This window comes from Crocodylus siamensis, chromosome 1, assembly GCF_052110815.1.
Source record: "Crocodylus siamensis isolate JL-2025a chromosome 1, ASM5211081v1, whole genome shotgun sequence".
Lineage (NCBI taxonomy): Eukaryota > Metazoa > Chordata > Crocodylia > Crocodylidae > Crocodylus > Crocodylus siamensis.
In genome coordinates this window covers 207,250,853-207,322,941 of record NC_143395.1, presented here as the reverse complement: position 1 = coordinate 207,322,941, position 72,089 = coordinate 207,250,853, and positions in this window count along the sequence as shown.

Sequence of the window (72,089 nt, the reverse complement as noted above, 5' to 3'; positions counted from 1 at the left end):
CTCTTGTCTCTCAAATATTGTGGAGCATGCAAGCTGCCACTATGACAGCAGTGATATTTTCTGGCTCAACTTTGAGTCAATGACCTCTACCACGCTTTCAGGCAACCAAAGGCACATTCAACATGCATTTGCTGAGGTAATAGTTGAAAGTCAGCTTTTTCTGGTGAGTCATTTGTCTGCCACATGACTTCATGAGCCAGGGCAGGAGTGGGCAATCTATGTCTGCTATGGTAAGTGGGGGCACAGAAACACCCTGGATCACTACATTGTGTGCCTGGACTCAACAGTGTCCTTTCTCCATCATGCCAGGCAGTGGTGAGTTTTGAAAGAAACTTGGATCATGAGTACTGCCAGCCCACCTGGTATAAGTGTTAGTAAATCATCCACGGTGATAAGTGAGTGAAATTCCTTTCTGTTGATTAGTGACCAGCTCTCCTGGGATGGGGAAAGGACTGGAATGTGTTTGCTGTCGAATGCACCCATACAGTTAGGGAACCCCATGGCCTTGAATCCTTCAACAACTTTCCTGGGGTTATTTAGAAAGTTGAATTTGTTTGCCATGATGTCCTGCAGAAGCTTGCATACCTCATGTATCACCACCCCTGATGTGTAGGGAGCCACGCTGAACTGGTTCCCAATGAAGCAGAAGCTGGTTGAGGTGGCCAGTTTCATGATGGCTGTGGACACCCTCTTTTCTGGTATGATGGGCTCTGCATGACAGTTTTGTGTTGCTCAATGTGCAGGGACAGCATATCAATGATGTTGAAGAATGTTTTCCTGCTCATTCTGAACATCTCCAGCCACTGCTGATCCACCCAAGACAACATAACAATGCTTTCCCACCAGTCAGAGCTTCTTGCATGTGCCCAGACCTTGTGATCATTGCTCTGTAACCCATACAATCCTATCATTCTCAAGAGCCATGGATTCCTCTTGTTCAGATGACTCCAGCTTCCCATAAAGTTCCCACACCAAAATGTGTCTTGAAGCTTCTAACATGCAATCGTGTCTTATTAAAAGGCTCAACATACCATGCATTGAATTCAGCATCGCAAGTGATTGCTTATTGAGTCACTCAGTTCTCTGATTGGACATATCCAGGGCTTTCAGGATCAGCAGGTTCTCTTTGCTTATTTCATTAGGAGTCAATGAAGCCATCTTGTCATGCAGATAACAGAGCAACAATTGTTTGTGTTAAGGGGGACCTTGTTTAGATAGGACTGTTGAATGGGCTCATTAGCATTATAGCACTCATGCTCTTTACAGTTCAATTTCTATCCTCCATTGGATGTTACTGGGAAAGCCCCTTCTTAGAAAACATGGGGTATCTGATGCCCACAGCATCACACCCTTTACACATGGCACTCCCTCATCACTTAAACTTTGTGGGCACTCAGCAGACCCTTTTAGCACTGAATCCTGAATTCAGGGTAGGCTGCCTCCTGTGTTGCACTGCCCCCCCGCCAGTTAACAAGATGTGCCCTTAGGCCCTTAGCTACACAACAGCAAAAGTCCACTCCCCCATTTGTTACATCCCAGGATTAACCTCCTTTTCACATGGCATCCTCTCATTGCTAAAACTTTGTGGGTGCTCAGCATATCCTTTTTAGCACCAAACCCCAAATTTGGGCTAGGTTGTCTCCTATGGTGCACCTCTCCCCTCCTCCCCCAGATAACAAGAAGTCCCATTAGAACACCCAAAGCTATGCCAGGCATCCAGGACCAGTTCCTGCCAGGTTGGTGGGATGAGCTGGTTGATGCACCAACAGCAATTCCTTTTAATAAAGCTACATTGCAGTTTTGGGTGTTACCTTCAGTGAGCCATTATCACCTACCAACTTGGACCATCAGGGTGACAATTTGGGTCAGATGATGGGTTTCATAGGCACTGTGTGGAGTTACAAAAGATCACTTGGGTAGATTGGCATGAGTATCTGGGTAAGGCACAGATCACACCTGTATAGGTATGCATAAATTTAACAAGTCAAGGCATTTGAGCATGGAGGCCCCATACTCTGCCCTGGAAAGCATCAGGCATAGCAACCACTCTCTTAGCGCATCACTTCACACCCACCAAAAACCTACTCAATGGAGGCACAAAAGAGAAAGCAATGTGCATCCAGCTTGGAGGAGCAGCCAGATGCATCTCAAAGCTATGGCCCCAACTGGCCCCATGCTGAAGTTGAGGCATTGATTAATATTTGGGAGGAAAGACAGGTGATAACACAGCTGGAAAATCAATGAAATGAACTAGTGTATGTGTCCATTGATGAACAAATGAAGGAACATGGGTACAATCATGACTGGGAACAGTGCCACAGTAAGATGAAGTCCTTAAAATGTGCTTTCTATTGGGCCAAGGATCAGAATTCTCATTCTGGGGTGGCATGCAGAGTAATCCTATTTTGTGATATATTGATGAACATTCTGATGAAGGATGTTGGAGATGCTTGGCTACGAACATTTGGCCCAATGGGTGTGCCAGAGATGGCCACAGCATCACTTCCCCAGATCCAGTCTACAGGGCCTCCTGACAATGGAATGGGCAGTGTGATAGCCACTGCTCAAACACTCATTCAAACACTCGCAGTTGGTGGGTGAGTGTTCAGAGCAGCCACGGGAAATGGAGAACCAAGATCAAGAAGTTTTCTTGAATATGACTGTAATCTCCCCACAAGCTTTCCTGAATATGTGACAGGTGGAGGAGGATGAGGATGCATTGGACTCCATCATTATCCTGAGCCAGGATTTTTTTCAGCTCATGAGACAGATTGGTTTCTTCTGTGCGGGAGACTGCTGAAGATCCACACCCTGTAATTTAAATTATGGAGAAGGAACATTAGATTGTTTGGAGCCACTAGGGCTTATGTGCATGGGAGTGAGTGAGTGAGGGAAGGGGCTGCTGTGAGCAGTAACTATGTCTGCTCCCATGAATGAAGCATGCCCCTGGAGCCTGTGGAGGCGGGGAACATGACAACTGCCTGCAGGTGGCAGAGACAGTGTCGGCGGTGAAGGCATGGCGGTGGTGAGCAGGGATCATCCACAGGCAGCTGCGGTGATGTTAGCAGTGAGGGTGGGCCGAGTGGGGACCACCCACAGGTGGCCACAGCAGTCTCAGCAGTGTGGGTGGGGGCTGGCGGGCAGTGGCCAGTGAGTGGAGACCGCCTGCAGCCACCAGCAGCAACATCGGCAGTGGGGCAGGGCAATGACTGCCTGCAGAAGACAACAGCAGCCAATCTCAGGGGTGACATGGACCCCCCCAACCCCTCTAAGCATCTCCTATGTCTGCTCCTTGTAGTCTGTTTTGCATAAAATAGATGTGTGTGTTGGAGGAAGGGGGGGTTCCTTCTAGGTTGCCTCTTAAAGTTGCTTTTTTTTCCCTGTTACCAGGTACCCCTGCCGCTGCAGTTGTTGCACATGCACCCAAAACTCAGCAAGCAGCAGAGCTGAGCAAATGCATGATTAGTGCTGCCAGCACAAAAGGAAGCAGGATGGAGGCTATGGAGTTGGCCTCTTAATTGTGAGCACAAACTGCTGAACCTTTGGGTGATCAAATGGGACTGGTATTTGGAAAGATTGAAGAGAAGGAGAATGCAAATTTTGAAAAGATCATGGCCAAAACAGACAGATTCCTTGATGTGGCTGATAAGTTCTGAGTGCTGAGTGTAGCCAGTGCCAAGAGGAAAGTTTAGACAGGAACTGCTTAAGCAACTGTGCAACAAGGGCACCATTGAAACTACCTCATTGACAGGGTCTGTGGTTGTGAACGAGGGGCACCCCTGTTTTACTGCAGAAGGCACCATTACACTTTAGGGATGAAAGGGAGGAGGATACAGAGGAGGCTTCAGAGGGTAGAGAGGAGAACATCCAGTCATGGGTATTGGCTTCTCAGCCATAAGTGATTTAACAAAGGATTCAAAGGAAAACCTATCCGACGTAGACACAGAAAGTGGCAAGGTGGGGTGGGGGAAGGGAAAATGACTGGTGTGGGGATCTTTACCTGTACTTTTACATGCTTCTATTAAAAATCCAAGGAAAAAAAACTGGTGCTGAGGGACAGGGGGTGTGGGGGGTGAAGTGTGGGGTGATGGGTCTTTATCAATTAGCAGCAGTAGTGAGTGAATGCATTAAGCCTCCATAGGAAAGCCAATGGAGAACTTGTGACAGGGTAAAGGGTGGGGAGGGCGCAGGGGAGGTGCAGGGATAATGCAAAGATGATTGGTTTTCACAAGTGACTAACAGTAGTTATTGAATGCCTCATCCATACATAGGAAACTCTAACTGAGGTTGAGCCACAGGGTGCAACGGTGAAGGGCAGGGGCAAGTAATGGTCATGTGTTTTTAGCTGTTTGACTTTATTTTCTGTTTTGTTTCACTGACATTTAAATAAAGCCTAAGATTACATTTACAATAAATTTCTTCTATGTTTATGGCATAACGGGAATCTGTGCAGTGGCCTAAGCAGCTGGCACACCCCTTGTTCCTAGGTAGCACCCACAATGCATGCAGACAGGCAAAAGGGAAACAGTAGAAGCCTTTTTTTTTTATTGAGCTGCCCTTGCTCCTAAGGATATGTGGACAATAGCCTCTCAAACACCCAGGAAGGCATCAATGCCTGTAGCAATGTCATCCTTGGTGGCATCGGGCAGGGACGTGTAGCACTGTGACAGATATCCATGCAGGGATCACCAGAAATGTTGTGGAAGGCCAGGCTTGTCCCCAGTGCTATCGTAGCTCAGGGTTCCAGACCACAAGTGCAGGTTGTGGCAGAAGGCCACCTCTGGTTCTCCCCAAAAACTCTGCTCTGTGATAATTTGGTTAGTATGGGCCTTACAGAAAGTACACCACTTACCCTATCTCTTTAGGTAATCTGAGCTGGATACATTCCTGAGGGACAGGGGAAACCTGCTCCCTCTGCCTATGTGACTGGCATCACATACCTGGGTGAGAGTCTTAGGCTCCCTGGTGTGCTAGAGACTGCCAGTCTGCCCAGCAACCAGTGATACATTTCAAATTGGTTGGCTGATAGCCAACAGGTGCTGGCCTCCATTGGACCAGGTATATGAGGTCATAAGGGCTATGTAAGTTAAGGACTGACCAGGAGGAGGGGCAGCAGCCATGAGGAAAACTCAGAGAGAGAGAAGAGCTACACCATCTGAAACTTGCTCTCTCTCTCAAAACCCATGACCAGTGAACTGCCTGCCTCCAGAAGGAATCTCCACCTACCTCTGGATGATACTTGTGAGTAAGCTACCTGAGATCTAACTAGATATATAGCTTGCAGTAACTCAGATGTGTGATCAAAGTCTACTCCAGCTACCCTGTTTGCTCTATGGGATTTCTCTGGTACTACTCAACTCTGTACCCTATTCCAACCTTACTCCTTGTAACCAGTAAAGTTCTCCTTTGTACCTAGTGTGGGAGACTGATTGGGAGTGGGTCTAGATTATGCCTCGGGGTCCCCTTGGTTTGACTAAGGGAGAACATTCCTTGTGCTTCTGACTGAGGGAAGCACTCCAAGTTCTTGAATTGAGTCAAGTACCCTTGAGGGATACTAGGCCTGTGTTTCCCAGGGTACACCATGCCAAAATCAAGCCCATCCCTGGGTGGTGGCAGCTCTACCCCCAGGCTAGCAGTTGTGCTCCAGGAAGGGGGTCAGCTAGACTTCAGGTGCCCCCAGGGAGGCACTGGGAGCCTGGACAGCGGTTGGGTGCAGTGAGGTGGATGGCTCAGCCACACAGGTATGGCCAGGACACCAGTATGATGAACAAGAGCAGGGCATAGTGGCTCAGGCTGTCTTCTGCCTGTACAAACAGATTATCTTGAATTGACTAGGGGACATGCTGCAATGGGACACTTGGGGAACATTGGTGGTATGAGAGGTGCCATCTACCTGGCACCTCCCGAGAGAGGGAACCTGTGGGAAGGGTGGAAGAGTGGCCAGCTCCTCACCCCAGTTGTCTAATGGGAGCCCTCTGTGACCTGAACCCAGGGCTGGTGGCCTTTGCAGTGGCAGCGTGGCTGCTCAGGATCAACTAACCTGTAGAGAGATGGCGGGGAGGGGGGCATTGGCTTCGCTTGCTACCTCAATTTTCTCCCAGGGAGAAAGGTAGGAGGCTAGGCTGGTAGAGGACACTACTAAGTGTTGATGGCCACACACTGAATCTATCAGATGGAGGATGGATGTGCTGACGGTTGCCCACCTGCGTATAGACCTGACACCCCTTAAAGGTTACCATGTTTGCTGTGCACCTTCCTTCAACTGCTTTGCTCTGATCTGAGGCTGTAAACAGCTGTGCCCCACTCTGTAGAGGATCTTATCGGTGAAATGTTGCAAACTTGCATAAAAGACCCATGTCTCTTCCCTGTTCAGAGGCAACATCTGGATACAGGGGTGAGGGAGCAGGGCCTTGGGGTAGTGCTTCTTCAGGGGTGCCTGGGGACACCCTGTGCTTAAGATGCCTGGTCTATGGACTGGACCCACATCTAGAATCAAGTTCAAAGCCATGGACACCCAGTCTGTCGTGTCCTTTGTAACTGTGTCTGATGCACTGCCCCAGTAACATTAAATGAGTGCATGCAGCTCACAGTTCAGGAGCAAAGTGGATTCAAGGCCCAAGTATTTAATACAATGGCCACAGACCAAACCCCCCCCACCAAAGTGCATTGCTTATCTTAAACAAAGACAGAATGCATGAAGTAGAAAATCCATTAAAGACAACAATAAACTTCATTTACAAACAATAGAACTACAACTCAAAACCAGAAAAGGACTCAGTTATTCACAGTTCATATCAATCCAGTACCTCCATTAACAGCTTGAGGTACTAGTAGTGAAGCACTTGATGAGCAGGGGTGCCCAGGAGCCATGCTAGGGCAACATCCCTATGTAATTTTGCCTCCAGCATCTTAGCTTTGACCTGGCACTGTTGTGCACTCCTGTTGTGGTCCCATAGTTTCATAGTTCATAGGGTCGGAAGGGACCTGAGCACATCATCAAGTCTGACCCCCCTGCCATGGCAGGAAAGAGTACTAGGGTCAAACAACCCCAGCAAGGTGTTCATCTAGCCTCCTGTTAAAGACTCCTAGGGTAGGAGTCAGCACTACTTCACTTGGAAGTTGGTTCCAGATCCTAGCTGCCCTGACGGTGAAGTCAGCCTAATGTCTAGCCTGAATCTACCCTCTGCCAGCTTGTGACTGTTATTTCTTGTCACTCCTGGTAGTGCTTGGGGGAACAGGGACTCCCCCAATGCCTGGTGGTCCCCTCTGACTATTTTGTAAATGGCCACTAGATCCCCCCTCAGCCTTCTTTTCTGGAGGCTGAACAGGTTCAGGTCCCGTAGTCTCTCCTTGTAGGGCCTGCCCTGCTGCCCCTTGATCATGCGAGTGGCCCTCCTCTGGACCCTCGCTGTGTTGTCCACATCCCTCCTGAAGTACGGCACCCAGAACTGGATGCAGTACTCCAACTGCAGTCTGACCAGTGTCACATAGAGGGGGAAGATCACCTCCTGGGACCTGCTTGAGATACATCTGTGGATGCATGACAAGGTATGGTTGACCTTCCTGACCACACTGTCAGCCCATGTTAATTTTGACATCAATAGTGATTCCAAGATCCTTTTCTGCCTCTGCACTGATGAGAAGGGAGTTCCCCAGCCTGTAGGTATGCTGCTGGTTCTTCCTCCCCAGGTGAGTATCTTGCACTTGTCAGTGTTGAAACCCATCCTGTTCTCATCCACCCACCCCTGTAACCTGTCTAGGTCTGATTGCAGCGTATTTCTCCCTTCTAGTGTGCCCATTTCCCCCCACATCTTAGTGTCATCTGCGAATTTGAACAGGGTGATTTTTACCCCCTCGTCCAAGTCGCTGATGAAGATGTTGAGCAGTGCAGGCCCGATGACTGAGCCCTGGGGGACCCCATTGCCCACATCCCTCCAGATCCACCACCACTCTCTGGGTGCAGCCCTCCAGCCATCTAGTGACCCATTTGACTGTGTTGGTGTCAATGCCACAGTCCCCATGGTTTTTAATGAGAATAGGGTGAGATGCAGTGTTGAAGGTCTTCCTAAAGTCTGGAAAGACTACGTCCACTGCTACCCCTCCATGTAAGGAATCTGTGACCTGGTCATAGAAGGCCACCAGGTTGGTGTGACAGGACCTGCCTCTAATGAACCTGTGTTGGTTGGCCCTAAGCCTAATCTCCCCTCATGGACATGCACCATGATAATTCTCTCAAAAAGCTTACCCAGGATTGAGGTAAGACTAACTGGCCTATAGTTTCCTGGGTCGTCCTCCCTCCCTTTTTTGAAATGGGAACCACATTGGCCCTTTTCCAGTCCTCTGGCACCACACCAGAGCACCATGAGTACTTGTAAAGCCATGCCAGGGGTCCCGCAATGACCTCTACTAATTCCCTCAGCACTCTGGGGGGGAGATCATCAGGACCAGCTGATTTAAATATGTCCAGTCCCTCCAGAAGTTCCTTGACTAGATCCTCATTGACCCTAGGCCTAGGTGTCCCTCCCCTGGGGCCTGCAGGGGTCCCTGCTCTGACATTCTGTGGGTAATATCAATCAAGATGTGCCAGGTGGCCTGTAGGCTGATTTTGAACTGTCCCATGACCTCAGGACCCTCAGGACACTCACATGGCTCTTGACTTCGGTGAAAGTCCAGACCTGTGTGCTGCTGCCTGCTCACTTCTTCCATGAACCTGACATGTCAGGTCAGTAAGGGGTACCCCCTCACCCTGCCCCCCCCGGTGTGCTGTGCACATTATTTATAGGTCTTGAGGTCACCTCTCCCATGAAAGTTCAATCCCCCCCCGCCATTGTGCCTTTGCCAAGTTAGGAGAGCAGACATGGTGCAAAACTGTTGCAATTTCTGATGCCAGAGTCAGATGTTCACAGGGGTTGTTTTTGGAGCAGACTGGGTTGAGCCAGGGCAAGGGTTGTTTTGCCTGGGTTCTGTTGCCTAGCCTGTGGCTCTGAGAATGGTACCCATTAAGACAAGGATTACCTGAACAAAATATGACAAATGCAGTACCCACCAGAACCCAAAGTCAGGGTTCAATTGCAAAAGTGTGTGGCTGAGCACCTCCCACATTTTTTTAGTGATGAGGATGCTGGGTGGGAGAGATCAAGAAACAGGGAGAGGGATGCCTCACTGGGGCTGTGTCAAGAGGATTGATTAAGACATGGGTCACTTGCTTGGAACTTGACATGCACAGTATCCACCTGCCCTCAAAGTTGGGATTTGGTTGCTAAAGTGTGTTGCTGAGTGCCCTCATATTTTAGGTCTGAAGGAGCTGGATGTAAAAAATAGGATGGTTGGAGGGAGAGGTGAAAAAACTGACAGGGCTGTCAATCTGAGAATGGGACTCATTAAGACATAGATCACCTGTGAGGACCTTGACGCATGCAACATTCACAAGACTCTGAGGTCGAGGTTTGGTTGAGAAAGTGTGCTTCTGAGCAACGTCCACTTTTTAGTGCTGAGGGAGCTGCATGTAAAAAGAGGGTGCTGGGAAGGAGAAGTCTCTGAATGTGAGGGGCTTTGACTGTGATAATAGGACCTGTGAAGATATGGAGGCACACCTAGTATCCAAGTGGATGGAGACCTATGAGCTTCTGGCCATTCACTTCTGCCATTAATCCAAGCTGTTTTACGTTTATACAGGGTCCCACCACCCCTGGAGAGCTGTGCTTAATTATTAGGTCTTGAGGTTCCCTGTCCAAGGAAAGTTCTACACCCTTCCCCCTGACCCTGTAGTGCCTGAGCAAAGTTTGAAGACCAGATGCTGTGCAAATGTATCCATTTTTGGCACTAGACCAAGGGGTTCAGCTGGGTCATTTGGGGACCAGGCTGAGTTCAGCAACAGAGGAGGTATGCTCTGCCTGAGCACAAACCCTTTCTGTGCATAAATCTGATCCAATTTAAGGTTCATGAGTGGCTTTACAGAAGCCCACTTTAGAACTGCCATGGCACAAAGTCCAGATCTTCCAAGGAGGCAAGCACCCCCCATTCTCCATCACCCCACCCTACCCCACCCCTATTCTTGTCCTGCTTCACCCTACACCCTCATATTATTATGATGGTGATGCTCCTGCCCCCCATAGTGGTCATTCTCTTGCCACCCACTGTGGTGCAGTGTGGTGTAGTGTGGTGTAGTGTGGTGTGGCTCCCCACTCCCCACTCTGGCTTCCATTAAACATACACATTCCAGCCCCAGCCCCTCAGCAGCATGATTGGAACCAGGAGCTGAAACCAAGCCGCTGGTAAGTTTTCCATTGTGTACGTGTGGGAGGCGGGAATTGGAGACATGGTAATAGGGGAGGCAATGGAAGAATTTGGTTAGTGTAGGTATGGACATATCAGGCTAACCACCCTGTCTCTCTCACAATTGCTCTCCAGTTGAGCATTGCTGGGCAGCCAACACATCCGCACAAACCCCTGGAGATGGATGTTTAATGGCATAGAAATTTTCGTTAAAGTCTTGGGAGGCTATAGGTGAGGCCCATATCACCTGGGAAATCTACTACAAGGGGAGGTGAGAAAAACTGATTTGGGGAGTATGGGGAAAACCCCAATGTCTTCTTTCTTCCCTTGCAGTACACCAGGTACTCCTTGATATGGGTCCCCTGTCATTGTTATTTTTCAGAAAGGCAGACAGAAGACTACATAAAGGGGACATTTGTGCTGGGGGTGAGGTGGGGAATGGGTATTTTTGCCTTTGGTATTTATAAAGGAACTAAATTTTATTCTTGTAAGTTTCTGTGTTTTCAATCAGTGTGTGGGTGTGGGTGTGTGGTGGGGGGGGGGGCTTTCAGCCATGGGTGTCCCAGCAAATTACACTGCAAATTAGCTGAAAGTACCAGTGAATTGTAGTGGTAGTGGAACCTGGTGGGTAAAGATAGCTCAGGACACATAATTTGGCAAGCTGACATGTATGATACATGTACATGTAACAGATTTTTTTTGTCCACAATGGGACAGTTTGCCACGATTAAATTAAAATACATCAGAGGTAGTCTAGTCTAATTTACCACACTCTAGGACAGTTTACCATGACAAAACCTTCTGCATGTATACATGGTGATGCCATTATGTTAGCCAAGTGGCACATTTTCAGTAAGTTTCATCACATTTTCATGGGTAAATCATCATGTGTATATTGCAAAAGATTGCGGTTCGTTTCTCTGGAGGCATGCGAAGAAATCTTAGACACACATTTATTAGTAGCACAAAAGGTGTATTTGCAAATAGGGTCGGAGCAGAGTCAAAGAACTCAGATTATTCTGAACTCCTGAGGAACTTTTTCAGCTGGTTTTTATCTTTCCCCTCCTGGGCACGTGTGCAGAAACAGGAACTCTTACAGCTCATTTCTGTTTCATACAAACATGTATGTGGCTATGTTACTTTATCCATCGCATGTATATTATAATTAGCTACTTAAGTATGCAGGGCAGATAAGCAAATATGCATCAGTTAATTGCACATGCTTAGAAAGTTCTTTAGGTCACCAAGAGTTTAAATCCCCCCCCTTTCAAGGACACAGTCAGTTGAATTTCAGCTTTTGTAATCTGCATGAGAAAGCCAGGGGGAGTGTGGGGAAGGGAGTGATTTAGTATAAGAAAAACTGTAGCAAAGCTAGCCAAGGAAAAAAAGTCCTTGGCAGTGTTTTTTCTTATCAGGTACGAGATGCAAACTGTGTATTTCTAACGACACTCCATTTCTAACAATATTATAACAATACTCCATTTCTAACAATATTCCCCCCTCAAGATGCTTTTTGCTCCCCATTTTCATTTAGGCAGATCAAGATAATTACGAGGAATTTTTTTAAGTACCATGACACTTGCTGCAGTCTGCGCTTTGAGGTGGACTGCTGCAACTTGCATTTCTTTAACTGTGGTGGTTATCAATTTTTTGGAAGCAGGTGTCTTTATCATGTGGGGATGATTGTGGAGTACAATTAAGGGCATAACAGGTAGTGCATGTTTGGACTTATTTTAATGTCCATGTACACTGGCTATGTCCCAAACTCCTCTTTGTACCATTATTGCTAATACAGTATTCTTCTAATGCCACTTGGGAAAGATCTCAGCTGCGGTTTTCATTCCATTCTTGACCAGTACTCTTAACATTTGCCTTATTACTTACTAACCATTTTGGGGCCAAAGGAAAAGCCCTTTAAGGCCACTGTTCTCCAGCTTCTCGGAGCCCCCCACAGACCCAGCAGTTGGTAAGATTGAAAGTACCTGTAATTCTTTCCATCATGTTAACATACAAATTTGTCCCTGGAGGAGCAATTGGGGGAAGCGGGGATATAGGCTGGTGGCTAGGGCTGCTCAATTTTGCTTTTTTCATTACACAGATAACAACAAGGCATATTAAGATTTCCATCATATTCTCTTTTTCTTGAGATCAAATACAGCCTAAACTTTTCCCTTTTTACTTTCTTGTCTAATTTTTTTAACTTTGATTAAGCCGTCTTAGACACACTTGGAGATCACCAGTAGGTTCACAGCTCCACTTGCTGGCTTCTTGTTCCGAAGACGACTTAGCTTCTGGAGTGAGTTCGTCTTGGGAGTTGATGTTTTCTGATGCTCGTGGATGTTGTTTCACACGGGTGTGGTGTATCCAACGGTCATGGCCAGCAATTTTTACAGTGGTGTGGGTTGTTAGAAGTACCTGGAAAGGGCCACTCCACCTCTCAGTCAAAGGTTTCTTTTTCCACCGCTGCACCAAGACTCAGTCTCTCGGGCAGAAGTCATGTACCGGTACGTCTAAAGGCAGACACTGAAAGGAGGCTGCATACTTGTGAAGAGAAGACAAGACAGACTGCAAAGCAATAACGTACATATGAAGCTCATTATTACTTAATTCAAAAGTTATATTTTCTTGTATCCCGGGGGTAAGACTCGAGGCGGTTTGCCAAACATAGTTTTATATGGGGTTAATTTAAGGCCCCGTCGGGGAGTGTTTCGAATGCAAGTAAGAGCTAGTGGCAATGCTTGAGGCCACTTAAGGCATGTTTTAATGCAGATTTTGGTGAGTAGAGTTTTTAAGGTTCTATTCATGCGTTCCACTTGTCCTGAACTCTGTGGTCTCCATGGGGTGTGTAGTTTCCAAGTGATCTTGAGAGCTTGTGTGACTTCTTGAACTACTTTTTCCACAAAGTGTTGTCCTTGATCCGACTCGATGGATTCAGGCAGGGAATACTGGGGAATGATCTTCTGCAACAAATACTTTACTACTGTAGCTGCAGTGGCAGTCCTGGTGGGCCATGCCTCGACCCAACCAGAGAGCTGGTCTACCATGACAAGTAAAAACTCATGATGTTCGGACTGTGGGAGCTCGGCAAAATCAATCTGCTATGCTTGTCCAGGGTACGCTGCCTAGGGTCTATCTTCTATTGGCACAGGGGGTTTCCTTTGAGGGTTTACTTTCTGGCATGTGATGCACTTGGTAGCAATGCGCTGAGCTTCTACATATAGCCCTGGGGCTACTGCTTGGCGGATCACTAGATCACCCATAGCCAAGCCTCCCATATGGGTTCTTGCATGGAGCTGTTGCAGCACTTCCTGAAGCAATGGCCTGGGTATCATGACCTTTTCTCCTGGTACTATCCACTACCCCTGGGAGGTTTTTTTTGCACAAACTTTCTGTGCAAATTTATCTTTTTCAGGGGAACACTGTGGGACTAAATCCTGGACGTATGACCATATGGCATGGGACAAGGCCTGCCTGGATACTTTCTTCGCTTCTTCACTAATAAATGCGGCTTTCTTTGCTGCCGCATCAGCCTTTGCATTTCTAAGCTTATGCTTTTCCTCAGCAGCCTTCCCATGGGCCTGCACATGAATGACTGCTACCTTTTTAGGCTGGTGGAGTGTCTCTAGTAGCTTGATAATCTGGGGACCGTTAGCAATTTTATTCCCAGAAGCCGTAATGAAACTCCTTTTTTTCCCACAATAGTCCGTGCGCATGGACTGTAGAAAAAGCATAGCGAGAATCAGTGTATATATTAACCCGCTGGTCTGTCCCCAGCTGTAATGCTTGGGTGAGCGCAGTGAGTTCCGCGGCCTGTGCCAACCATGAGCTTGGCAATGACTCCCTCCATACTACTTTATCCAAGGTTACCACTGCACATCTTGTTTGTTTTTTTCCATCGATGACAGAGCTGGAGCCATCTACGAAGTATTCAGCATCTGGGTTTTCAATTGGGTTCTCAGCAAGATTAGGCCGCACCTGTGTGGTTTGAGTCAGGACTTCAAGACAGTCATGCATCGGTTTCCCTGGCTCCGGCAGCAAGGTTGCAGGGTTTAAGGCTGCAGTATGTTTGAAAGTAAGTCCTGGATTAGAGAGCAAAAATATCTCATACCGTGATTGTCTGGATGGGTTAAGAAACTTTTCTCCCTCAGTCCCTAGAATCTGGGGAACTCCATGTGGGGTGTGTATTTCCATATCCGCACCTATGACTATTTTCTGGGCTTCTTTAACAATCACTGCTGTGGCTGCCACAGCCCGAAGACAGGCTGGCTACCCGAGTGCAACTGGATCTAGAACCTTTGAGTAATATTCCACGGGTCTTCAGGTTGGGCTTGATGGCTGTGTTAGCACCCCTGATGCGACTTCTCGATTCTTATGAACATACAGTCGATATGGTTTTTTACTATTTGGGATGGCCAGGGCAGGGGGCTGAATTAATGCTGCCTTAAGCAGATCAAAGGCATGCTGCATTTCTTTATTTCATTTTCATTTAGTGAGACTCTCCTTAGTCAGTGAGTCATACAGTGGTCTAGCCTTTCCACCATAATCTGGTATCTATAGTCGACAGAACCCAGTTAGTCCTAGGAATGCCCGCAACTCCTTGGGTGACTTAGGTGAGGTTAGACCTTGGATTGCCTGTATGCGATCTGCACTCAGGGCTTTGACTCCTTTTGAGAGTTTATATCTCAAAAATGTAACTTGAGGTTGACATATTTGGGCTTTTTCTCTAGAGACTTTATATCCTTTTTCCCCTAGAGTGTTTAGCAGTGACCTGGTGGCTTTCTTGCAGAGTTGCAAGTTTGGGCTTGCAACTAGCAGGTTATCCACATACTGGAGGAGAGTCACTGCGGGGTGTGATTTCTTCCACTTCAAGTCCTTCTGAAGGGCAAGTCTGAAAATATGGGGGGCTGCTATGAATTATTGTGGAAGAACTGTCCACATGAGTTGGGCTTTATGGAAAGTATTTGGATCCTCCCATTCAAAAGTAAACAATTTTTGACTCTCTCGGTGAAGGGGAATGGAGAAGAAAGCATCTTTCAAATCTAGCACTGAAAATATTTCAGCTTCCCCTGGTACTTGTGTTAAAATCGTGTGTGGGTTCGGGACTACAGGATGGTCTGAAAGGACCTTCTTATTTACTGCTCGTAGGTCTTGGACCAGTCTGTATGAGACCCCATCTGCCTTCGGCACTCCAAGAATGGGGGTATTATAGGGTGAGGACCCTTCCACTAGCCATCCGCACCTCTTGTATTTCTCTATTAACGGCTTGAGTTCAGCTCTGGCCGCTCGACTGAGTGGATACTGCTTTACCCGAATGGGCCCCTCTTCATCCTTGAGTATGATCCTTACCGGGGAGACCGACTTAGCTCGCGCAGGGGTTCTATCAGCCCATACCGAAGGGTTTACTCTAGTCATGTGATCTTCAGAACTTACTGCAGGACCTCGGTCCTCCAGGAGAGCCATCTGATAGTTCGAGCTCTGCTTGAAAGGTAGCTGGACCACTATCTGGTCGTCTCTGAAAAATATCTCAGCTTGCAATTTTGTGAGTAGGTTTTGCCCAAGTAGTGCAACCAGGCAACTTGGAGAATATACAAAGGAGTGCTCAAGCAAATGGTCCCCCACTTTGGTGAGGAGTGGTTTACAAACAGGGAGTCGGGATTGTGTTTTCTCAATCCCTTCCACAAGTACATGCTGTTTACTAGTTCCTGCACAGGGTTTTTTTTCTGGAATCATTGAAAATGTAGCCCCAGTATTCACCAAGGCTTCAAAGTTTTGCCACTAACCCTAATGGTTACCATGGGATCTTTTTGGGCTCCAACCCGAAGGGCAGTGGTCTTAGATCCCCGTCCTCTTCATTCTGTGTTCTCACCCTTTTCCTCTGCCCGCATGAGGTGACCTTTTGTTTCACTCTCTCTCTTCTCCTTCAACTTTGGGCATTTCTTCTTCCAGTGTCCTTTCTCTTTACAATAAGCACAAACGTCTGCTCCCACTCTTTCTTCTTTTCCTTTCTGCATCCCAGCCTTTCTAGGGTTACCTCCAGTTATAGCAGCTGCTAGCGCTACCATCTGTCGCTGAGCCTTTTTATCCTCCTTGTGCTCCTGCACTTGCTCACGATTTTCATATACCTTATATGCAATTTTTACCAGCTCTGAAATCGGTTTCCCAGCACCTCCCTCAGTTTTCTGTAACTTTTTATGACTATCAGCAGTGGATTGACCAATAAACATAAGATTTACTATGCGTTGATTATCTGGGGCTTCTGGATCTAGGTCCGAAAACCTGCGGAACGCCTCATATAGCCTCCCGAGGAAAGCTGAGGGATTTTCTTCTCTTCCCTGTCTCACTTCATACAATTTAGACAGATTAGTAACTCAAGGCACTGCCTTCCCCATTGCTTCCACTAGAATCCCCAGATACTGCAGAAGAAAGAAAGCTGAGTGCATGGTATGATTATCCCATCTCAGTTCCTCAACAGGGCAGGTATTACGCAAGGTACGACCAGCAGCTCCCTCTGCTTCTACCAGGGCTGCTACAATGCGCTCTGCCGTCCCCAACACTAATCTCCTTTCCTCCGGGGTCAGGAGGGTTTGGAGCATCATCTGGACATCAGCCCAAGTGGGTCAATGGGTTTGCTCAATAGATCGAAACAGGTCCCTCATCTTTTCAGGGTTTTCACAAAAAGAGGGGGCTCTGATTCTTCCAGTTAAATAAATCTGAAGTACTAAATGGGGTGTAGACAAAAGTTGCATTGCCCCCCTCTCCGATAACCTCTCGCATCGGGCAATTTAGCACCGGCTGTGATTCTACAGTCTTGCGCAAATAATAGCCCTTATTTCCTGATTCAGATGGGCCACTTGGCTGAGGCTCACGCTCTGTATCATTAGGTATGTTTTGATACGCCGGTGGTGGTCTCCCTGAGGGAGGGAGCGGTGGTGCAGAGGGACTGGATCCCGAGGAGGTGTCTGATTCATCCTCGCTACCTGACAGGGCGACCGGAGAGCGGGTCCGATACTCAGTCAATTCAGAATTCCCCCCCTCATTAGACTCAGGGAGTACAGGCAGTCCTCCTCGAGTCTTTCCTTTAACAACCATCATATGAGACTTTACTAAGCATTTCTTAATCCAAGGTGGCTGATTTTGAACCACCCACAACGAACAATCAATATAAGGAAATTGATTCCAATATCCATTTTGCATAACTATTTCATGGATAGCTATCACTTCTTTTAGCACAAAGGATTCTTTCGGGGTCCAGTGGACTCCAAATGTTGGCCACTCGAGTTGACAAAACTTAATTAAATCACCCTTTTTCATCTTTACTCCACAATCTGCCTGCTTTGCAAATTTACTGAAGTTTCATAATATACATCCTAAAGGCGTATCTGGGCTCTCTACACGGGAGCGACCTGCACCCATTGCCCACAAGAGTGCGCCCAACACACACCAAATACTAAAAGATCCTGGTTACAGATGGCTCTTATATACCAGGCCGAAAGTTTCCCGGTATTAAACCAAATAGAACGCGTCTTTATTCTTGGATCTAGACCAAATTGGGCAAGGGAATTCGTATACTCACTCAGATACCCTAGAGATCTCAATCAGAATGCCGGAGTGTATGTCTAGCGTCTTCAGAAACCAAAAATTTGCACAGGAGCCTTTAACTTCCCGAATATCCCGACTCACGTCTCAAACCCCCGGGCGAGCCCAAAAAGTAGGCTCGGTGTGCACTCCTCGTGGTGCCGGAGACGGTTTTGTCACTGAATTTCGGGGTAGTCCACGAGACCTCCTGCCTGGCTCGCCAGAATTGTTGCAAAAGATTGCGGTTCGTTTTTCTAGAGGCATGCGAAGAAATCTTAGACACACATTTATTAGTAGCACAAAAGGTGTATTTGCAAATAGGGTCGGAGCAGAGTCAAAGAACTCAGATTATTCTGAACTCCTGAGGAACTTTTTCAGCTGGTTTTTATCTTTCCCCTCCTGGGCACGTGTGCAGAAACAGGAACTCTTACAGCTCATTTCTGTTTCATACAAACATGTATGTGGCTATGTTACTTTATCCATCGCATGTATATTATAATTAGCTACTTAAGTATGCAGGGCAGATAAGCAAATATGCATCAGTTAATTGCACATGCTTAGAAAGTTCTTTAGGTCACCAAGAGTTTAAATCCCCCCCCCCCTTTCAAGGACACAGTCAGTTGAATTTCAGCTTTTGTAATCTGCATGAGAAAGCCAGGGGGAGTGTGGGGAAGGGAGTGATTTAGTATAAGAAAAACTGTAGCAAAGCTAGCCAAGGAAAAAAAGTCCTTGGCAGTGTTTTTTCTTATCAGGTACGAGATGCAAACTGTGTATTTCTAACAACACTCCATTTCTAACAATATTATAACAATACTCCATTTCTAACATGTACAAGCACCCTTTGAGACTAGAGATGGACTGTGAGAATGGTTAGTGGCAGCTGGGAAAAAAAAATAAACCTCAATAACAAAGGAAGAGCTATGAAAGCAAGCAAATGGATATGAACTGGAAGGCTAGAAGGTAGGAGCAATGAGCGAGTAATCAACTTGGTAACTGCTACCATTGCAAAGTCAAGTAGCTCTTGACCAAAAACAATGGTGGGCTGGCCATCTCCATCTGTTGTTGGGGGTTTGGCTGCTCTCCTGGCAAGAGTCAGCCAGAGACATCCCCCTTCGCCTCCTCTGCCTTAATCATATCAGCAACAAAAGATTCTGTGAGATAGCAATTTAGACCACTGCTGTCTTTTCTGAGAGAGTTGGTGCCTGTGACATGTACTGAAAGGGACTGTTCTCTGCCTGAAATCATTGCAAGGTCTGCAAATATAGATCTTCCAAATAAAGAAGGTTCTGGAAAAAATGCTTTCTTGATTCAGAGAACTTTCCCCATGGCCTTTGAGCATGCTGCACTATCATATAGCCACCTTGTTTTGCTGCCCAGAAAAAATGCTTCATTGTAGCCCCATGTCGCACTCCAGAGGGTACTGTAGCTGTGTTCTATCTGGCTGCTGATAGGTCTGCCCACCCCAATGCCTCTCAACTGCAGCACCCTCCCCTACCTCAGAAGAGCAAGGAAATAAGTGTTATTTTTTACAGAACACACACACACTTAAATTACAGCTAAATTACAGCTAAGCTATTAAAGCTAAATGTTTAAATCTTAAATATTTAAGCTTTTAATATTCATTTATTTATTTAAAGGTTATATATTTAAGCTTTTAGAGTAGTATTTAAACTAAAGCTAAATTAAAATTAAATAGACATATTTTATGTTTAGAACAGCACCACCCAAAGCATGAGAATTTGAACTACATGAATCTACTCTTTAAAAAACATCATGGTGTGTAAGCACCATTCAGCAGCGCTATGAGGTACATAACACACATGACCAAATGAATATATACCACTCCTCTAGACAGCCGGTATATCTAAATTGGATGCAGTTGCACATGAATCCACATTTAGATAAATCATTTGCATCAAGGCCTTTGGTGTTCAATGGATAAATATGGGCGGCTTCCCTCCAGTACCAGAGTAAGCCTTGCTCATCCCTGACTCCAATCACTGCTCCAGGCTTATCAGCCCTGCCTCGTTGTACCTTGTGGGCACCACTCATACCCAGCTGATGCTAATCATGGCCTTCTGTCCCTAACCATTTTATGAGCAGCAATAGTGGCCTCCAGCTGCCCCATAACCACCCTGTATGTCACAGATCTCACACTACTTTTTTTTGTTTTTTACTGGTTCCTCCAGTCCTGGTTTAACACAGGTTTTGGTCCACTAGGTTCCTAACCCTTGCAGGACTATTCTCTCCCTTACAGGTTCAGCCCACCTGGTCTTAACCCTGACTTGGCCTTTCTCAGTCTCTCTCGTACTGGCTCTGCTTGGACCAGCCCTAGTTTAAGCTGCCACAGTCCACCAGGTCCCAGGCCCCTGCAGGCTCTGACCTGGCTTCAGCCCTCCTATTGCACAGAATGCACTGCCACATCACCTATAGCCTCCAAAACCACCCCTTTTAGCCATAACCAAAACCTCTGTTCAAATCATAGACAGTAAAGAAAAACAACTACAGTAAGGAACCACTTGCCTCACAGAGTAATTCAGCAGACCTCTGGCCTCTTGCAGTATCAGAACCAGTCTAGATCTCAAACCTCAGGCTCATATGACCTTTTCTACTCCCACTTCTGGTCACCTGACTTGGTATTGTCCTTAACTAAACTGTGATTGACTATCTAACTTCAAGTTCTGTTGCCTCCATGAGTAAGTGGATCTAATGATCTATACAGCCCACATGTGCACTTGCATTAAAAGATTGCGGTAAAAGAAAACTAAGCAAAAATAACCCTCCTGACTAATAACATATAAAGTTAATATTAATAATAATAACAACAACATCAAAGACGTAGCAGATAAGAAAGATGGGGCATACCACCAACACACAAAATAGTGGCAAGCACAAGAAAGGGTATTATAAGCAATGACAACATCTGGCAACACGGCCCAGGCGCTGCTACTTATCTCAATTGGCAGTCTCCCATTCCCCTGCCCTTTTCTATGGGCTATCTGTTCCTGTTGTTCTGTACAGCTAGGCTTCTTGCAAGTTGCATTTGCTCTGTTGGCTCTCTCAATGGTAGTACTGGGGTTGTTCATCTATCTAACTATGACCAGCCTGTGCCTTGCAACTTATTTCTCTGTCAGCAGCATCCCCCCACCAGTACTCTTACATTCTTCCAGTAGCAGAAATAGGGGCCCCTTGCTACATTTACCAAAGGTTCATGCCTTCAAAATACTTCAGTTAGAGCAGGGATGGGCAAAGTCCATCCCACAGGCTGGATCCTGTTGGCAGTGGACTTCATTTCCTAGCAGCCCCTGCCCACAGGCTGGGGCTGGTCTCCATGGAGGCCCCAGCCCCAGCTGTAGGGGAAAGCTCAAGGCTGGGGTCACCATGGAGACCAGCCACAGCTGTGCTGGCAGTGCATGTAGCAGAGCAGGACAGGGGGCTGCTCCGGAGCCACTGGGATCTTGCCATGGGGGCAGTTTATTCCAGTGCCAGGGCAGAGTAGTGATCTGTAGCTTGCATGCTTTGGGCAGGGGTGTGCAAGGAGGGGTTTGCAGTTCTGCACCCTGCTCCAGACAGGCTGTCACCACTGTGTCAGGAGCTTTAACTCAGACTTCTTAGCTCTGTTGTCTGACTGTAAGAGACAGGCAACACTAGCAAGGTTTTATTTTAAAGCTCTTTATTGAAGTGTGCACACAACAACAAAGAGCAGCTCATCTCTTCTAAGAACCAGCCCCCTTTTGAAAGCAAGTTTATATAGACAGTTTCACATCACAGATTTTACACTTAATTGACTTAACTCCTATGGTTAGTTAGAAGCTTCTAGTGTGCATGCCTAGCTACACAATAAGAGGCTTTGAGCAGTTCTTACGTGTAAGCATCTTTTTTAATCATCAAGCACGTAACTTTTCTCTTCAGCACTGTTACTATGCTTGTGAGCTCAAGGTGCTCTTGCTTATGAGCTCACATTCCTGTTGCTATGCTGCATTCAGAGAGCTTGTGATTATCTTCTTTTTTTTTTTTTTTAGCTTCTCAGCAGTATTTTTCTTTGTGGGCTTTTGGGCCTGCTCCTAAACATCTTATCTATCAACTGCAAGGATGTGGAGTTCAAACCTGTGGAAAAAAAGGAAGAAAGAAGCTAGAGGGACTTGGGAAGGTGTAGACTTCTGGGAACCAAGTACAATAGCGGCTAGTGAATGGGTGTGAAATAGAAGAGATGATGAGTGGGGAACCTTGTTAAACCTTTGAAGTGAGAAGCAGAGACTGGCTGGTGATCTGGCTGGAGAATAGGGCTAGAGAAACCATCATATCTGCTTTGTTTATAACTTCATATTCCAAGGGGAAAAGGCTTTAAGATGGCATAACTTCCTCTTTCCTTCAAACCTGACTGCTTTCAGGTCAAAATACAAATCCAAATCCAAACCCCAACCCCAACCCCAACCCCTTCCCTTTACTTAAGATTTTCCTGCTATAAGAATGCTTATGTTAATAATAAATAGAAAACCACAGGTATCTGTATTTCCTTCAGCGTGGAGAAGGAAAAGAATAAAATTAAATGAAAACTAAAAATTTTCAAAATAAGGTCATTTTAAAATTATTCTGCATTCCAAACTAATGAGGGAATTTGCATGTAAATACTCTGAAAATTCATTTTATTTTTCAGGAATAGATACCAAAATAAGTTAAATCCCTGTTTTAAGTGCAAAGGCCAGTGAAACTTTAGCTATACAGATGTGATAGGGTGACTCAACCAATAGCTTTCTCACACTCTATGTATGTTAGTGAAGAACACCAGAAGATTAGTATTACCATTCAGTGTCTCATCCTAACAATCAGGCAGAGCTTCTACCTCCTCAGCTTGCTGTGATGGCCAAGTTTTTCATTGTGTGCTGTGATAATGAACCAGAACAGAAGTATATTTCTTTCCTTGAAAGGCCTCCCCTATGACCCCTCTCATTTTTCCACCTGCAGCAACTCTTTTGATAAGCAATTATCCTTCAATAGACTGTTTTCAATCAGATCAGGTTTTTCTGGATGCCCCAGAGACCAGTGTAACCCTTGCCCTATGCTGATAGATTGAATAAAGCCACTAATCATTAAGTGAAAGTTACACCAGATAATGTTGGAGGTTACAGGGGGAGGCAGAGTTTTCTGACTCTAGGACCTGGCAGATTTCACAACAAAACAGCTGGCTGTGAGACATGGGTGCTGATGGAATACATTAATTACTGTCGTCAAGGTTTTAGACACACTTGTGAATTGCTGGTAATACTAGCACACTGGATTATCAGAGAAATGCTCTGTAAAACAGTGAGAAAATAAAACTAGTAAGAAGTGTCAGAATCAGGTTCATGCCAGGGTTGCAGAGATAACTCCAGGCATTGCATCCTGGGTATTCCTGTGAGTCACTACACAAGAGATTCATATATTTTTTTCTGATTTCACTGAAAACACTTGAAGTGTTATCAATACCTACATAACACTAGCTATATACTGGGTAATTCACAGGTGCATAAATTAGATATGGCATTCCCTCCAGAACAGCTTATAATCAAATGGTAAGCAAAAAGTAAAAAACAACAAACTATGGGACATGGGTTGTAGGCAGGGCATGGTAATAATTAGATCATACAATGGATTTAGATTTGCTGTGGATTCTTCTTAACTCTCATACCTCTATCTGCACACACTTTATATAGGCTTTTTTAAACATTATGAAACTAGACTAAAAAATAAATGCCTGTAGTGAGCATATGTCCTTCAGTCTAGCAGTACTTGCTAGTTTAAAATAATGGCATTTTTTCTTAAAATTCACCTGGTCCTGAGGTTTTATTGTAATATTTGTGTGCCTCAGCCTGTCATGTATTTTTCTCTCCCAATAAACCTTGTGAGGTAAAGATGAGGGACAAAGGCACCAAAGGAGACGAGTGACTTTTCCAAAGACGCACAAGCAAGCTTTAGGAGAGCAGGAAACTGAACATGGATATCCTGTGTCCCAGATTATCATCCTACCTGCTACACAATCAATTTTCATTGCCAAAGTTGTATTGTAACTAGTGATTTTTGTTCCCTAAGCAGAGATGCCAAAAAGAGGCTCTGTGTGTGTGTGGGGCGGGGGGTGGTCATCTATTCCTTGTTATGCTTTGGACGTATTTTGCTAGTGATCCCGAGAGCCAGGCAGAGAATAGCATTGCCATCATACAGCAGCATTAAAGAGCCATCACATCATTTCTGTGTGTCCTTGGGCTAAAAGATGGGATTCCAAATACCCACATCTGAGCATAGTTGATGCTGAAGTCAAGCTATGAGTCTTCTACAGGAGCAGCACCAGCCCTTTCCTGGGAAGAGGGTGGGGCTAATATGGGCTAGAAAGAAAATTGGGGCACTACACAGATAAAGAAGGGACATGGGCCTGTTGGGCTAGGAGCACCATGCCTCTGTGAGCTGTGGATGGGAGCGGGATGGGCTCAGCTGTGTGGGGCAGATGGTGGCAGGGGGGTGGAAGCAGGGGCCTTGGACAGGGGTGGTACCAGGAGGGGTGGCTATGTGGGGGGAGCTAAGGTGAATTTTGGTGTGGCTGTAACCCCCACAATATACAGCCAAGCTCTCCAATACCACCAAATTTGCATCAAGGAGAATATCTGTGATCACCACCTCACAAATCTCAAAAGGGCTTTCACCCAACAAGGACAGTCCTCCAGAGAGATAAATTGTACTTTTGAAAGAGCCACCAGGACACCATATGAAGATTTGCTACAGTACAAAAAGAAAATCCACACAAATCTCACACCACTAGTTATAACATATCACCCTTCCCTGGAACCTACATGGAAAATCCTCAAACAATTGCAACCCATACTAGAAAAAGACCTCTCTCTTAAAGAGATCTTTCCAGAACTACCCATCCTACCTTTCAAATAAGCACCAAACCTTGCTAACCTCATCACCAGAAGTGAAATCCCTATGACCCAAACCACACCAAATGGATCCAGACCTTGCCAGGACAAGCAATGCAAAACCTGCCAACACATCTCCACCACCCCCAATACAACTATACCTCACAGCAGAACTATCACCATTCCTGGATCTTACAGCTACGCCTCCAGAAATGTTATATATCTCATCCAGTGCACAAAATGCCCTGCTGGAAAACATGTTGGAGAAACCAAACAAAAACTGTGCACCAGAGTGAATGCACGCTGAAAATAGATCAAAGATAAGAATACCCAACTACCTGTGGGGGCACACTTTTCACAGGACAGTCACTCCCTTTCCGAGTTCTCAGTTCTAATTCTCAAAGGGATCTTACAAAACACCTTCTGTAGATGAGCCTATGAACTTCACTTCATAAATCTACTGCATACAAAAAACCATGGACTTAATATAGACATTGGTTTTATGACACATTACAACCTGTCTGGCATCTGATTCAACAGGTACCTGCCTGACCTGACCTCTTACATTTTTCTTTTCCCCAGCCTTTTCTCCCTTCCCCTCCCCTACTTCTCTGTCCTTTGTCTCCCTGATTTCCTACTATTTCCTTCTTCATTGAGAGCCTCTTTCTTACCTTGTATTATTACCTCTGATGTTTCCCTTGGGCCTTTTTCCCCCTCTGCTTACTTTCCCCTCCCTCCCCTGATTTACTTTTGGTTTCTCCTTTTTACCTATTTATATTTTTGCTATATCCTCTCACACTTTGAGCTTCTCTCATCTCTGTTTCTGATCTCCAACTATTTTCTTTTTCACTGACAGTCTCTTTTCTACCTTGTATTCTATCACTGTAATGTCTCCCTTTAGCCTTCCCCCCCACCTGCTCTCTTTCCCCTCCTCTCTCTGCTTTACCTCTCTGCTTTACCTTTTGTCTTTCTAATTTCTGCCTAGTTACATTCTCACTGACAGCCTGCCACAGTTCTAGCTTCTCTCATTTCTTGGAGTCTCAGAATAGCAGAGAATCCCTATGCCTGAAGACGGGCGACTGCATCCAAAAGCTTGCTAAGAACTTTTTCCAACTACATAGTTGGTCTAATAAAAGATATCACATCTACCCAAAGAACCTTGCCTGCCTCTTTCTCTGCAGGAATTTCCAGCCCCTTCTTCTCCCTGAGCTATGAATCCTTCCTATTTAATCCCCTTCAGGTTTCTTCTTTTCTTTGCAACACCGGCCCTGTCATATCTTTACTCCTCTTGGCATTCTTTCTTCACTTCTTTCCCCTTCCTTCCAGCTTTTTCTTTGTTTCCTTTTTTCCACATATTTTGGTTAGCGCTTACCCAATTTGTTTACCCTTATCTTACATTTTGGGGAAAATAATAAAAACAAACACCATCTTCTAGTTGGTATCATCACATTGGTCATTTAGATCCCCACCTCTGCTGTTTCTGTTTGTTCATTTCTTCCCTGTTTGTGTTTTGTCTTAGAGACTGGGGTGGATGGGGGGGGGGGGTCAGGGAGGAGGGAGGGAGTGATGTGGTACAATTGTACCCCACCTTGGATTCCTACCCCATCAAACATTTTAGCTGGTCGGGTTTTTTTTTAAACTAACTATAATCTAGCAGATTAGTGCACATTCCAGTAGTTATATTTGTTTTTGCTTTGATCTTAAACTGGATGATATAGTTCTAGCACCCTAACATATTAGTAAAGCTGTTAGTTTCTATTTAACTGAGAAAATTTATGTTGTGGTATATGTGATGATGTGCCACACCATCTGCATCTCTCTTTTCAAAATCCTAGATCCAACCATGACTGAGACACTGGGACAGGAAGAACCTTGAATGCACACTGAATAAGTCAAATGGAGTCCCAACCTAACTGCAACTTCCTGACCCAACTGTAATATAAGTATTGACTACATGAATAATGCTGTAACAACCATAGTAATAATCAATGCTCACCTTTTCTCTTTAATATGTTAAAAAATTACCTTTTTTCCTAGGGAAGACTGGCCTCTGGTGATTTTAGTAATACTTTGCACATTTCTGTAATCTTTTATCTGAGGATCTTGCAGTAGTTCGCAAGCATGAATGAATCAAGACTCACAATCCCACTGAGCTATAGGAAGTATTATTATCACCATTTTTGCAAGGAGAAAGCAAAGGCAGAGAGATAAAGTTACAGAGAGAATCCACAGTAGAAACTGGACCGGACCTCACAAACTCTCAATTCATGGCTCTAACCAGTAGACAGGGCGATTTATCTCTAAAAGCTGAGGAGGGTGATAGATCTTTTCTGGCCGACATATAGGGACTTGTTGAGGATGATGCAGAGGCTTATTTGTCAGAGCAAAACAAGAGTGCCTTTACTAGCCAAGTGACCACAGTTCTTTTCTGAACTGAGTCTTTCCTGTCTTGATCCCACCTGGACTTAACATATGTTGGGGTAAAGGTCAGGCTGCTGCTCTCAAATGAGTCAGTTAGAGAAAAAAAGCCATTGATCTTTTTTGTCTGCATTAACTGCCTTATCGATCTCCAAAAATGTTAAAGTGTTTATTTTAAAAAAGATTTACAGAACCAGAGACAAAATAATGTCATTAACAGCGTTTGTTTTGCTAGAGTGGAAAGTTCCCTGAACCTACAACAAATGTTCCCTTGTTAACAAATGGAGAGGTACAATTAAGACAGCCATCCTACTTGTTTTAATGAGATTCTGGCTTTCCCTCTCTGACCCTCTATTCCCTACCTCCACCCCTATTTTTAATGAGATATTCATTTCCTGCCTTCTTATTTGCCTTTCCAATAAAATAGGCAGCTTTGATTTTCATTTTAGCAAGAATTCTCAGCTTCAATTTATTCATCTGCAGTTTGCCCACCATGCTTTCCATGTGGTAAATGGCTGTTAATTGCTGAAAAATTAACAAGGTGTTTAACACCAAAATTTAAAAAAAAATCTTTTTCTTGATAGACAGACTCGTATTTTTCTCACTTGCCAAGAGTACAGCTTTTTCTAGGCACTCAGTGCAACAAAGGGCACCTTTCTGCAATCACAGCTTGGTGCCCTCCCACTCTCCCCCCGAATAAGTTGGAAAGAAACCCTGCACTCTCCTTTTGTAAAACTGACTCTTGGCCAGTTTATTTTAATTGAAGAAATGCTGTCAGTTTGTGAGCAGCCAAGCAAGCCCTGGAAGATTTGTAGGTGTCAAAGGCCTGAAGAGAGAGTCTTGTCTCAGTGTGGCTGTTTCAGTTCAGCCAATCCTTCTCTGGGGTGTTGAAGAGATAAGGCCTTGTCAAGTTTGGGCAGTAAACTGTTTGTTTATCAAAAGTTATTTTGAAGTTATTTTTATTTCACTTAAATAGCTCTTTAAGGCTTGCAGAAATCCTGGAACTTGCCAGTGAGGTCAGTTCACCCTATGGCAAAGAAACAGCACTTTATTAATTATTCTTTGCTGCTTCTGTGTGAGGTTTTTCTGTCAGTTTGGAATTTCAGTTCCTGCCATTATTTGAGAGATGTCACTGTGATCTCATTAGCTCTTCTCTAAGCAGATTGGGGCTGGATCAACATTTAGGGGGTTGGCTTATCTCCAAGGAAAAATGTCAGTGCTTCAGGAAATGGTGGCAGTGATTGAGTCTGGTGGTCTGCATAGCAGTTCTAATTCTAATACCCTGGCACAGTTCTGGAAGGCATGGTGTTAGAGCAGGGGCAGGCAAAATATGGCCTGCAGACCTGATCTGGCCTGCCAGGCCATTATATTTGGCCCACAGACTCCCTAAAAAATTTAGAAAATTAATACTTATCTGCCCTGGCATCCTATCGAAGTTGACAAGAGCCAGGGGCATTAGGACCCAGGGTGAGCCTCAGCAGGACTGAATAGATTGGCCCTGCCCGCCCTCAGCCATTTCACTCCCTTTCTGCCCCTGCCTTGCTCCACCATCAGGTGGCTGCTGGCTGCATCACTGGACCAGGGAGCACAGGGCTGTGCTGGTATGTGTGTGTGTGGGGGTGTACGTGCATCCGTGTGTGTGTATGTAAGCAGGGACAGTGTGTGCATGTGTATGCAGACCAGGATAGTTTGTGTGTGTGTGTACGTGGGCAGGGATAGTGTGTGTGTGTGTGTGTGTGTGTGGGATAGTGTGTGTGTGTGTGTGTGTGTGTGTGTGTATGCAGGTAGGGATAGTATGTGTATGCAGGCAGGAACTGTGTGTGTGTGTGTGTGTGTGTGTGTGTGTGTGTGTGTATTCATAGGCTGAGTCCTATGTGCACACCCCACCATACACAACCACCCACACCCCCTTGCAGTGCCATACCCACAGACCCCCCACATCCCCTCACATCCCCCCACACACAGCCCCCTCCAAAACCTCATACCCATCCACACCCCAAATATCCACTTATACACACACACACACATGCTCTCTCACCCCACAGCCCCCCACAAACCTAACCCCCCGCCACAAGATACAAGAGTAAAACTTAATTTTAAGCTATTGTGCAGTCACCTCTATATATACTACACAAACACATGCAAATCAGGACAAAAATATTTTTTGAAACCAAATTAATGAATGCTGTAGATCAGGGAACTTCAACTGGGAGTACGCATGCCCCTGGGTCAGGGGGTACTCGGCAGTGGTCACTGGCATTTCTGCTGTTCACTGATTGGCCGCTGGGAGACGCCCCCCACCTGCTCTTCTGGCTGCCAGGGGATTCCTGCCTTCTCAGCTGGCCACTGGGGGTACAATGATTCAAAAAGGTTGAAAAACCCCTGCTGTAGATGTTTTCTTTTTAGAATATAATTTGGTATTTTTCTGGTTCCGAGATGGCAAAACCCCTTGCTGAAAGGAATACTTTTGGGGGCAAAGGGAGTAACTTTTACTGGCAAAGGTCAGGGGTTAGGGGATGGGACTTCCAGTCATGAGGTGGTGACCAGGGGTGGGGCATCTGTCAGGAGGCAGGGCTACCAATGCAGCCCTCAACAGGTTATAGTTTCATAGTTTCATAGTAGCTAGGGTCAGGACGGACCTGAACAGATCATCTAGCCTGACCCCCTGCCACAGGAAGGAATGAATACTGGGTTCACAAGATCCCAGGCAGGTGGTCATCCAACCTCCTCTTGAATTTGCCCAAAGTAGGGGCAAGGACCACTTCCCTGGGAAGTTGGTTCCAGATTCTCACCACCATAACTGTAAAATATTGCCTTCTGATCTCTAACCTAAACCTATTCTCCATCAGCTTATTATCATTGTTCCTTGTCACCTCAGGTGCTGCTGGGAGAAAAGGGCTCTACCTATTTGCTGTTGATCTCTCCTGATGAGTTTGTAGGCAGCCACCAGGTCCCCCCTCAGCCTCTTCTTGCTGAGGCTGAACAGGTTCAGGTCCCTCAGTCTCTCCTCGCAGGACTTGTCCTGCTGCCTTCTCACCAAGTGGGTGGCTGTCCTCTGAACCCTCTGCAGGCTGACCACATCCCTTTTGAAGTGCGGCGCCCAGTATTGGACACTGTACTCCAAGTGCAGCCTGACCAAAGTCACATAGAGGGGGAGTATCACCTCTCTGGACTGGCTTGAGATGCACCTTTCGATGCATGACACGGTATGGCTGGGCTTGCTGGCTGTGGTCTGGCATTGGCGGCTCATGTTCATCTTGAAATCAATAATGACTCCAAGATCCCTTTCTGCCTCTGTGCTTTCAAGAGGGGAACTTCCCAGCCTGTATGTATGCTGTGGATTCCTTCTCCCAAGGTTCAGTACCCTGCATTTGTCTATGTTGAACTCCATTCTATTCTCAACTACCCATTTTTGTAGTCTGTCTAAATCTATTTGCAGCCTCTCTCTCTCTTCAAGTGTGTCCACCTTGCCCCACATTTTAGTGTCATCAGCAAACTTGGACAGCATACTTTTCACCCCCTTGTCCAAGTCACTGATGAAGATGTTAAACACTGTGGGCCCAAGGACTGAGCCCTGGGGTACCCCACTTCTCACATCTCACCAGGTTGAGTACGACCCATCCACCACTACTCTCTGGGTGCTCCCCATCCAACTTTTTTTACCCATCCAACTGTGCAGGCATCAATGCCACAGTCACTTAATTTATTGATGAGGATGGGGTGAGAGACAGTGTCAAAGGCCTACTTAAAGTCAAGAAAGACTGCATCCAGGGTGACACCATCATCCAAGGATTTAGTTACATGGTCATAAAAGGCAATCAGGTTGGTCAGGCAGGACCTGCCTTTGATGAACCCATGCTGATAGCCCCGAGCATGATCACCTTGACAAAACTCAGTAAGTGGCCCTCTGCCAAATATAATTGCCTGCCCCTGTACTAGAGCAAGCCTTGGGTGGGGGGGAGGAGGGTGGTAATTCCTTCTGGTGGGGTGATACACAAACACTGTTACCCAAGTTTTACAAAGAGAAAAATGGGGCCCAGAGGGAGAAGGGATTTTTCAGCCCAGACACCTGTAGAACAAACTATTTTCCAAAAGCTTGCAAAGAAATCATTTGTCCTGTGATATCCTGCTGACTTGGAAAGGTTCCACCAAATAAAAATTGTTGGGCTCCCTTTTGGAGTAATGGGATGGAATTTGTTGCCCTGCACAATACAGGTGAGAAAGTCAAATTGTCCTTTTAGGCCTTTGTGACAGGGCAACGTCTGCCCCATCACAGAACTCTGGAGGAGTGAAGCAAAGCAGAGAACTAACCTTGGCAATGAGCCTGAGGAGAGAAAAGGGTGGGGATACTCAGCTAGAGGAGAGAGGGACCCAAATGAAAACAAAAACAAAGAGCTGCATGTGCAGAGGGAGCAAGGGGAGAGTGCCAGCTGCAAGAGATGAAGGAGACAGCCATAAGGATTTAAAGGGGAAAGGAGCCCAGAATTAGTTCCTGAAAGAAGAAGAAAGAAACCCAGAAGAAATAGGGAGAGACTATAAGAGAGAGACAACAGATGGCAGAGAGAAGGGAACAGAAGAAGTGTCCCGGAGAAGCTGATGTGAACTTACCTGGGAAGCTGAAGTGAAGTAATGATGGAGACCTCCGAGTTGGTGAGTCCAATACCTAGGGACATCTGGTACCTTCCTAGGGACCTAAAAGAGAAAGAAACAAGAGTGGATGAGGATTAACAAAGGGAAGAGAACCTCACATTTGGTATCAGTAGAAAATACAAGTTGGCACAGGATTGCCATTTCCTGAGACCTGGGCAGAGGAGAATGGGGCAAGCAACCAAGAAAGTGAGAGTTCTCAAAGAAAGAGGAACTAAATATATCTAAGATATTAATTGTCTAAGAGGGACATAATAACTGTGCAGAAGAGTTATTTTTCCTGAACTGCAGATGCAATATCTTCTTCATCTCTCAGTCCTGTGTTTATTTCCCTATTTTATGCCATCAAAGTTGTGGCAGGTGAGAAATAAAGAAAATTAACCAATTCATATTAAAATGAGAAACTGATTTATTTTGCGGGTGTAGCTCAACTCTCACAATGGTTGAGGAATTTGAAACCAGCTTGCAAATTACGAGGACTCATCCTTAATCTATTGGAGAGTGCTGCAACCAATGCGGGGATGGCTGCTCCAAAAGATTGGCAGCAAGTTCATCAAGTGGTGGTGCAGATAATGCAAGCTCAACAGGTACAGCTGGGGGAATTAGCATGGGTAAAAAGCCAGGAGGCTGAAGCAAGAATGGCAGTGCTTAGTGGACAACAAGAGCTCAGTGTGAAGTTAAAGGCTTAACAAGCAGCCATATTAGGGGCCTCAGAGAAATTCTGAATCCCTAAAATGATGGGAGAGGACAACATAGAAGCCTACCTAAAGGCTTTTGAGAGAACTGCTATTGCAGCTGGATGGGATCTGACCCAGTTGGCTTCTTTGTAAGGACCTCTACTGATAGGGGAATCTCAAGCAGCTTACAGGACACTTTCTCGAGCAGAGGCCAGTGAGTATACCATGGTGAAAAAAGCTATTTTGTATTGACTAGAAATATCCCCTGAACTCTACAGACAACAATTCTGTGCCCCTAAGAAAGAAGAAAAGCAACCCAGGATACTAGCTCAGATTTTGAGAGAGAGGGTAGAATGTTGGATCCAACCTAATGGGAAAATGGTGAGGGACGTAATCAAGAGATACACTTTAAAACAGTTCCTTGAAGATCTTGATGAAAAGACCCAGAATTGGCTTAGGTCACATCAACTCTGAGGACCCAGAATTGGCTTAGGTCACATCAACTCTGAGATATGGAACCAGCCTTGCAACTTGCAGAAGCCTTCTCAATGGCTGAGAAACTTGGAACAAAGGGAAAGGACTCTAAAGCAGCAGTAATGGTAAAGAAAATGGAAAATTATTATGAATAGGAAAACCAACAACAGAACATGGAATAATATGCTTTAGGTGTGGTGTATCCACTCACATTGCCCAACAATGCCTTAAAAGGCTGGGGGATCGGCAACCCTGGGAAAGAGAGTCTGAAATAGAGAGAGGGAAAGGTTCAGAACTGGATCATGAAGAACAAATGGATTGTAATTTTGGAAGGCTTAACAGAACAAGTGAGATACCAAAACTTATAGTACAAGTCTGGGCTGGTTCAGCGATTATCCCAGCTCTAGTGGATTTAGGTTGTCCACAATGATATGAGAAGGAGTAATTGACCCTCAAGAGGTTAAGCTGGATACAAGCATCAGTATGGTATGCATCCACAGGGAATTGTGTATATATATCCCCGGAGAAGACTTATGATTACTGTTATGAATAAATCAGAAGAAATGTCAGTAGGTTTTGCCTGAATGCTCCCATGTCCTATGCTATTAGGAAGGGATTGGCTATACTTTTATGAAGTACTAGATCAAATTGGAGGCAGGAGGGTGTGAGACAAGATGGAGAGAAGAGGAATTAGAAGATGGTTTCCATGGATAAGAGGCTCAGTCTCCAGACCAGGTGAGGCATTATCCTGACATTTATTTAGAAGAGATAATTGGTGAAAACTTCAGGAAGGAACAAGCCACAGAACCTGCTTTCTGGCAGGTATATGCAGAAAGCATCACTAAATGAGAAGGAATAGTGGAGCAGCCAGAGCTACTGACAAGTTATCCTCACTTTGAGGTAAGGGATCATATTCTCTACCACATAGATAAAGGGAAGGTAGCCGGGGAGTAAGTGGAGCAGATCTTGGTACCTCATCGATATCAGAGGGATTTGATAAGTACTACCACTAGGTGGACATATGGGTTGAGATAAAACAACTGCACTGCTCACACTATGAGCATACTGGCCAGGCCTACATAAAATAAGTGGAACAATTCTACCAATTCTGTTCTGAATGTCAATGGTATTCAGATCGGCTAACAACCCTAGACCCCTTTCTAACTGCCAGAGATTGTGACATGACCTTTTGATAAGATCGCCACAGACATCATTGGCCTGCTCCCGAAGAGCATTGCTGGCTACCAGTTCATCCTTGTGTTAGTTGATTACGCAACTCACTACCCTGATGGTATCCCCATAAAAGTTGTGATGGCCCCGAAGGTAGCGGAAGAGTTGGTCAGGTGGATTACCTGAGTGGGTATACCTTGGGAGATACTATCAGACCAAGGTATGAATTTTATGTCCCGAGTAATCAAGGGAGTGTGTGCTACTTTTAAGATACAAAACTAGGACATTGGTATATCACCCACAGACTGATGGTCTAATTGAGAGGTTTAATCAAACATTAAAGGCAATGATCCAGAAAAGTATTCAACTGGATACTAGGAGGTGGGAACTGTCTTCTCCCTTTTCTGTTTGCAGTACAAGAAGTGCCCCAAGAATCATTAGGATGCTCTCCATTTGAGCTGACATAAGGACATAAGCCACAAGGCCTGATCAACATCATATGCAAAGGTTCGAAGGAAAGTGAGCCTATGTATGAACAGGGCCCTTGACAAGTCATAGAGTTGCGAGAATCGTTAGAGAAAGCGAGACAGATCACCCAAGATAACTTAGAAAGAAATCAAGCCATTCAGAAACAAAGATATGACTAAAGCACTAGAGAAGGAGAATTCCAAGTGGGTAATCTAGTCCTAGTAAGGTTGCCAGATCACACAGTAAAATATCCTTCAAATGGCAGAGTCCTTTCAAGATAAGTAGATGGGATAGGTCTCACAAATTATGAAGAGCATTCTGACAAAGTGAGGTGACGACAGAGACCTCTGAGTTGGTGAATCTGATACTTGGGGACCTAGAAGAGTAAGAAACAAGAGTGGATGAGGATTAACAAAGGGAAGAGAACCCAACATTTTGATATCAGAAGAAAATACAAGGTGGCACAGGATTGTGATTTGCTTGGGACCCTTGTGGCGGAGAATGGTGCAAGCAACCAAGGAAGTGAAAGTTCCCAAAGAGAGAGGGAACTAAATATATCTAAGATGTCAGTTGTCTAAGAAGCACACAATAACTGTGCAGAAGTGTTATTCTTGCTGAACCGCAGACACAATATCTTCTTCATCTCTCAGGCCTGTGTTTATTTCCCTACCTTATTCCATCAAAGTCTTGGCCGGAGAAAAATTAAGGAAATTAACCAGTTTGTATTAAAATGAGAGACTGTGCTTTATTTTGCGGGCGTAGCTCAACTCTCACAGCCTTAAGAAATCTATCAAATGCCATCTCTTTGCTTCCTCCCTTTCCCTACCATTGTTCCACTGATTTCTCTTTAAAACTGAGCTTGATTCAAAGGTAGAATTGCACCATATACAAAAGATTACCTCAAAGCAGTCATGATTTGGAATCTGGACCTGAACTCAGCGGGCTACCCACATGTCAGACACAAACAGTTGTGGGTTTTGTTCTGCCTGCTTGACTTCCCCCTGCATTTTCAGTAGGATACATGATTCTCCTTCATTTTCTTGCCTACACTACTGGGCAGTTTTGCTTTGTGATGTCAAATAAATACCTTGCATGGTTCATCCCAAAAATGACTGCACTTTGACTGTTGGCAAAGAGCCCCATGTGTATAGTTTCCTTACTGTGTGAATGCTTTATCTAAACATAAAGGTTATCCCAGTACAGTTAACAGGGTAGAAGCCCCTCCTGTACTGTACCCATTCCTTTTCTGTGGATAGTATTAAATTGGGATAAATGTGCTTATGATAGTTCATTCCTTCCAAAAGGGGGAGCAAACGTATCCTGGTATAAGCACCTTTATGCCACTCTAAGTGCATTCACTTTGAGGGTTGTACCCAGAGGGGTAACAAGTATTTTTTGTGCACTGAGCAGCAATGGCAGCTAGGGTGACAGTGGTGGCTGGTCACAGGCAATGGTGGCTGTTTCAGTAGTGATAACAGCTGCCATTGTTGCATTCCTTCTAAATTGATACGTGGGGCTGGTGCCTCGCTTGCTCAATCCTAGTCTTACTATTGATTATACCTGTGCATCACTTGGTAAAAATTCATTTCTCCAACTCAGCATTTCTCAACCCATGGGTCACAACTCAAAAGTGCATTGCAAAAATATGTGAAATTGTCATGAACAAACTTTAAAAATGGATTCTCCTGTAAACGAGAAAAGTGTGGGATAGTATGGCCTCTCCCTTGCAAGCTGGCAGCGTTCCAGCCTGTTAGGGGCTGCTTGGAGGCACCCCTGCCCCACACACTGGACAGGTGGAAGCAGGTTGGGAGTAAGGGAAACTGGGTTGGGAGTGGCCATCAATGTTTACAAATGGGCCCTAGTACAAAAAAGGTTGAAAATCACTGCTGTAACTAAAATAGTCATACTTGTATGGAGACTGTGAAGGCCAGGCCTAAGTTTGTAAAATTTTTGGGGAGCCTTAACTCTGAAAAGTGTTGCAAACATAAATGTTGGTGATAGTTATTGTCACAGTTAGACCAAACTCTCTGCAGTTTCCTGTGTGTTGGTGTAACACATACCATGCCCCAGGGGTAGCCAGGACACCCCCAGTGGTGTAGTAAAACCCCCAGTTTTTCTTTTTTTCTTTATTTTAAAATGCATTCCCTCCCCTTCCCCAACCATTTCTGACTTTTTCTCTCCCTCTCTATTCCCTATAGATAAGTATATGTAGCTCAGACTTAGGATAAGCTTTAACATTTTTATTTTGGTAGCAAGTTTTTGATTTTGAATATCCACTGTTTTATATTGTATCATTGATTTCTACTGTTGTATATTGTATTATTATCATTTTTGTATTGATTTTTATTGTTTTACATGGATATTGTATGGTTTAGGCCTGTGTTTGTAAGTGAACCAAAGTCATGTCAAATTTCCATTTTATATGTCAAGCCTCCATCTTGTGTCCTCTGCCTGGGCATCCTGTATTGCAACAATATGATTCATTGTACCCCTCCCATGTAAATTGGTTTTTGGATGCATGAGAAGGTTTGGGAATGATTGAAATACAATGGTAGCAGGCCTCTACTGAATGGCCTGTAACAACTGGGCTATCACCTTGCATTGATTCATCCTGGAACCATGGACCTCACCCAGGAACAGAGACAAGAAACCAGCATTTGAAAGACAAAAGACCCTGCAGAACCAGCAACTCTACCATTGTACCCCACCAATACTGCCACCTGAAACTGCACATCCCTACATGGAGCACACATGCTCAGTACACCAGAGGCTGACCCTTGCCTGGGCATGCCTCCTGTCACTAGGGGCACACAAGGTCTGCCCCTATAAAAAGGGGCAGTGAAGACATACCCAGTAGCAATGCCATTTCCATCTGGACTAGACCAGCTTCATGTCACCTATCCACCACAGAGGCCCTGCCGGTGACCCCCTCTGGACAACACCGAGCTGAAGGAGATCTCAACTGGCCATTGAGGATCATCTTCCAGCCTGGGATAGGTAGATATTACCTGCACACTTCCTCCTACAATTTGGACTCTCTCTCTCTGTCTCTCTCTCTCTCTTCCTGGACTTCAGTGGACGTCAGCCCCTGCACCAAGCCTCTCCTTGCTTTCCTGCTGTCCCTGCTGCCTTTCAGCCTCCTGTGCCATCCCTGTGCCAACTGCTGCTTTTCCTGTGATTTTCTGCTGTCCATCTCTCTGTTTTCAGGCTTCCCCGCACCTTCTGTAGTCATCCCCCCCACCCACCCACAGCTTCCCAGCTCCTCATGGCTGTTCTTCAGTTTTCTCCAGCAGCTGGAGCCTTTCTCCAGTTCCCAGCACCTACTGCCACTCCCTGCAACTTCTCTAGCTGCCCCAGAGCCATCCTCTGGCTCCTCACACCCAGAGCCCCTCTTTAACATCCACACTTTCCCTTAGTCTCATTTTCCCTCTCCCCACCTACCTTTTCAGCTCCCCCGTAGCTCTGGCTCCGGTTCCAGCCTCTGTGCTGGCATGCTTCCCTGTTCTGCAGGCTTTGGGAGTTGTCTTTTAAGATCAATTAACGTAAAGTTACCACCAAGCCTCAGTTCTTCAGCCCAGGCCTCTAGTCTACCAGTTCTAATCCCAGTCCTGGTAACTTTCATTCCCTGTACTTTTGCTTTCTTACCTTAACTTTTCTGCAGGTATCCCAAGTACACCAAGCACATACATACATACATACACATCACAACACCCAACTTAGGAACTCACCTGTGTGTATGTGTAGGTGGGTGGTATGTGTGTGAATTAGTGAATACACATATACATATATAGATATCATTGTGTGTGTGTGGTATATGAATTAGTAATCCACGTATGTGTATTGGGTGTGCAGGTGTTGGTAAATGATTCTGTCTAAATTTGGTGTGTGTAGCGTGTATGGGTTTAAACTGGTGATAGGTGTGCATGAATCTAGACTGGTTCTTTTGAACGTGTGTGTATCTGAGTTGCTAGTGTGAGTGTGTATGCCTAGTAAGGGTGTATGCACCTAGTGAGTTTATGTGTGCTTAGTTGATTTTTATGTGTGCATGAGAAATTGTGCACCATGCCCTCCTGTCTAACAGTGCAATATTGAGAACCTGAGCATTGGCCTGATCCCTCAGGGCAACAGTGGCCATGCAGAGCCTGCCCTGCTCAGGTGCCTAAGGTACCCTTCCTCTTCTACCTGTCATGCCATGATGTTTCATAGATTTCACAGATTTTTGGGGTCAGAAGGGACCTCAGTAGATAACTGAGTCTGACTCCCTGCCCTGGGCAGGAAAGAGCTCTGGGGTCATATGACCACAGCCAGGTGCTCATCCAGACTCCTCTTAAAGACCTCCAGGGTAGGGGAGAGCACTACCTCCCTTGGAAGCCCATGTTATTATTGGTTTCTGAAAAGGGAGGCTGCCCCAGGGTCCACGAGTGAATGCTTTGTCTTCAGTTTGTGGGTTCTTCTCGAACTCTGCCTAATTTTATGGCCTCCAACCTCCCCATGCCTATGCCTTGCAGATGTAACCAGTTGTGACAGAGGAAGGACTCTGGGCCAGATCTCAACACCAACCCACCCCTTTGTCTAGGGAAGTCTGCCCTAGGGCATTCTACTTTAGAGCTATTTTGGATGACTCTTTAAGAATCAAACTCTTGTTTGCACTAGGTGGGTATTAGTGTAGTGTAGTGTAGTGTTCCATGCCAAAACTTTCCCTCTCTCTCACTGATGAACCGAATCCTAGGAGCCAGCTGTTCTCTAAGTTACTGCTCTTTATGCAAAAGTAGATTCCATTTAGTTAGTGTTATACTAAAGAATAAGCCCCTTTAGGATAAAAAAAAGTACACAATAAATATTGCAGAATAAATAGTTATAATTTCTCATTCTAGTTCACTTCCAATTGATGCCTTTTTATCAGAAGGGTTGAAAACTAAAAGTATTATGAAGACTGAATTACCTCGTGTCACCTAGAGCTGGACTCTCTCTCAGTTTTTCTAAGAGATATTCTGTAGTGCAGCCACAACTCATTGGGCAAATGTAGGAATTGCTGGAAGAAATCTTATGACCTGTGTTATGCAGGAGATCAACCTACTAGATGGCCTTCATAATCTCTTGGTTCTGTAAATCTATACGTACTATCTATGAGGACTTGAAGGATGTAAATGTGAAACAGTGAGAAGTTTTACAGGATGAGTAACACTGTAGAACAGTTTTTGAAGACAAAGATTGATAGAAATTCTTGAGTCATTTAAAATATTTCTTGGAGGTGCATTGGTCTGATATCAGGTCAGTACTGATAGAAAGAAAACTGGATGTATTGGATTTCGGCCTTATCTGGCCAATAATTTGGCTGATAAATTCCTGTGTTGCAAGTAGCTGCATCGCAGCACTCAGTCAGCAAGTATCACAACCGGCAGTGTGGAGAGCTGCCTGCAGCTGGTAAGTTCGTTGTGGTGGAAAGGGAGGAGGGAGGAAAGGGGCATGGCAGGGTTCAACTCCCCACCTTGTTACTTGTCAGCTCCATGTTCTGGGGAAACCCTGACACAGGACACAGACTGTCTCACTCACAAAGAATCGCCCCCCCACCTAAACAGAAACTGATTAAGATGCAGTGAGAGACACACCTAAAACCCTCCAGATAAGGGTGACAAAAGTGACACAACTGCCCTAGGTCTCATTTGCATCTGAGATGGGAACAGATGACCATTCATTTACAGGAGAGATGGAGAACAGAAAACCTGAAGCAGAGACTGCAGTGAATTCTGGGATCAGCGAAGCAGGGGAGCACTGCATGATGGGGAATCTGTGCTCTAAATACTAATCAACCCCCACACCCAGCTCAGCATTTATCAGACCAGTTCTAATCTGGATTTACAAAGGACTTTTCCTCCCCCCCCCACACACATACACACCTCTCAGCAAAAGTAAGTTTATTAGGCATCTTGGGCCGTATATTCCCCGGTCCCACTATGGGAGGCCTATTTAAACTTAATTGGCTAAAACCTGGTTGCCGGGTTAGGGAATGCTGAGGCAAGAGACTGAGTCAGAGGGGGTATGGGCAACATTTGAACAATGGTACATGGTTCATCACAGCGTCCAGCCCGTTGGAGCCCTGTCCACAAGGGTTGTCATACTTTTCCCGAGACGACTGGTGGAAGTCCTCTCCGCAACAGGTTATGAACACTCCAATAATTGCCTGAAGTCTGTTAAAAGACTATAGTAAGATCTGGAAAAGTCATGCTAAGCTGAAGCTTGTTCACAGCAAGTAAAAATCCAAAACCCTGATGCTGCAATCTATTGTTTCTGAAGACACCAAGAGATATCCCATCAAGTATATGGGCTATCCATAGGAATGTCAAGCTGGCTCCTAAGTAGGTGTTTCCTGAGTATCAATCAAGGTCCTGAAATGTTCCACCCAGATAACCCCTTGTCAATAGAGAGGACAATTTGATTTACAGTATTGAGAATGCCTGAAAGAAGCTGAACTGAGGGTATAAAAATCTGTAAAAGCAGCAGCAGTGTGTGTGCTGACACCACCCGCTTTCTTCTGGAGAGGCTGCAGGAGGAAGATCATCTCCCTTCAAGGATCGTGCTGAGAACTTTGACCTGTCAGCTTTGCAACCCGAGTGCCTTGGACTGGTGAGATCCCAGCTCTCTCTCTCTCTCTAAGCATAGGTTTCTGAACTTGAACTGTATTAGTTAATCTTGAGCCAAGTTTCCCCAAATAGTGAAACCAGGGTATACTATGACTGTTTGTGTTTGTTTTTCCTTTGCATGTCTATCACTACTAGTGCCAATATATATTTCATCTACTTAGCAATAAATAACTTTTATAGTCAAACTGGTGGTAATTGGGTATATTTTTCCTTCTTTACTTCTCTTTTCCCCACTTGCTGTACAGCAACGCCCCTCTTACCTAAGTTAAAGATCCCTGTGAAGCCCAGAAATACTGTGGGGTCTGCTCATCAAGAGGCTAAAAGATTGGGATGTGCTGAGTTTGAAACACATAAGGGGATCAGCTTGTACAGGCTGATTGACCCAGTCTGGCTCAGACGTGCCCTAATGAACTGAATGCTGGCCCATGAGGGTGTCATCTGGACACCCAGCTGGATTCAGAGGTATTCTGTTTAACTGTGTTCTTGTGTCTGACTGTAGTTTATTGTTGCTCTGATGAACTGATTCTTGGCATATGAGGGTGTCAGCCTGTCCATGCTGATCAACCTGGCCAGGTCAGGCGTGTCATGTTAATCTGTGTGTGTTTGTGTGTATGACTGATTTGGGGACTGGAGGAACCCAGCCCCACTGAACTGAGCCCTGCAAGATAGCTCCATTGTGGGGTGAGGGCCTGCAGAAAGGAGAGATACAGCTCCGTATAGAAACAGAAGTAACACAAGCAGCACATTGATAGAATTACCAAGACCCTAGCCCTAATAGATGAGCACACCTGAAAAGTGAAGTGGCAGCAAAATTTGGGGTGGATGCAGAATCCTCCCAGCACCACTGGCACCCACTCTGAGCATAGCCCCCACTGAGAAGAGCCCTGCACAGCCTTGGCTGCAGCCCATCCCACCCCACTCAGATCCAGGGGCACTCACCACTCCCCCATGCACTCCCAGGGTGCAAGCAGCAGTGGGAGCTGCCTACCCCCACCAGCTGTGGCTCTGTCCCCCCACCCTACCTAGGCAGCACCTGCCCCTGCACTGGCCCCCTCCCTCACTGTGGAGGGTGTTGATCTGTCCTGCCATGCCCCTTCCATCCTCCCCCTCCCCTTCCACCACACCAGCTGGAGGCAGCTGTATTGGAAATTGGATTGGTATAGGCTGATACGCCTCCTTAAATATTACCAATCAGGATTGGCCCCAAAAATCTATATTGGTGCACTCCTAATATTGCTGATACAATATTGTTGAATGCACAGGAAAGAAAACTTTTACATTGGCCCCAGGGAAATGTGGAAACAACAAACTTTTCCTCTTCTACTTTCTGTTTTTCTGATCATATGCAGAAACTGAAGACTACTAGAGCGGGACCAATTCAAAGGAAATTTTCAGTACTGGTATATGAATACTGCTGATTAGGGTGCAGTTTTTGGCTCCCTCTGATCAACCTATTTAAATAGGCTTGAAAGACAGTATCCCTTGCTTATCCCAGTAGACCCACTTTGGATCACAAACAGCAATAGTAGCAGGGGAATGCCAAGTAGCTGACCACTCTGCCAGGGTCTCAGAACCTTAAGTATGAGTCAAAAGCAAGTTTATAGTTAGGAATGTGACATGTCCCACCCAACTTTTGGGGATCTAAGGATTACTCAACTTACTGCCACTTAATGTAGGTCCTTTATTCTTCAGATAATGTATGCCTATACAATTAACAATACACTTCACCTGGAAATTAACAATTGCTGGACAAATCAAAACAATTGGTGAGCACAGCCTATCTAGTAAGGGTGTGGGAGAGGGAAGTCACAGAAGGGTGATGGGAAGGGAATTTAGCATCCATTAGCATTCAAGTTTAGGGCCTTACAACCTCCAGGCTTTGCATAGGCATGGTCTCCCATGCACATAAATTCTATCTTTGTGAAGGGGCTCTAGCTTCTCCAATACTGTTCCCAAGCTGGTTGTGTTACTTTAAGAGTTACCTTTCTGTATAAACATTGGGAAGGACCAGGCACTTCATTAACAGTTAATTAAGCCACAGTGGCCCTTCCTTCTCATCAGGGGTTGCTGATTTAGTTAAGGGATCCTGTCAAGTTTTTAGGCCTGTAATGTGACTGATCTTTACAGCTGCATATTTCAGCAGGAAATGCTCTGATCCCAGCCCCGGGGTTCTGTCGGTCTCTCTGAACTAAAACCCATCATTCAAGTATGGAGCAACTATTTTTCAAGTCACATTTTATAGCTTCTGGTGCATGCCTGGGTGTGATGAATACTGACAGGGTGCACACTTATGATCTGAGCCCAGCATTTGTTTGTGTTCAGCAAGTAGGTTAAGCTGGTATGGTCTTTACTTCTATGCACTCCTGGCATGAATGGAAGATACTCTTACTAATGGAAGCAAAAGGAATTCCTTCTTCCTTACTTCTTGGAAGAAGGTCCCTCTCTTTCTCTGCTACTTCCACTGTAAATGATTTTCTCCAGCTGTGTTGCTTTTCCAATCAGTGGATGGTCAATCATTAACTATGTTAAGTCTTAACTATGTTAAGTCTGTAATTTGGTCAGTACCCTTCATCAAAACTCATTCAGTTACCAAAGTAACTACTGAGTGTTTGTGGTTCTCTGTGTAAACATGTCAACAAGTCATGGCAAACAAAGCATCTTGTCATGGCAGAAGTCCAACATGTCCGTTGGTACTGACCAGTTATTATTTTCATTTCCCTAAAATGGTGACCACACACCACACATTGAAAATACATGATGAATACAGAAATTGTTATATGTCAATAGATTAATCTTAGTAATGGGGTCTGAATGCCCCCACAATATCCAGCTGCTGCTGGACAAGCCCCCAACCTCATTGTTCAGAGAACACAGGAATTCCTACTTTGAGTACTTCCTGAAATGAACAGATATGGCATTTTAAGGTGGATGGTGCAATTAGAGCTTGCAACTAGTTGATGCCTATGATTCTGTCTTCACCTTTCTGAGTAGAGTAACAGGTAATATTGACCTCTGTTAGAGTTCAGAAACCTTGTGATATCTTGTGTTGGACATTATATTAGTAGCTCAGGTGCTTAGAAGACAGCAGAACTAATCTTTAAGATTAGGATTCAAGAGCTGGTACAGAACAGTTGGATTTGGGCTTAACTTGCATTTGATATGTCTACACCACTGCATAACTTCATCCCTTCCATTCAAAAGCATCCATATGGAAGTGGTAGTGGGTAATGCAGTTTTTTTTATAGGAGTAAGTGACACTGAAGATAAAAGCTAAGGGAAAGTGAGAGTCCTTCTGATTTCAGAGTATTTTTTTCAAATGGCCGTTGTTTAAAATTGTTTTTAATACATCCATTTCTCTAACTAAAGAAGTTTTCAATCACATTTCTCTGCAAAAGTTTCCCCAAAATGTTTTTATCTCCAGAAATTATACATTTTTGGGGAAAGATACATTTTTAAGCTTTTTTTCCTCTTGTGAGTATGTGAGCAAACAGAATTTCTCGTCAAAATATGCATGTTACACGTATGCACCCTGTAAACCATCTGGAGAGAGCTGCTTTGTGATTGTGATTACAAAGGGATTTCCCTAGGCAAAGAAAATGATGCATTCTAAAGTAAAGAAGATTTTTTCTGGTCAGAGTTTTATCAGTACCTCTTTAATTTGGAAGAGTTACTTGTTGAAAGGGGGGTGTGTGTGTGGGGGGGAGATAACTGCCTGTGAATTTGTGTTTCTTGAAGAGCACATGCTTTTTTATATTTGTATGTGTGACTGCATCCAGATAAAGTTCTTTAGTTAGATATGGTATCTTTTATGAGACCAACTAAATAGTAGGGCTCTGCAAAGCTTTGCCAGCTGTTTTGTTTTGATAATGTTTTGACTGTTTTTGAGTTTGAAACAGTGAAATCAAAACAAAATGGAGGGCTTTGAAACAACCTCAAAATTAAACGAGGACAGTTGAAACATTTTGAAAGATTTAAAATGTTTTGAGTTTCAAAGCTAAAGATGAAGCTGAAGCTGGGCTTGCCTGTGAGAAACAGAAAGTAAGGAGAGGGAGGGGGAAGAGGGAGGAAGGACTGCTCTCATATTGATTGTGTAGCTGGCCAGTGACTGTGATCCTACCCTGAGGTCCCTTCCAATCCCAGTCCTCTGGAGAGGGATGGAAAAACAGCATAAAAGGTAGCATTGTTTGAACTGACCTGCTTTCTGCCTTGGGGTCAGTTACTGAGCTGTTTTCCAGCAGCTCAGCAGCATCAGACAAGAAAGGCTATCACTCATTTCCTACTTGCTAGCCTAGCAAGAGGGATTTCAGATTATCTTTTTCTTCCTTCCACATGCTTTCATTTTATTCTTATATTCATTGATTTATTCTTTTCAATTTTATAATTATATTGGATAGGATTACACTATAGAATTTAATTTATATAGGAAGGGAAACACATTTATATTTTATTTCTATACATTTAAAGCTTGCAGCATACATACATTATAGAATGTATATAGGAATGGAGATACAGTTGTTTTCTATACCTTGCAGCACACACACACACATTATCAAATATATATAGGAAGAGAGATATATTATATTTGTTTTTATACATTTATAGTTTGTACCACACACACATCATAGAATTTATATAGGAAGCAAGACATATTATATTTGGTTTTATACATTTATAGTTTCTTCTTTGCACCCACCCACACACACTATTGAATTTATATAGGAACATGAATAAATGTATATATCTGTAGAAAAGCAAGACATGAAACACACCATGAAGCATGGTGGAAAGGTAGGTGGTGGCAAGCCTTCAGGGAGGAGTAGAAGAGGGGGTAGAGGGAGAGGTGTAAGTCCTCCTCCCCCCAACTGAGATACAGCCTCTTTCCTCCATCTAGAAGGGATGAGGCTTCCACAAACAGCAAAGAGAGGGGAATAATGCCAGTGCCACTGCCTATGCCTGAGACTGCATCCCCTCCATAAGCACCAGCCATAACCCACCCCCCACCACCATGACAAAAACAGAAAAGCAGCACCACCAACATGACAGCCTCCTCCACCCCCATTTCACTTTCCATGCTGAACCTTACAATGCTAGAGGAAGAGCTGGAGCTGGATCTAGATCTCAGTGCCCTAGCAAGGGAAATTCTGGGGAAAGAGGGGGAATAATTTGAGTTTGTGCATGACACCCCTCAATTTTCCCCTAGAGTCAAGTCTCCTTCCCCAGAAGGCACTTTGGAGGAGGTTGACATAGAGGCGGAGGCAAGTGGCTCAGCTGAGTCCATTCCTCCTATTACTGTGCCTCTGCCTGCTGAGGAGAAAGAAAGTGCAGCAGCATCCACACGTGCACCTGCACCCCAGAAGTGAGTGGGTAATGTGGTCTGGGATCATTCTGACCTGGCAGATGATCCCACATATGCTATCTGCCTGCACTGCTGAGCCAAAATCAGCTGTGGCAAGGGAACAAAACACATGAGCACCATGGGGATGCTGATGCATCTCTGCAGGCACCACCCCCTTGCCTTTGCTCCTTCTCACCCTGGCATGAGTGGCAGCATCCCCAAAGAGAAGTCCCCCTCTCACTCCAAAGCCTCCATCCTCCCAAAACAGAGGCAGGCCACCCTGGAACAGTGGGGGAAAGGTGGAAAGAAAGCAGGGTGCATTGCAAGGGCAAACAAGATCACCCAGAGAATTGGGGTGAGGCTTGCTATCGATGGCCAGCCCTTCTCCTTAGTTGAGTGGCCAGGGTTCAGGTGGCTCATTGTGGCACTATTTGTGCCTGCCACTTTAAGGGCCAGAAGACAGCAGCCGGAAGATGCCTGATTAGGGCAGCCATTTTAGATTCAGGGCTGCCCATATAAACAGGGCATTTTGCTGCTGGGAGGCCAGGCAACAACATTGCCTGGCCACAGGGCTGCTGGTATAATCCAAAGGTAAGGGAGGAGCTGTAGGGGATGGTCAGGAGGCTCCTGGTCCTGGGCATGACCTAAAACTGCACCCTGCCAGGAGTGGGTGGCCTGGTGGAGCTCTCAGTGGCACGGGAGCCCCCAGAAAATGCCAGGCCAGTTACCGCCCCGATAAAAGGTGAGTCAGGGTGCCTTAACCCCTAGCCCCCACAACTGGGTGGGTTACCCCCTTTGTAGGGTCTGGAAGGTAGACCCCAGAAAGAGAGAGTCAGGCCACAGACTCAAGAACCTGTCTGAACAACACCCTGACTGGTTAATGCTGGAGCCAGGACCGGAAGGGTCAAAGGGCCAGGGGCCCACCGCAAAGAATGCCCCAGAGCTGAGGGCCTGGGGTTCCGACTGGCCTGGAGGTGGGCCAGGGCCAGTGAGCCAAAGGTCCCAGGGGGACCATACCCATAAGGGGGAGCAGCTCAGGGAGCTATGTAGCCTGGCATGAAGACGGAATAGGTTACCTGAATGGAGGGATCCAAGTGGGGTCCACCAGTAGGATTCTGGGGCCTAGTGCAGGGCCGGTGATATGGATAACACTTGGATGTCATCTGTGAGGCTTGGGCTGCATTGTAGGGGAGGAACAAAGCCGCAGATAGCATCTCCTGGCATCAGGGCAAGAAATGGGTAGCCTCCCACTTTATTAACATCAATTAAATAATTAACAACAAGGCGTGGCTGGTGAGAAGGTGAGTAGCTAGCCCAGAAACAGGTGGGCAGTCCACAGGAAAATTGGCCTTGAGAAGGCCCCCCTGTTACACTTATGGCACTTGTGGCCCCATCCTACCAAGTTCCCCCACACACCACCTTCAGAAGGATGGGGGTGCCCTCCCTGTATGAGGAATGCAGGGAGTACTTGAGGGAGGAGCTGCACAAGGCAGGTTTGTAGGTGGCCTTACACTTCACTTTGGACATGTGGAGCACCTGAGGTGGAGATAACACCTACCTTTCCCTCACAGGGCACTGGTATGACCAGTCAGACTGTTGGGCTGTCCTTCAAGCTAAAAGTGCTGGATGAGTCCCACATGGCAACAGAGATCATGGGAGCCATGAATTGCTTGGTGCAGGGGGCAGGGTGAGCTGACCCATATGTTCATGGTCACTGACAGTGGGGCCAATATGGTCAAGGTAGTCCATGATGCCAACTTTGTTGGCATCTGCCTTGTGGCACATAAGTTGCACCTCATTGTCAGGGTTGCCTTGGAAGGGGACAGGGCTGCTGGTGACAGCACCAACACAACCAGCAAGTGTTACCTGTCTGCTCCATGTTCTTGGGGAACCCTGACACAGGACACAGACTGTCTGACTCACAAAGAATTCCCCCCACACACACCTAAACAGAAACTGATTAAGATGCAGTGAGAGACACACCTAAAACCCTCCAGATAAGGGTGACAAAAGTGACACAACTGCCCTAGGTCTCATTTGCATCTGAGATAGGACCAGATGACCATTCATTTACATGAGAGATGGAGAACAGAAAACCTGAAGCAGAGACTGCAGTGAATTCTGGGATCAGCGAAGCAGGAGAGCACTGCATGATGCAGAAGCTGTGTTCCAAATGCTCATCAACCCTCACACCCACCTCAGCACTTATCAGACCAGTTCTAATCTGGATTTACAAAGGACTTTTCCTCCCCCCCCCACACACATACACACCTCTCAGCAAAAGTAAGTTTATTAGGCATCTCAGGCCATACATTCCCAGGTCCCACTATGGAAGGCCGATGTAAACTTAATTGGCTAAAACTTGGTTGCCGGGTTAGGGAATGCTGAGGCAAGAGACTGAGTCAGAGGGGGTATGGGCAACATTTGAACAATGGTACAGGGTTCATCACAGCGTCCAGCCCGTTGGAGCCCTGTCCACAAGGGTTGTCATACTTTTCCCGAGACGACTGGTGGAAGTCCTCTCCGCAACAGGTTATGAACACTCCAATAATTGCCTGAAGTCTGTTAAAAGACTATAGTAAGATCTGGAAAAGTCATGCTAAGCTGAAGCTTGTTCACAGCAAGTAAAAATCCAAAACCCTGATGCTGCAATCTATTGTTTCTGAAGACACCAAGAGATATCCCATCAAGTATATGGGCTATCCATAGGAATGTCAAGCTGGCTCCTAAGTATGTGTTTCCTGAGTATCAGTCAGTATCCTGAGATGTTCCAATCAGATAACCCCTTGTCAATAGAAAAAGACAATTTGATTTACAGTATTGAGAATGCCTGAAAGAAGCTGAACTGAGGGTATAAAAATCTGTAAAATAAGCATCAGTGTGTGCTGACACCACCCGCTTTCTTCTGGAGAGGCTGAAGGAGGCAGATCATCTCTTTTCAAGGATCGTGCTGAGAACTTTGACCTGTCAGCTTTGCAACCTGAGTGCCTTGGACTGGTGAGATCCCAGCTCTCTCTCTCTTTTCTCTTCTCTCTCTCTAAGCATAGATTTCTGAACTTGAACTGTATAATTAAGCTTGAGTTAAGTTTCCCCAAATACTTAGTGAAACCAGGGTATACTGTGACTGTTTGTGTTTGGTTTTCCTTTGCATGTCTATTACTACTAGTGTCAATATATATTTCATCCACTTAGCAATAAATAACTTTTATAGTCAAACTGGTGGTAATTGGGCATATTTTTCCTTCTTTACTTCTCTTTCCCCACTTGCTGTGCAGCAACACTCCTTTTACCTAAGCTAAAGATCCCTGTGTAGCCCAAAAATACTGTGGGGTCTGCTCATCAAGAGGCTAAAAGATTGGGATGTGCTGAGTTTGAAACACATAAGGGGATCAGCTTGTACAGGCTGATTGACCCAGTTTGGCTCAGACGTGCCCTAATGAACTGAATGTTGGCCCATGAGGGTGTCATCTGGACACCCAGCCAGATTCAGAGTTATTCTGTTTAACTGTGTGCTTCTGTCTGACTGTAGTTATTGTTGCTCTGATGAACTGATTCTTGGCATATGAGGGTGTCAGCCTGTCCATGCTGATCAACCCAGCCAGGACAGGTGTGTCACGTTAATCTGTGTGTGTTTGTGTGTATGACTGATTTGGGGACTGGAGGAACCCAGCCCCACTGTATTGAGTCCTGCAAGATAGCTCCATTGGGGGTGAGGGCTTGCAGAAGGGAGAGATACAGCTCTGTATAGAAACAGAAGTAACACAAGCAGCACATTGATAGAATTACCGAGACCCTAGCCCTAATAAATGAGCACACCCCAAAGTAGTGGGCAAATCTGGTAACACAAGCTCATTTCAAAATGTAGGAAGGTGCCAAGTTACTTCCACCAGAGCATCAAATGGAGCAAGATGCTGTGGGACAAACAGGCAGAGCTGAACATCCTGCAGCACAAAATCATGCACATACCTGCACATACCTGATGCTCAAGAGGCTGGCGGAGCAACAGAAAGCCATCTTATAGCCTTGCTCAGGGAGACTGGGATCAGTGGCCCCCTGAACAGAGCTGAGTGGCATACAATCTCCCAGATTTTGGTGGTCCTCAAGCCCTTCCTCGAGGCCACCAAGACCTCAGCAGTGGTGATGCCCTCCTTATCCAGGTGATCCCCAGAGTGAGGGAACTTCAGAGCCAAATGGAGAGCTTCCAGGGGATCAATGTTCCTGGATGGGGCAAGCTGCTGTCACCAGATGTGCAGGCACTGGTGAGGTGGCTGAAGGAAGGCATCAGGAAAAGGCTTGATCTCTTGCGATCCAGTACAATCCATGTGCTGGCCACCATGTGTGACCTGAGGGTGAAGGGCAGTGTAGGCAGGAGTTAAGCCCTAAATCATTAGACGGAGGTGCTGGTGAAGAAAGTCAGAGAGGCAGAATGGTGAGGTGTGGGAACATAGAAGAGGGGGATCTACTGTCCCATACTAGCACACCATCCACCAGCCAGTCTCCTCTTCCACCACAGGTTCTGCCAATGTGGGCCAAGGACATGGCTTCTATGGTTTGGTCCAGAGGCATCCAGACCACTCTATTTCCCTCTGTCCATATAGAACCAGGCCAGGACAGTCAGGAGACTTAAATTAATGTAAATAAATCTGTATATTATTATCACAAGAAAAAGAAACATGGATATACACGTATATATGCATGTACATATACAAGATTGTCTTTTATTAGTAGTTGTTTAGGATTGTGAATCCAAAAACAAATGACAAAGCTGAGTGAGGCACTAACATGAGAGGGATGGGGGTGAGGAGGGGAATGCAACTAAGTTATAGGAGATACGTTAGCCAACTAAGCCCAGGGGTAGGGGGAGGGGGGAAGATGGAAGGGGAGGGAGGGGGTCATGATGCTGAGAGAGAAAGAAGATGGATACACACAGACCTGTTACAATGGTTTGCAATGGTGGAAGAAGTGGTTCGAAGAAAAATGTCTCAGTCTAGATAGAGTCTCATTGCAGGGGTCCTCTACGGGTGGAGTGGGGTCGTCTGTTGCTGAAGAATCATCTTGAAGTGAAGGTCCAACTGGTGTGCGGGGGTGGTTCAGGCAGTCACCTCTGGGTATGGTCCAGCGGCGGTTCGTCTGGTGGAGTCAAAGTACTGGTGGTGGCTCATGATGTATTCTGCGTAGATGTCACGGTATCAATGGATGGTGTCAGACACCATGAGGCAGCGCATCAGCTTGGCGTAGTGGCGGGAGATGCTGCAGGCATGCAGGATGCTCTCATTGCTGGGGTCCCGGGCTCCAAGTATTCCCACAATGAGCGTGTCGACCGTCACATCATAGCCATGGCCCCTCAGGATGTCAGCCAATGGGGAGTACTTCTCTTACTTGCGAGCCTGGGTGCCGGTTAAAGCTTGGCGCTGGTTCTCAAAGGGAATGGTTATGTTTATGATCACAACCTTCTTGGCCTCTTTGTTAGTGATGACGATGTTGGGTCGCATCTGACTCTCACCACCCGGGTCAGTGCGGTTCATGGAGATCTCCCTTACTGCGGCTGGGATGGCCTTCACCAGGCGGTCCTGGACAGTGTTGTGGTGGAGCTGCCAGGCTCTGGCATGCATCTTGCAGCTGCACAGCACGTGGGGGAGGATATTTGCCATGTAGCCACACCATCAGCACCTCTTGTCCTGGTGACTGAAGCGGACAGCCCTGTTCAGAGGCAGGCAGTTGAGGCGGGTGCAGTAGAGGAAGCGCCAGTCTAAGAAAAATGTGAAGCTCCCACTGGGCATGAAGTGGTTGCTGGAGTCACACTTCGAGGTGATGTTGAAGACCTTGCCCTGGCCGAGTTTGGCCCTCAGGTCGCTGGTGTACTTGTTTCGGATGGCGTCCTTTAGGAACCTCTCCAGGAAGGTCCTCGTGCAGGGCATCACAGTGACATGGTTGTTCAGGGAGACTCCGGTGCTCCTCAGTCCAGGTCCAGGTGCAGCCAATGCATTTCCTGAGGCAGCGCATGGCGTTGCGGGCTTGGCTCCCCACTGTCTCTGCCAAACTCACCCTCCAGTGAGCCACTGAGGAAGGTGGCCAAGTCATGTCCGGTCAGCTGCCTCAGATCCTCTTGTGGGTGGTCTCCTTGAGGACAGTGGCAGTACTGATACTTACCATTGCATCCAAGCAGGTCAGGAAATGGAAGGCGTAGGTGACCACTGCGATGTCGCAGAGGTCTCCCATGTGGGGGACGTTGGCACCTCCTTGCCGGTAGGAAATGTGCAGGACCTCATTGCTAGCCCTTAGCGGCAGGTGCATCCACTTCTTGAGCAGCCACTGGATCTTGGTGTCCGCCTTCTTGAGGGGGGTCTTGGGGACCACCGAGCCTCTCAGGACAAATGCGACATGGGGGATGAGGAAGGTGTTCACCACATCTATCTTCTGCCAGGGGGCCAGCAGGGACTAGTCCAGCTTGTGAGTGTCCTGCATGATCCCATTGATGGTCTCTTCCAGAGTCTGCTTGGCCCAGTGGCCAGTTGGTGTCCCCAGGTAGCAGTATACTTCGCTGTTGCATAGGTGCCTCTGGGGCATCTCTGCTGCCAGCATCTCCAGGTGGTGGTTTCAGAGGACGGGCTCGATGAGCAGGTTGGCACCCTGGGTGAGTGTTGCAGGGGACCTGGAGGTAGAGACCAGCCTCCAGGCCTGGAAGAAGTCTTGGTAGAAATCTGGCAGCCCTTGCAGTTCTTGCAGGGAGAAGCCCCGCAAGCTGAGGACCTGCCAGTCCTATTGGAGCCCATGGAAATGGCAGAGGAAAGTGCACCCCAGGTGGCCCCATGCCATGAGGCCACCAACACCATATAGCAGTCACTGAAGGGCCTGAAGGCAGAACACCAGGACCTGGCTGTACAGGCCAACCAGGCACTGGCTACCCTCCTGCAAGGGGAGGCTCAGGACCTCTACAGTGACCCAATGCTATCCAGGCCAGAAAAACTCCAGTGCTCATCTCTGGAGTCTCTACAGGACCTCAGGGGGCATAGGCAGGTTGTGTAAGTGGTGCCAGACCATGGACAGGACCAGCTGGTTCAGCACCAGCACTCTCTCAGGCAGAGAAAGACACCTCAGGAGCCCTGCCTGTGCCCAAAGCTGCTCCACCACCCTTGCCTCCAGCTGGTGCCAGTTCTCTGGCAGAGAGGGGTGTGTGGGGGACAGGTAGACCCCCAAGTCAAGCAGCAAGTCTGCACTCCAGCTGATCCACCGGAGCGCGGGTAGGAGTAAGCCCACCTACCACCCATCACCCACCACCAGGCCAAAGCTCTTGACCTAGTTGACCTGGGTAGAGAAGGCCTCCTAGTACAGTGCCTGGCAGGCCTCCACTTGTGTCAGGTTGCCTTAGTCGTGGACTATGAGGAATACATCATCAGCATATGCTGACAGGACCAGCCACACCATCACCCGCTTCCACAGCAGAAAGAGGAAGGGCTCCAGGGCCAAGGTGTATGGCTGGCCTGACAGCAGGCAGCCTTGATGCACCCCTCTCCTGAATGGGATGGATTCCATCAGAGTCCAGTTAAGCTTGACAAAACATTCTGCAGAGACGTATAGTGTGACAGCTGAAAATTATGTCTATTTAATAAAAGTGCTTGCTGAAGGCTCTATGAAGATTAGACCAAGGGTTTTTCTATCATTCATTTAAATATTAAACTATATGTTGTTGCTAATAGCCTAATTAAATTTTAAGATGTAGTAAGGCCTTTTATAAAGTAAGGCCTAGTAAATTTAGCAAAGCCTTGAAGTAGTAAGGCCCTGTGGCATAGTTAAAATTAACTTTATCAAAGGAATGCAAGGCTTGTACTGCTGTTGGTCAGTCAAAGGGTAGTTGAAGTAAAAAGAATCTGAATGGCTGTAAGTTATCAGCACAGGTCAGAAGTTATAAATTGGCTGAAACATCCAGAAATCATTCATAAGGAAGATACAGCTCTGTGAAGAGGATCAGCTGTTGACCTGGATCAGTGGGCCTGTAGATCTTGAGGATCCCAAGGACTGAATACCAGGGTCCTTCCTGGTTATCTCTCGGACAGTGCTGATCGGGGACACCTGACTTTGCTGAGCTTTGTGGAAAGAGAAACTTGTCGTATATCAGGCATCAAAGGGGACTGCCAATAAGTTGCCAACATGAATTCTTCTTGTCTGTCATTGTTTGTCTTGTTACTATGTGTAGTTGTGTTTTTGTTAAGTCAAAAAACCTTTCTTACCATTCTACCCCCTGCCTACACTCTCAATCAATCACGAACCCTCTACTGGTGGCTGGGACAGTATAGCACCTAGAGAGCCCAGAAGAAGTGAAAGGCCTGCAGCATGCCTGTGAGGTACCCATGATCCACTCTGTAAAATGCCTTCTCCTGGTCCAGGGATAAGAGGGTGAAAGACAGGCCCTCCTGGTGCACTAGCTCCAGGAGGTCTCAAACCAGGTACAGGTTGTTGAAGATGGAACATCCAAGCACCATGTATGTCTGGTAAGGATGGATCACATCCATCAGCACAGACCACAGGCACAGCAAGATGGCCTTTACTATCACCTTGTAGTCCATGCAGAGGAAGGACACGGGATGCCGGTTCCTCAGGTCACAGGTGTGGAAGAAATCAAACTTCCTTTGTAGTTGAATCAGAATTGACAGAGCCAGCTTTTTTTATTTAGGGCTATACTGTGATCACGGAGGATTTCATACAGCAAGGGGAATCACGCACTTGTCTGTTTCAAAGGAATCCTCCCCCTCTCTAAGATTTCAAGCATTTTTATACTTAAGACAGATAAAGAGAAAAAAAAATACAACCTTGGAGAAACTAAAGCAAGTTTACTTAATTGGACATCTGTGCACAGGGTAATAAGACATGCAGGATTCCTTATCTCAAAACATGCAACTTAAATAAGCAGTATCAGCTCTTCTGGTCTTTGTCTGTTTTTCTAGTCAAGTAGGCTAGAAGCCCGACTAAATTTGTTACCACATGGGGATTTCCACTCTTTGGCAGGAGTGTCAGCACAGCCCTCCAGCATGACAGTGGGGGTTCCTCACTTCCCTTAGATTCAGCCCAGACCATGGCAAAGTCCGGGCTGAGGATGTCTCAGAAGGCCTGGTAGAACTCCGCGGTCAGCTCATCGATGCACGGTGCCTTGTTGCCAGGCACCAGGTGGAGGGTGGCAGAAAACTCAGCCAGAGTGACAGGAGCTTCCACATGGACCTGGTCACCCAGGCTGACCAGTGGGAGTTCTTCCCACAGGGTGTGACAGTCTTTGGCATCAGTTGAATTCAAGGAGAAGAGCTCTTCATAGAAGGAGCACTCTGGCGCATCTCACTTGGATCTGTGAAGGGGGTGCCATCACCCATCAGAAGGCAGGTGTGTACTTCTTGGCCCCCCACCTCATCTCCAGGGCATAGAAGTGGGAGCCATGGTCCATCTCCCAAAGGAGCTGGATGCTGAAGCAGAGAAATGCACCACAGGGGCAGTGGTCGTCCAGAACACAAAGCTCTTCTCGCCTCTCCCAACATTCTCTGCAGAGGGATGGGTTGGTTGGGTCGGTGGCCAGGTGCCTCTCCAGCTCTAGCACTTCCCACTTGAGTTGCTCCTGTACCCCCTCCCTTTGCCAGGTGTGCCCCCAAGTGTAGCTGCAGCAAAAAAGCTGGATGCACACCTTCCCCACTTCCCACCGTCTCTGAGCTGAGGGGAAAGCTGCTCATTGCTCCCACCAGGTGTGAAAGAGCCTCACCCCCGAGCAGCCTCGGGAGAAGTGAGGCAGGTCCCGCCGCTCCAGTAAACTGTTGGCGGCTGCGGGGCTCGGGGCGCGATATAGGCGGTGCAGCCGTGGTGGGGGCGAGATCGCCCGCAGGCCACCGAGCGGGCCTGACTCTGGAGGTGAGCTTCCCATGGGACCCCAAGGCACGAGGCTTAATTACCTCCCCCAGGTGTGCGGCAGTGCTGGCGGGCACAAAAGCAGCACCGGTGCAGAGAAGTGGCGGACCGGAAGGGCTGGGAGAGGAGCGAATCCCCGGCGGAAGCTCTGATCGGTGGAGGCGTCCTGACTCGTGCCCGGCACGCGTGTTTTGGGGAAAGGGTAAGGCCCCGCAGGGGCAAGGCACTAGGGGTGACAAGCCCCAAAGTCAGTTGAGACAGTTGTGAAGGCTGGGGGGGGGGCACCCCGCCCCAGCTGAGGGCTGTTTGGCCGGTAGCCGGAAGAAGCAGGCTACAGGCCTCAGCCACAGTGCATTGGGACCAGAGACAGAGCTGCCCAGGCGGGGCAGGCACGCTCTGGTGACAGACGGCGGACCCCTAATAGAGAAACAAAAGCCTCCCGAGAGAAGAGAGCGGGACTTGCAGGGACCCGGAGGCAGACACCCGTACGGGAACTGACTGTTTGGCTTACGGGTTACTCACTTTGCGGTGGACATTTTGAGGCGTTGTCCCAACCCCCACCCACCAGATGGGAGACTAGGTGGACAACCCAGACTTGGTCACGGAGGCCCGGGCGAGGGTGTAGGGGAGGAAGGAGCCCTCAAGGATCTTGGATCCGGATCGACAGGAGGTCCCACTTCCAGACGTGCACATGCCATCATAATCACACTGAACCAAGGAAACATCGAAGTCGTGGCAGGTGGACCTGGTGTGAGCATCCCCGGAGCAGGGCCACAACCGGGGATTAGTGGACACTCATCCGTAGGCGCCCTAGCGAGCGTACTCGTCAATGGACACATCGACACCAGGCCATCCAGAACTTCCAGAAAGCCTCCCTGAAACCCACAGCCTCCATCAGACTGGAACTGAAATGCCAGTAGGCTGACCCTGGATGCCCAGGCCCTAGCATGGCCTGGGCCTAGACAAGGTGGTGATCACTGAAAGGGGTCGGCCAGATGCCAGAGGAGTGGGCCTGGGCAAAGTGTGGCAAAGAGATATAAACCTGGTCCAATCAGGAGTGGCATGCCTGCTCCTCCCCCACCCTCACATAGGTGAAGGCTGGGGGGTCAGTAGGGTGACAGGCACGCCAGACATTGTCAGAAAAACAATATAACCCATGAAAAGCAGATGACCCCTTGCTGAACAGATGATCTAATGCTGAACTTAAAGATAGCCTTTTGCTGACCTTTCCCTAAGCTTAAAAAAAAAAACCTTTTGCTGACAGTAAGCAAAACCGTAAATCTTTTGCTGACAAGGTTAACCACAGAACCAGTTCCAGACAGTCTAAAGTTATTTTATGTGTCTTGCAACTTTGTAACAGCAAACGGAAGAGCTTGAATGCGTGTGCAGCTATGTAATGGTTAATGTATAAATATCAAGCTGTAAACTCAGGTCGGGGGGCTTTTTGTCTTTGGGCATTAAGCACCCCTCTGCAGAGCAATAAATCATCTTGCCGACACCCCCTCGTTCTCAGCCTAATTGATCGTGGCTAGGAACGAGCCCAGAGATGGGAGGTGGCCAATGCTCCTCAATGTATGAGCACACCCTTCGATGTATGCGTGCTATACAGTAGCTGGCCAATTTCCTCAACAAAATTGGTGACCCAGATGGGACCCTAGCTCTCTGGATTGGTGCCACCGCCCCCACGACAACGTCCAACTGGCAAAAGAGGGTAAGTTTCCCCACAGTGTCCTTGTTGTGGGAGGGGGCAGCCCTAAGTCGGAGGTAAGGTGATCTCAAATCTTTTAAGGGTAGGAGTGTCAGCTATATGCCCTGAGTATGGTGCTTCTCAGACACAAAATTAATTGTTTGTTTTATAGTGTGCCAAATTAATTGTTTGTTTCATGATGTGTCATTCTGTGTACAGCCAGTCTCAGGTTCCTTGTTATCTGTGTCTCTGTCTGTCTGTCTGTCTGTTTCTTAGGCCTGTCTTCTCCCGGTTCCTCAATCTGGTGACACAGGCAACCGTAGAGCGTTGTCCGTCCAACCCTTTTGGGCCAGGAAAGCTGTGTGGTGCAATTTTTGTCTCCATTCACACACAGAGGAACCGATTTCTAATCTTACCTTTTCTCTTTGATAAGTCCCCTTTCCTGTTTGGGGAACTGGTTAGGTCTGGTTTAAAAAGTCGACTCTGGTATTCTGGTTTAAAGGCAAAGGCTTACCCCACCAAGGGAGACAGGATGGGACAGACGGGGCCAGTCCCTGTCCCACCGGGAAGTCCCCTTGGAATTGTCCTTTCTGGTTGAGCTAAAATCCTGGGAACTGGTCAGGTTAATAAGCTTAAATTGATCCAGCTATCTACAACTGTCTAGCCTGGATACACTTATGAGGATCCAAGCCGACAGTGGCCCAGTCTTGGTTCTTTTGACCAAGAAACCCTGAGGTACCTCAGAAGATCTCTGGAAGATCCTCAACACCGTCAGATGAATTACTGGTATGTCTGAGCCAATGCTGCAAGTGAAAAAAAAAAGGTTCCTTGGACTTCTCTAAAAAAGTAAACCTGACACCTGGCTCTGCTCCAGGTTGGTCCTAAAAACCCCTCTGAAACTCTGCCACCTACATATACTCCAGCTGCCCCTAAGTCAGAAGAAGATGAGTGGTGTGCATCAGGACCACCACCACTCCTGGTGCCAGTCACACCCCCGCCCCCCGCATCCACCGCTTCAAGTGAACGTTCCTCCGACAACAAAACAGGAAGTTCTTCCCATGTTGACACACACGAGAAGTTAAATAAAGAAACAGCTGCCTGCTCGTTTAGCTCCGCTGCATCAATGCCCTATTGCCACACAGGAAGGAATCCAATATCCATATACGCATGTCCCGTTCAATCCTCAAGACCTTGTCCTGTGGCAAACTAACACCCCCAAGTTTAGAGACGACCCAGAGTCAGTGAGACACAGAATAGAAACCATAATTGATACCCACAACCCTACATGGACAGATATGAATCAGCTTTTAGATGCTTTTCTCAGCAAAGAGGAGAAAGCAGAGATTATAAACCAAGGAAGTCAGTGGGTGTCAGAAGACACGCAAAATAGAACTAACTGGCCGGTCCAAGATCCTGGATGGGATCCAAATGCTGAGGGCAGCAATAATCTGTTGCACTTGCAACATGCCTGACTATCCCTTTTAGAAGGACTAAAAAGAGCGGGCAAAAAAAGAGCAGACTGGACCAAAGTCCAGGCTATTAAGGACCAAATGAACACCCGAGTGATTACTGTCAAAAGGCTCCTAAGCACTATGAATAGACACGGTGGTGATTTCGACGCCAGCAGCCTTGCCAATCAAATGATAGTAAATTCTGCATTTGTTGGTCAAGCAACTGATGATATAAGAAAATATATCACTAAGCACCACCCTGATTGGACCACCAAAAAGCTTCCCCAGCTAGTTGATCTGGCTTCCTATGTCTTTGTCCGATGCCCTGAGGTCCAGAAGGAAGAAAAATTAAAACTGAAGCAAACGGAAGTGAATATGTTAGCAGCTGCCCTCACTCAACCCTTCCTAAAAGAGACTAAATCACACCCCCGGCAACGCTATGGCCGAGGCCGAGGCCGAGGCCGAGGCCGAGGGAGAGGGTGGGAACAAGACAGACCCAGTACTTGGTCTTCCCAGCCCTTCAACCAACCAACAAGGGGACCTCAATCAAATAATACCTGCAATTATTGCAAACAAAGAGGGCACTGGAAACGAGATTGCCCGGTCTGCCCATGAGGGACCCCTGCACTATTTAACGCTCTCCGCATGCCTGCCCTGCCCGAAGTTGACCACTACCAACAATACCTGAAGGAGTCACCTGAACTTGAGGATTGACATAAGGGGGGGCTCTTCCACGAGATGAACTTTGGGGATTTTAATGAAACTTCACACAAATTAGAATGTCCATCCTCTGAACCATATATTAACCTAGAAGTCCAGGGTCAGATATACAAATGTTTAATTGATACTGGCGCAGCTCTTTCTTCACTGGGTGTCTCCCCAAGTCAGGCCAAATTAAGGGTAGCAAAAACTGAATGGGTGGTGGGAGTCTCATGAAAGCCCTTTAGTGTCCCTTATAGTGTTCCTATGAAAGTCACCACTGGACCCTTAACAACTGAGCATGCTTTCTTACTCTCAAGTGGATCACCTGTTAACTTATTGGGGAGAGATCTGCTCTGCAAGCTCCATGCCACCTTGCAGTGTAGCCCAAACGGAATCCAAATTACTGTCCCCAGTACTAACCTCTTGGCCTTTCAGGCCATGCTTAATGAGTCTGAGTGCCCTTCTCTCCCTGAAGCTCTCCAAACTTTGCCCAAATCACTGTGGGGATGGACCCCCACAGCAGTAGGGCTCCTTAAATCTGGTACCCCAGTCAGTATCCAAACAAAGCCAGGTCAACCCCCATTGGTACCCCAGTATCTCCTGTCCAAAGAGGCGGAAGAAGGCTTAGAACCACGGGTGACTAGCTATTTAGAACAGGGAATACTGAAGGAGTGTCTCTCACCCTGTAACACCCCCATCCTTCCAGTCAAAAAACCTAAACCCGGTCCTGATGGTAAACCCATGTACCAGTTTGTACAAGACCTTCGGGCAATTAACAGTTATGTTATTCCATGGCACTGCGTAGTTCCAAATCCGACTACTATTGTTACAACCATCCCAGCCACAGCAATTTGCTACACTGTCATCGACCTGTGTACAGCTTTCTTCAGTATTCCCATACACCCAGATTCACAGTACTTGTTTGCTTTCACTTGGAAAAAGAGACAGCTAACCTGGACTTGATTACCCCAAGGGTATGTGGAATACCCCACGCTGTTTTCACTAATCCTACATAAAGATTTATCTGCGGTCACTCTATCCTGAGAGACTGCTTTGATTGTTTATGTAGATGACCTCTTGCTAGCTTCAAACAGCACAGAGAGCTGTCGAGGAGACACTGCAAGGTTTCTCTCTGCCCTTGCAGAACAAGGACATAAAGTGTCTCCCTCAAAGCTACAATACTGTCAGCCTGAAGTGGAGTATCTAGGCTATATACTCAAAGCAGGCACCAGAAAGTTATCACCCAGACACTTATGAGCCATTCAAGATCTCCCACGGCCCCAGAATAAGAGGCTAATCCATGCACTCTTAGGCATGGCAGGATTTTGCAGACCCTGGATCCTGGCCTCTGGGGAAATAGTCCGTCCTTTAGTTCAAGCTACTGCTAAAGAAGCCGAGGATCCTGTTCACTGGTCTAAAGATAAAGAACAAGCATTTCACCAAATAAAACATGCCCTCATGACTGCACCAGCCCTGGGCCTTCCTGACTATACTAAACCTTTTATCTTATACATTCATGAAAACAAAGGAGTGGCTTCTGGAGTACTGACGCAACCCTGGGGAGATCAGCCTTGACCAGTTGCATACTACTCAGTTCAACTAGACCCGGTCGCCCAAGGAGCTGTTTCGTGCCTTTGCTCCGTCGCTGCCACCGCAACACTGGTACAGCGAGCCCAAGATCTGGTCTTGGGCCACCTGCTTATCATAAGAGTGCCACATTCAGTCAAGGCTCTCCTCCTCCAGCATAACACTCAGCATTTCTCAAACCAGAGACTCAACTGATATGAAGTCCTTTTGCTGACATTGAAAACATCACCATACAGCGGTGTGCACAACTCAACCCAGCCACCCTTCTGCCAAAGGCAGATGAAGGACAGCTATACCATAATTGCTGTAAATCGGTTGAGTATGTGGAAAAACCCTGGAGTGACCTTAAAGATCAACCCTTGCATAACCCAGACTATGTTCTCTTCACTGATGGATCGTCATCAGTCATCAAAGGCACAAGACATGCATGGTACACAGTAGCCACAGTGCATTAGGTTTGGGAAGCCAAGCCTCTTGCACCAGGTACCAGTGTCCAAGCTGCAAAACTTATTGTCTTGCAAAAAGCATGTGAGCTCACCACAAACTGTTCAGTAACCTTTTTTACTGACTCTTGATATGCGTTTGGTATTTGTCATGTGACTGGCCAACTGTGGAAGCAACGAGGATTTCTCACCTCGAATGGACATTCAATAGCTAATGCCACAGAAGTCAACAATCTTCTGAACGCTATCCTGTTACCCAAAGAAATCGCAGTTATCCACTGTCCAGGGCACTCCAAAGACAGTACTGAGATTGCTGCCGGGAACCATATGGCTGATGCAGCTGCAAAGGCAGTGGCCATTCAACCTGTTTCTAATATCTCTAACTCTCACCTCTTATGCATTACATTATCCAGCCCAAACTCCATATACCAGCACCTTCAACTGACAGAAGTCCAGGACTGAAAGACCAAATATGAAGGCACTGAAGGGACAGATGGCATTTGACAAGTACCTGACAGGTGTCCCATCACCCTGAGAGCTGTTCTTCGCACGCTTGCCCAAGGAGCCCATTGTCTAAACCACTCTGGTAAAGAAAATCTAGCGCACAATGTTCTCCGTAACTGGTTCGCACCTGGCATCTATGTGGAAGCCGCCAGGATTATCAATTCCTGCCCTGTATGCCAAGCATTTAATCACAAAACAAGAAAAAGTATTCACAAAAGGGGGAGGCCATGGGCCTATCTACCATTTCAAAGACTCCAGGTTGATTATATAGACTTACCAAAGGCCTTCCACTATAAGCTTTGTTTAGTGGTAATTAACCAGCTCACTGGATGGCCAGAAGCTTTCCCTGCTTTGCGAGCAGATGCCTCGACTGTAGCCAAAGCCCTCCTTAGAGGCATTGTACCAAAATTCGGACTCCCCAAAGTTATTGAATCAGATCAAGACTCACACTTTACTGAAAGGACAGTGCAAGAGGTGTATAAAGCCTTAGGAATTCAAGCACAGTTTCATACCTGTCTGCGGGTCCGACCGCACTGGTGCTGGTACAGGTGCCCGTGGATCGTTATAGGCTCGCTCTACCTCCCCGGTGTGGCCCCCGCTCCAGGTATGCTCCTGCCAGGTCCGCCTGCCATGACTTCAATGTTGTTTTCCTTTGGTTCAGTGAATTCCCTGGTGCGTACACGTCCAAAAGTGGGACCTCCTGTCCGGTCCGGTTTGGGTCCTTGAGGGCTCCTGCCTCCCCTACACCCTCGCCCGGGCCTCCGTGAGTAAGTCCGGGTTGCCCACCTTTCCCCTCGTCCGCTGGGGTGGGCAACTCCTCAAAAGCAAAAAATGTACAGTTAGTGTCCTGTGAGCCGCTCTGCCAACTCCCGGCCGGGGCTGGCTCCGGTTTTCTTTTTGAGTCCTGTCTGTCTCCTTCTGGAGACCTTTGTTCCCCGGTTGGGGTTCACAGTTTGAGGCTAGAGCCCCTGTTACCTCATGAGGCTCTGCCCCCTGCACCGCGCCCCGCGGCCTGGGTCTGCAACCTACCGCCTCTGGCTGCCCGGCGCTCCGGCCGGTGCTGGGGTGAGGGAAACTCCCCCCCCCAGCCTTCAGAATCCTTCGAATGGCCCTCAGGGCCTTTCACCCCTTGTGTCCTACCCCTGCGGGGCCCTACCCTTGCTCCAGAACACTCTCGCAGGACGCAGGCCAGCCGTCCGCCGCTCTGAGCTTCCGCCGGGGCTCTGATCCTCCCCTGGCTCTTCCGGTCCTCCTCCTCCCTGCGCCGACGCCGTTTTTGAGCTCGCCGGCACCCTGGCGCACCTGGGGAAGGCAATTAGGGCAGGTGCCACGAGGCACTGCGTGGGGCTCGCCCCCCCCGAGCCGAACCCACTCGGCGGTTGGGGCGCGATCTCGCCCTGAGTCTCGCCGCTGCCACATGTTCCCGCGCACAGCCGGGCTGGATTTACCGCTCCCAGGGCTGCCCGGGGCTGGGCCTGTCTCGCACCGGGGTGGCCTGGGGCCGGGGCTCTCTCACAATACCCCTTACCACCCACAATCCTCAGGTCAGGTAGAAAGGTTAAACCTATTTCTGAAAACCCTTTTAGGAAAGATCTGTCTCAGAACCAAATTAAAACGGCCTGAAGCCTTGCCCATTGTTTTGTTTGCTCTTAAAACTAAGCCAGGCAAACCTCTAAATCTGTCACCCTATGAGTTATTGTTTGGTCATCCCCCACCGTTGTACAAAGAGTGGCAAAGTCCACATGTAAGGCTATTTGGGGGAGATGAAAAGTTAACTGATTATGTCTTGTCATTACAGCAGTCTCTCAGTTCTCTTCACAGGTCCGCAGCATTGGTACAACCAGTACCCCTTGACACCAATCTCCATCCGTACTGACCCGGCGATTGGGTGTGGATCAAAAAGCATCAATGACAGAACTGTTTGGCACCGTGGTGGGAAGGTCCCTTTCAAGTCCTGCTGACAACTCACACTGGGGTCAAAGTTGCCAAGAAGAAATCCTGGATCCACCATAGCCACTTGAAACCCGGAGAAAAGCCAACATCGCCAGCACCACCAGAGAAGCAAGCTGTTCTGCCCTTAAAACTTACAAAGACTGTAGGAAACACATGGTATGTTAAGAGCCCGTTAGACACCTCCTAAGCTACAGATAGTACTTTCTTTACTTACTATACTTGTTATAGAGTGTACGTTTACATCTTGTATTATCGCTTATGGAAAAAAAAACTGTTTGCACATGCAATGCAGAACTTGTCATATACACTCAAAAATGACAACCCCTGATGTCAGCCACTGAGCTTACACTCACGGCTGAAAGGGGAGAATTGTCAGAAAAACAGTATAACCCGTGAAAAGCAGATGACCCCTTGCTGAACAGATGATCTAATGCTGAACTTAAAGATAGCCTTTTGCTGACCTTTCCCTAAGCTTAACCCCCCCTTTTGCTGACAGTAAGCAAAACCGTAAATCTTTTGCTGACAAGGTTAACCACAGAACCAGTTCCAAACAGTTTAAAGTTATCTTATGTGTCTTGCAACTTTGTAACAGCAAATGGAAGAGCTTGAATGTGCGCGCAGCTATGTAATGGTTAATGTATAAATATCAAGCTGTAAACTCAGGTCGGGGGGCTTTTTGTCTTTGGGCATTAAGCACCCCTCTGCAGAGCAATAAATCATCTTGCCAACACCGCCTCATTCTCGGCCTAATTGGTCGTGGCTAGGAACGAGCCCAGAGATGGGAGGTGGCCAGTGCTCCTCAGTGTATGAGCACACCCTTCGATGTATGGGTGCTACACACTAGCTGGCCAATTTCCTCAACAACGTCCACCAGGGAGTAGTCCATCAGGATCTCCCTGAGGACACCCACAATGGCCTGGTTCCACTCCCTGCCCAACAAGTCTTATGCATCTAGGATGACATTGAAGTCTCCACAAAGGACCAGGCACTCGCAACTGCTGAGGGTGTCGATATATGTGGCCACCTGGTGGAAAAAATCCCCCAACTCCTGGTCCCTCGCACATTCAGAAGGTTCAGAACCAGCCCCTGCACCTGGACTCGGAGGTGCAGCAGATGGCCTGGCACCACCTCAATGTCCTGGAGAACCTCCGCTTCAGGCCTGGGGAGAACAGGGTGTCCACCCAGCATGAGATGGCTGAGAGATGACTAAAAAGGACCCTGCCTCCCCACTCCAGCCACCAATTTCTCTCATCAGCTGGAGTTGTCAGGGTCTCCTGCAAGAATACCATGAGATACCCCCCCTCCTGAAGGAAGAAGAGCACCCGGCACCTCCAGAGACCCTTCCTACAGCCGTGGATGTTGAGGGTCATGATCTTAGATGACATTATGGTTGGGGGTGTGGAGTAAAATGTTCAGCAGGGACCTCATGCATCTCAACGCCTGGTGTGGGGCCCACTGGTTCACGAGGCACTCTCCCATATGTATAGAGGACATCTATGAAACTGTGGGCTCACCTATAGATCTGGGTGTTGCAGCTTTTGGGCCCCTCGCCTTCCCCACCCCCCCAGTGCCCTTGCAGTGGCAAGGATGCTGTCAAAATCTCCCCAGTGGTCCAAGGCTAGCTGTAACTTTCTGGCAGACCGGCAGCTGTAGTCACCGGGGGGTGTAGTCAAGAAACACAAGTAACTCATCTCTGGGGACCACTGGGACCAAGAGGTCTGCAGGCTTCATGGAGCCTGCTGGTTCTTGGGTATCCTCCTCCTGGTCCTGGGGCTCAGAGGGCTCCTTAGGCACCATCTGAACTCCTCGGTTTCCTAAGACCCCGGACTCTGGTTGGGATTGGGAGAGCTCAGCAGCCCACTGTGAAGGAGGCCCACCCTTTGTGGCGCTTTGTGTTCTGGACAACCACTGCCCCTGTGGTGCATTTCTCTGCTTCAGCATCCAGCTCCTTTGGGAGATGGACCATGGCTCCCACTTCTTCTATGCCCTGGAGATGAGGTGGGGGGCCAAGAAGTACCACCCTTCTGGTGGGTGATGGCACCCCCCTTACAGATCCAGGTGAGATGTGCCAGAGTGCTCCTTCTATGAAGAGCTCTTCTCCTTGAATTCAACTGATGCCAAAGACTGTCACACCCTGTGGGAAGAACTCCCACTGGTCAGCATGGGTGTGGGTGGGGCTCCTTCACAGGATGGTGGGGTAGAATTGGGGCCCCAGGGGGTCTGTGCAGGGTCCCTGATGAGATTGGCCCATTGATTAGGGGACCCCACTGTGACCCCCTCTGGTGTAGGACTATGGGGTAGGCTGGAGGTGAGGTTTTCCTGGGAGAGGCAGGGAAGAGATACACCAGGCACTGGAGTGGCTCCAGTGTCTGCCTTGGGGTCCTGGGAAAGGGGACCTCCTCCATTAGGTCTCACCAAGGTGAGCCCTAGGGCCTCTGTATCCCCCAGTTCATCATAGGGAGGAACCTCTGCTGCCAGCCCTTCCTTTGGGTAGGCCTAAGCCTCGGCACCCATGGTTTCCAGGGCTAGGCCCTGTTCAGCAGATTGAGGGGCCTCCTCCATGGACTCCTGTTCAGGACCATGCAGCAGCCCTGAAACCTACTTCACAGGGATCACCTGTTTGATCTTTCTTGGGGTTGGGGTTTCAGGCACAGCTGCGGAGGCCCCTGGAGGCTGAGCCAATCCTTCCTCTGGTGTGGTGATCTTGGGACGGGGAGAGGAGCCCTCCATGTCAGAGGGCTTTAGTTGTGCCTGGGCCTTCCTCTTGGCTTTACACCCAGAAGCGACCTGCATCCACTTAGCCATGGGGTGGTCCTCAGGTGAACAGGCTCCAACAAGAGAAGGTGAGGGTCATGGGGGCTGGTGCAGCCATGATAGGGGTATGACTAGGGGCAGGGTGGCCCTGTTCCCTCTCTCCTTTTGGTTGCTGCTGCCCTCCCTGGGACTCTGCTAAACTTGGTTGGGGGGCAGAGTCCCTTGAGCTCATGGTGGGGGGGCTCATAGTTGTGGCTGGGGTGCCAGGAGTGTGTGGGGGAGTGGGACACCAGTGGTAGGGGCACCCATCCCTCTTTCCAGTGGGACCCACAGATGCTCTCCCCACCTGGGCCATGGGCACTCATGATGCAAGTGCCTGAGGGCATGGCAACGAAAGCACCGCAGGTCCCACAGTGTATAGAAAATCCTCACCAGAGCCCCCTGATAAAGAATTGGCAGGCACATCTCAGCATCCATGCATGCTCCTGCTGCCAGCTGGATCATGACCTGGCTATGGAAAGAGCACACATGGCAGATACCAGTGAGAGGGCCACCACTGGGGACATAACTCTCCCCAGCATTTGGAGCTGGGGGAGAAGGGCCCAACTGGGGATATAGGGAAGGATGGAGCTGAGGGCCACCTTACTCCCCAGCTCCTCTAGAGGCTCAAGGGGGATGTATTCACCTTCCAGCCAGCACAAGCTCCCTCTCCACTGCCTTTTGTGCAGCAGCCTCTGAGGCAAGGAAAAAGATCCCCTTGCCATGAAAGTGGGAGGCTGCCATGATTTTGGGGGGCCCCACTACCTGAGCCAGGGGCTGCACTCAGGTCTCAAAGTGCAGGTTCTCATGCTTGGGCAGTTGGCACTTCACACCATGCCTGAGGGTGAGTGCCAGCAAGGGGGCCCTGCTGCCCAAGCTGGAAGGGCCGGCGGTGGAGGGTCCAGGCCCCCTGGCTTTGGGCCTCCCTGCAGTTGCCTGTGCATAGCTATGGTTCCCCCCTCAGGGGGCCAAACTGGTGGGGCCAGGGCTAGAGCCAGGGACAGGCTGAGTGGGTGTGCTGCCTGGTGTAGTGCACCTGATCCCCTCAGGTGCTGGTGGTCTAGGGTTTGGGGCAGGGCCCTTGCCCTTCCCACACTCAGCTGTGGAGGAGGATGAAGAGGAGGCCTTCCTACTGCCCTTGCCTTTGGTCCCTGATGATGGAAGAGGGGGCTTGGGAACCCCTCTGGCAGGGCCTGGCCAAGGGAGAACCCCTGGCCCTGTTGGCTTCTTACCAGAGTCCCACCTGCCCCTGCAGCAGAGGTTGAAGGCTTCTCCACCTCCAGAGGAGGTTTGTTGGATTCTACTTGCAGGGTGGAGGCTGCAGGGGCATGCATTCCCTTGGGGCCTTGGCTGGGATCCACCCCCATATTGGGGGCTGAAGGAACCTTGGTGGGGGCATCTGCCGCCACTGAAGGTTCCTGCCCTGTCATTGTTTCACATGAGAGCAGGGAAGACAATATACATAGATTCATAGACACTAGGGCTGGAAGGGACCATGGAAGATCATCGACTCCAGCCCCCTGCCTCAGGGACAGGAAGTCAGCAGGGATCATAGGATCCCAGCAAGATAAACATCCAAATGACTCTTGATGGTGTTCAAAGTAGGTGCGTGAACCACCTCCACTGGCAGTCTATTCCAAACATTGGGGGTTTGAACAGTAAAGAAGTTCTTCCTTATGTTCAGTCTGAAACAGTCATGGAGGAGTTTGTGACCATTTAAACTTGTCATCCCTTGGGGCCCTCTGGTGAACAGACAGTCCCCCAGATCCTGCCTTATAAACTTATAGGCAGTCACCAGATCACCCCTGAGCCTGCGCTTTTCCAGGCTGAAGAGTCCCATGGCTCTCAGCCTCTCACCATAAGGTCTGTTTTCCTGACCTCTGATCATGCACGTGGCTCTCCTCTGGACTCTCTCAAGCTTCTCAAAATCCTTTTTGAATTGTGGAGCCCAAAACTGGACGCAGTACTCCAGCTGTGGCCTCACCAAGGCCAAGTACAATGGGAGAATGACATTCTGGGATTTGCTTGAGAAGTATCTGTGGATGCAAACCAGAGTTTTGCTTGCTTTACTAGCTGTAGCATTACATTGAAAGGTCATGTTCATCTTGTGGTCAATCATGACCCCCAAGTCCTTTTTGTCTGTAGTGCTATCCAACATAGCACTGACAAGTCTATAAGGATGCTGAGGGTTCTTCTTCCCAAGGTGCAGAACCTTGCATTTTTCAGTGTTAAACACCATCAGGTTCTTGTCTGCCCATTTGCTGAGCCTGTCAAGGTCAGCCTGAATCAACCTCCTGTCCTCAGGTGTGGATGCTTTACCCCAAAGCATGGTGTCATCTAGCTTTGTGTTTCTTTTTAGCTTCACAGTGTTGTGTGCAGCAAGGGTGGTGGTAGTCTATTCACTTTCTGATTGTAACAGGGTGAAGAAGGAAACCCTGTTACTTGGTGACTGAGGGGGATCACAGAAAGGGCAATGGAATTCATTTACTAGAGGGGGGAAAAGGGGTTATAGAAACTGCAAGGTGTTACCTGCCAGCTCTGTGTTCTGGGGGAACCCTATCACAGTATGCAGCCTGCCTCACTCACAAAGGACTCACCCCTCCCACCTCTGCCTGAACAAGAACTGATTAGAAGAAGGACTTACAAAAGACAATGAAGATGCTGTGGGAGATGTACCTAAACCCCTCCAGACAAGAGTGATAGGACTGAAGCAATTCCGCTGGTCTCATTTACATTGGAGAGGAAACCAGATGGCAACTCATTTACATGGGAGATGGGACAGGAAAGCACTTTCATTAGTATTCAGAATGGAAAACATGGATTCCAAGGCAAGGAGTGCACTGAACTCTGGGACCAGAGAAGCACAGCATGATGGGGAAAGCCCTGCTCCAAATGCTAATCAACCCGCATCTGCACACTCAGCTCAGCATTTATCAGACCAATTCTGGTAATGACTCCTTTATTGGTATCCAAAACACTGATTCTGCCTGTCTGTATTGTGAGCTCCCTCAAATTAATGCCATCCATAGCCAGTAGGCATGTGCAAAGAGGCTAGTATTCACTTCGGATTTGGATTCAACCCATTTGGGGGACAGTGATTTGATTCAGTGATTCGAATCACTGTCCTGAATCAATTCAGCTGAATCTGATTCAGAGATTTGGCTACCGCCAAATCAGGCAAGTCTCTGAATCACACAGGCCTCATCCCCCGCTCACTCTCCCAGCCAGGGTAATGGCTGCCCTGCTCGCCCCAGTTCCTGGCTGTTTGGGGGGAAAAAAAAGGCCCCACTCACTGGCTGCTGGCTGGGGGGGGAGGGGGAATCCCTGCTTCCCCCCCAACTGTCCCACACTGCATGGAGGGCTCTGCTATGAGCAGCCTGACCCTCTACTGCTCTGTCCCCCCCGCCCCAGCTCCAGCCCTTTAAGAAAAACAAAACAAAACAGCCCCGAACTCACTGGTTCCTGCCTAGCAGAGGCATGATCCCCACTGCCCCCCACAGTCCCACACTGTGTGTGGGTCTCTGTATGATCCCCCAGAAACTCCAAGGCTGCTGGGTTTTTTTTGTTTTTTTTCTTAACAAGCTGGAGCTAGGACAGGCAGGGCAGCCATTAGTTGGCTGGGAGAGCGAGGCAGGGTCAGAGGCTTGTGACAGAGCCTCCCACACAGCATGGGGCAGTGGGGATTGCCCCCTGACTAGGCAGCACCTGGTCAGTAGGGGCTTTTTTTTTAAAGCACCAGGAGCTGGGCCGGGCAATGCAGCCATGGTGGGGCTGAGGGAAAAGATGAGGGTTGGGGGGCTGGGAGAGCAGGCAGGGTATGGGACCTGGCAGGGGTCCCCTCCCTGCTCCTCCAGCCTCCCCTTCTGCCACCCTCTATTTTTCAGCTCTGAGTCTGAATCCAGCTCTCTGCTGCAGTGGGAGGAAACTGCCTGAATCACTGAAGCTCTCCAAATTTTTTCTGAAATGATTCAGAGAGCTTCAAATTGATTTGGACCTTTTAATTAGTCCCCTGATTCAATCCAGATTCAGAGATTTGGCCACCAAATCAGGCCAAATTTACTCTGAATTGAATCAGCATCAGCTTTGCACAACTGTAATACCCAGGAGTGATCAGTTCCTATTATCCAGCACATGAGCCATTGTTTACCCATAAACAGATCTAGTGTTTTCCCTTGAGCCAGTGTTATTTCTTTACAAAAACCCCTACCCAAGCTCAAGTTTCTGTCCTGGGGCTTGGATCCAAAAGATGCACCAGTTTTACTCCTTTTCTGCCTGGAATACCTTCACTAATCATGCTGAGGGCTCTGCCTGTCCACAAGCTCCAACAAACACCTGGGAACCTTGACTGGTTCAACCTTCATTGAGTGGTGAGATCCCCAGCTCTTTCTCTCTTTGACTCCAGGGACCTGACTTTTATTCTATTACTCCAGGCACAGTTTTCTAAACCTGATTTTTGCTGATGAAAATTGAGCTAGTCTTCCCCAAAAGACCTAATTGAAACTATGTAATATTGTAAC